The 72,089-nt window shown below is 36.1% G+C and overlaps 3 protein-coding genes, 1 long non-coding RNA gene and 2 pseudogenes across 5 annotated transcripts; 3 read left to right on the plus strand and 3 right to left on the minus strand.

The window, feature by feature from the left end:
* Nucleotides 1-758: 758 nt before the first annotated feature.
* Nucleotides 759-14,645, minus strand: LOC115979323 (annotated as a pseudogene).
* Nucleotides 14,646-14,746: 101 nt separating this feature from the next.
* On the plus strand, nucleotides 14,747-15,990 carry LOC115981178 (transmembrane protein 87A-like). The gene is made up of 2 exons (XM_031103347.1): nucleotides 14,747-15,709; nucleotides 15,943-15,990. The coding sequence occupies exons 1-2, from the start codon at nucleotides 14,747-14,749 to the stop codon at nucleotides 15,973-15,975; spliced, it is 996 nt and encodes a 331-aa protein (XP_030959207.1). The 3' UTR covers nucleotides 15,976-15,990.
* A 12,758-nt stretch (nucleotides 15,991-28,748) lies between these two features.
* On the minus strand, nucleotides 28,749-30,282 carry LOC115981179 (annotated as a pseudogene).
* Nucleotides 30,283-31,155: 873 nt separating this feature from the next.
* LOC115981180 lies at nucleotides 31,156-33,865 on the plus strand. The gene is made up of 4 exons (XM_031103349.1): nucleotides 31,156-31,197; nucleotides 32,322-32,384; nucleotides 32,507-33,340; nucleotides 33,698-33,865. Exons 1-4 carry the CDS (start codon nucleotides 31,156-31,158, stop codon nucleotides 33,863-33,865), a joined length of 1,107 nt encoding a protein of 368 aa, XP_030959209.1.
* A 15,376-nt stretch (nucleotides 33,866-49,241) lies between these two features.
* On the plus strand, nucleotides 49,242-53,418 carry LOC115979328. Of its 2 annotated transcripts, none has more exons than XR_004089027.1 (3): nucleotides 49,242-49,255; nucleotides 49,399-49,842; nucleotides 53,077-53,418. It is a non-coding gene; the product is annotated as an uncharacterized LOC115979328 (long non-coding RNA). The 2 variants fall into 2 exon arrangements; XR_004089028.1 differs by lacking the exon at nucleotides 53,077-53,418 and having other exon boundaries at nucleotides 49,399-49,515; nucleotides 49,745-50,093.
* Nucleotides 53,419-54,589: 1,171 nt separating this feature from the next.
* LOC115982575 (probable nucleoredoxin 1) lies at nucleotides 54,590-58,362 on the minus strand. Its single transcript, XM_031105202.1, has 4 exons — nucleotides 57,955-58,362; nucleotides 56,309-56,788; nucleotides 55,737-56,216; nucleotides 54,590-55,518 (listed from the first exon to the last, which is right to left on the minus strand). The coding sequence occupies exons 1-4, from the start codon at nucleotides 58,066-58,068 to the stop codon at nucleotides 54,856-54,858; spliced, it is 1,737 nt and encodes a 578-aa protein (XP_030961062.1). The 5' UTR covers nucleotides 58,069-58,362; the 3' UTR covers nucleotides 54,590-54,855.
* Between the last annotated feature and the right edge of the window lie 13,727 nt (nucleotides 58,363-72,089).

The raw sequence follows: 72,089 nt of genomic DNA on the forward strand, positions 1-72,089 counted from the left end.
GTTTACTATTTTAGTAAAGCACTGATTCATAGCTTTCATATATATGAATGCATGCTAATTATAGGATTAAATCTTAAATAATTGTTGATGCATTTGTGTCACTTGGATTGAAGGTTCAGAAAAGTACATTTTCGAGGTATGACTTCTTTGGGTGTATATTTTAAATTTTTGAGAAGATAATCATATTGACAGATTAATAAGGATATAATAGTAAGTGCATTTTTCCATAGAGGATGTATTATGCATATTGGAAGCTTCAAGGAGGCTGAAAATAATTATAAATGAATCATTACAATTCCATTAGTCAATTTGTGTTTACAAATCAATACATTTTTCAGGTGTTTGAGAAAATTATGATCTATGTTCAATTGAGATGAAGATTATGAATAAATTGAGCATCCCATTTTAGAAATTGGGCCAACACGTTTTTGCTTCGGGTATTAATCTCTCATTCTTTAAAGGTTTTTGTTTGTATAGTTTAAGAAATAGTTCAATTTTTAAGGAGAACAAAAAATTCTTTAAGAAATTTTAGAAAATAAATAATACATTATATCACATTACAAAATAATTATATATTCATTTATTTCCAAGCAACATGTGGATTTGCGAATAGTCTAATAACTTAAACCATTAGCACTATATAGCTTCAGTATGCATAATAACTTTTAGGCTGGCACCATATTCAACATGAGAGGCCATTATAACCACAACAGCACACTTAAAAGCTAAAGACTTAAGACTTGCATCGCAATTCACAAACAAATGACACAAGAAAAGGAAAGGACAAGAAAGATCAAATGATTTCAAATTTAAGATACGGTATTATTAAACTTTGACGCAGATTTCTCCATCGCAGTTCCATCCTTCGTGGGGATTTTCTTCCTCCTTGGAATCATCATTGGCTCCTTTGTCTTCTTTCAAGGCACACTTTGGATGAAGATCAAAGTCACACTTATCACAGTAATATGACCAGACATGTCCCTCCTCATCACACCCATCACAATTATAAACCCTACGACGAGCAAGCACAAGCTCATGCTCCTCATGGAGTTTGTGTTTCAACTTCTCAGGCCACCCCTTTGCCAACTCCTCAATTTGTGCCTCAATCTCCTTCAACCGCTCATCAGTAAAAGGATAAGCATCAGCCCCATGAATCATTATAATATCTCGAGCTTCTTTTGTGACAGTCTTGCCACTTGGTCCAATGGCTACAAGCAGGGGAATGCCACAGACCTTGAAAGTGCGACTCAAGGATGCCTTCCTAGGATCACCAAAGGGAAGCGCTAGCCATGGCATTCCTGAAAAGAATTCATCAAAAGAGGCTTGGTCCCAGTCATAAGAGATGAAAATCACTTCAAAGGCGTCATCCTTTGCTTTGATCTTGTGGTATGCATCCATAAGTTTTGGTAGAAAGGCGCGACATTGAGGGCACCAATGTGCTGAGAAGTAAAGTAGGATGTTCTTTCCCACTAAATCTGTTACTGGAATCTGGAAAGGAAAACAAGTGATCAAATTCATTTTAACAGGATGCAAACTTCTCTACATAGCACATAGAATATCGCATATAAAGAACTAAATACAAATATTTCCACTGTTAGTGGGAGGTACGAATTCATTCGTCATCACAACAGTTGGACCAAATTATCTGACATAATCCATAAGCTACTATAAAGTTTGCAGCATTGAATAAATCTTAGGTTACCTTGACTCCATCTTTTCCAATGACAAAATCTTGATCTCCTGAAACCAAAATTGACTCCAGGGTTTGAGCTTCCTGTTTTGCCTTCTCCACCTCAGCAAGCTCTGTGAACCTTTCTGGCGTGAACGGGTATGCCAGAACCCCATGTTCGTCAATTGCTTCAGCAACATTGGATTGAAGAGTCTTCCCATCTGGCCCTATAATAACCAAAGTGGGGAGGGTTGCAAGCTCAAAGTACCGAGCCAGCTTTTGACAGCTCTTGTCCTTGACAGGTAGTGCAAACCAATGCAAACTTTTGAAGCCTTGATTGAATGATTCCTCATCCTCTTCAAGTGGTATCAACACAATCTCAAAGTTCTCTCCCTTTGCTTTCAATTTTTCATAAACCTCATCAAGTTTTGGAGTAAAATCATCACAAGCCTGGTACGAGAACAATGAGAAATACAGACCTACTGTCTTTCCTTCAAGTTCAGAGACAGGCACCTTGTACATCAAGAATAAATACAGATTAGGGGAGAGGAATACTATATTTCATGTTAACGAACAAAATAACGAGCAACATCATGAAAATTTACCTTCTTTCCATCAGATGAAATGACAAAGTCACGTGAGCGGGATACCAAGATAGATCTCAAGGACTGATTCTTCCTGGCTGCTTCCTCTTGATCTTTCAAATCTTTGATCTTTTGTTGTGTGAAAGGATACACTTCAATTCCATACTCCTGAATGATCTCAACTCCATTGTCACTCACAACTTTCCCATCTTCATCAAGGATTACACAGTGAGGTATGCCTCTAACCTGAAACAATTCATCCAAGCGATCACGTGTCTCTGAATCTGAAAATGGGATTGCAAGCCATGGCATCTTGGAGAAGTACCCTTTGAAGGACTCTCATCTTCATAACCCGAGACAAAAATGACCTCAAAATCACCTTTTGAAGAGAGTTCATTGTACACCTCAATTAACATTGGGGTGAATCGGCGACAGGGGCCACACCATGATGCTGAAAAATACAATGCCAACTTCTTCCCCTTCAGGGTCTCAATTTTAACCTGCAAATTCACAATTCAAGAAATGATTTTCTCTTAACTCGTTCCCTAATATTCATACTAGTACAATACTTGACTACGGTCCATGGAACACTTCATACAATCAAAAAGGCAAGTTTAAATGATATTTTAATTAATTTTAACAAATTAATCATTCTAACACCATACATCCAGCCACTTACGCTCCAATGAGTTCATCATTAGTTTTGATAAATAAGCTAACAACTCTTCTTCTTAAACTCCCCCACCCCCCTCCCCTGTTTACCTATTGGCAATTAAAAAGCTTCATCATTTGTTAAATTTGCTTGCCATAGAAACTTATCGAACTTTCAATAGGTTTTTTCAGACATCATTGTTTTATAAAGTTATTTATCAATGGGACCAGAGACATACAGTAAATACTAAACTGAAAAATGTGATGTGGATGTACCGACATATACCAAATAAATAAAAACGCCGCAATTTTTTTTCTGAAAACTGCCACTTGTTAGCTGAATAGCTTTACCAATGGAAAAATTTTCACCTAAATACAATCTTAATTTTATTGAGCAGCCTTAGTTTATCCAAAATATTCAAATTACATGCAATTTAAAAAAAAAAAAAAAACCTTAGTAAGTACTATAAAATACAGGGGTCTACTATGCAGCCCAAGATCTTCACAAAAGAATTTCATGGATCAGCCATGGTTAAGTTCTTGCTCACAAACTTAAAAAAATAAAAAATAAATAAATAAATAAATAAATAAATAAATTAAGCTCTGCAGGTTATATAAAAGAACTAAGTAAATAAAAAAAAAATCCATATTTCTCCAATACTATTCCAATATATTTTTTTTGAAATAAAAGTGAAAAAAAAAAATAGAGTAAGAAATCAGTGCTCGTTAAATTATAAATGATAAGTACCAAGGAATTGCATCAAAATCTTGAACTAATTATAAGCTAAATTTACTTATTACATAGGAAAATAAGACCAGCAAATAGGGTCAACATAAACTCTTCTCTCTCCTTCCCTCTCTCACAGATCATATTTTCCCAAGAAAATCACAAGAAAAGTCCCATCAACCAATTCTCTTTGTTGGATGAATAAACCCAAATGTCCACATCACATGCCCATCAAACAATTTGCTTAGCCAAACAGAGAGGTGTAAAAATACTTTAAAAAAAAAAAAAAAAAAAGGACACCCATCAATAATCACTCAATGAAAAAAAAGTTGACAGAATAAAATAGTACCTGATCGCCATTGTTGCGGACAAGAAAGTCTCTCTCAGAAGAAGAGAGTAGCGAGCTAAGGTCATGAGCTTCGTCATTGATCACAATCTCGGTAACATTTTCTTCACCACCACCTGCCATTTTCTATCTCAAAAAAAAAAAAAAAAAAAAAAAAAAAAAAAAAAAAACCTTAGTAAGTATTATAAAATATAGGGGTCTACTATGCACATCCCAAGATCTTCACAAAAGAATTTCATGGATCAGCCATGGTTTAGCTCTTGCTCACAAACTTTTTTTAAAAACAAAATTTTAAGCTCTACAGGGTATATAAAAGAACTAAGTAAATAAAAAAATATCCAAATTTCTCCAATACTATTCCAATATATTTTTTTTGAAATAAAAGTGAACAAAAAAATAGAGAGTATGAAATCAGTGCGCCTTAAATTATAAATGATAAGTACCAAGGAATTGCATCAAAATCATGAACTAATTATAAGCTAAATTTACTTATTACATAGGAAAATAAAACCAGCAAATAGGGTCAACATAAACTCTTCTCTCTCCTTCCCTCTCTCACCGATCATATTTTCCCGAGAAAATCACAAGAAAAGTCCCATCAACCAATTCTATTTGTTGGATGAATAAACCCAAATGTCCACATCACAAGCGAATCAAACAGTTTTGTATGTTTTTAGACCCCTTAAAACACAAGTTGATTAACCTAGTTATTTAACTAAGTGATTACTTAGGTAAATTATTCAAATCTAGGTTAACACAAGTAAATCAAATCATGTAAACAATGCAGAAAATAAAGAACACAACGATATGATAACCCAGGAAAACCAAACCTGTAAAAAACCTGGGGATGATTTAGCCTACCTATCCTCAAGGTAAAATAGATTCACTATGAAAGAATTGAATTTTTACAATAGCGACTTAGACCACTAATATCCTATTGCTATCTCGAGTAGAAAACTTACTACCACGACCACGTGACAGCTTCGAGTCCACGGACTACTTCTTTCTTGGATTCATAGCAACCACAAGTACTCCCACTTGTGAATTTCTTTAAGCTCATTATGCAGCAACTGAAGCGATCACCAAGCTCTCAACATCAATCTTAATCTTGATAACCCTAAGTGTGTATGAAGGCAAACACCTCTAGATCTCACAAGAGATTCACACACACAGCATAAAACAACCACCTGAAAACGTGGCTAGGGTTTTTCCTTTTATACTTAAGGCAAAACATAAAACTCTACACGTCATATGGGCTTGGGCTGAGTTGGAAATTCTGCAGAAAAAACAATCTGCACGAGCTTCGATTGATCGAGTCTAATTTTCGATCGATCAAATCTTGCAGTAAGTGAATAGTAATTTTCTGCAACGACTCGATTCCAAGTTCATAATAAACATACTTTGAGCAGCCTAAATCTAGACTCTAGGTTTTGATCATGGTTTACCGATATTACATATTGAAGTTCTAAAACATTTAGATCCTATATCTTTAGAATCTAACAAACTCTCCCTTTGGCAATCTGTGACAAAACACATAATAAAACAAAATGCTCAAAGTTACAAAAACAGCCCATTACAATAAAATTGCCCAACCAAAAACAATTCAACCTAACTACTATCTATCAGTTGCAAGTATAGATAGCAACACGATTGAATCAACTTGTATATTCTTGAAACACTCAACAAACACATAAATGTATGTGTGGAAAATACAAGTAAAACAAAATAAATTCTTGATTTCACACAACATTGTAAGGTTGAATTTATTCAATCATGTGTTGGTTTTATTCCATACCAAATTTGCTTGTAATTTAGCAGTTAGATACCTTGTATTTAGGTAGGAATTATGTAAGGGTAGTGTGTGAGAGAGTGTGAAGAAATCTAAGAAGTATGCAATTCAAGGGAGTCTCGCAACTAGATTTTGCGACTGGCAAGTCGCCAGAATGGCACACGTGTGGAGTATGTAGGAGGAGCTGAAGGGTCACGACAACTGGAGCATTACAAGACAAAACTTCCAGTTTGGCTAGGCAGTTAGCTCGTGACTCGTTCTAGTTGTGAGGTCAAGTCGCCAGAATGCCCTGTTTGTTAGAAACCTGACTTTTCGCATTCCTCATACACCCTACTATAAATACCCTTATACCCACAAATGTAGAGAGCTTTCAGAGAGAATTTTGAGAAAGAAACCTTAGAGAAAAACAAGATTGACTTGTCCACAATCTTCATCCTTTGATTCTCCAAATTCCTCTACTCTCACCCTCTCCATTGACATATCCTTGAGAGGTACATTTAGCCAAATCCTTATCTCACCATACCTATATCTATGAGGAGGTATTTTGGTGCTTGGGAAGCAGTTCAGAAGGGACCAATTCATTTTGGTTGATGCAATGGGTGATTGCGGGATCTGATAAGCTAGAGAAGACAAGGTTCAGCGGTGTAACCCTGTTGGAGCAAGAAGTTTTGGGGGCTTAGGTGCACCGGGTAGACTAGGTTTGGAGGGTCTTCTGCTATTCATGTATCCCGACTTCATTCTCTAGTAGATTATTGATCGCTTGGAGGGTGATAGAGAGGTTTAACGCCAAGTACTTCAGTTTCCTCTTCGATAACACATTGCCGTGTTATCTTTGTGTTTGCATCTTTCTTCCCTCTCTCTTTACCTTTTAATTACTGTTGTGTTGATTATTAATTATGGTTTAGAGTGTGTTACCAATTTAGTTATAGCTCATAGTTCATTTTTCGCACATATATTGTTTGATTATAAGCTTGTGTTGGTAATTTTATATTTGGGGGTCTAAACGTTCATTGGTGTTTTACACACTATTTGAATTTTCAAACATAAAATAAAAGATATATATCTTGAATAACCTCATAATATAAATCAATAGTCAATGTAACACAATGTTAAACAAGAAACAGAAATAAAGACATAATGTCTCCCCCCAACATATACATCACATAAAAATAAATATATCAAGATAAATACATCATGAGCCAAAAAATAAATACAAGATGAAACACATAGATACAATCTAAAGCTTCAAAGCTCCAAAATCTCAAAATCTCCCCCTATCTCCATCCATATGTACTCCCCCTTTTTGTGACGAATTGCCAAAGGACAATCGAGACTCATCATCAAAAGGAGGTGGTGGAGGAGACCGTCTAATGCTCGCCAAATCCGCACGTAAGGCCTGAAGCTCCGTGAGTACATCCACCAAAAGCTGACCATGAGCCGCCTGAATGGTCATGACAGTGTCTAACATACTCCGAATGCTAGAATCACCCGAAGTCGAAGGTGGAGGATCAACAGCGGCCATCGTATTAACATACTCCTCAGCTGTGAGATCACTTGAAGAAGGAGGAGGAGGAGGTGCAACACCCGAAGAAGACTCTACACGTGGGCGTTTAGAGCTAGCTCTCATCCGAGTAGCTCTCTACCAAAGGAAGGTGGCACCTATGGGAGATAATGTGTACAGGCTTAGATGCAAGAAACTCATCTAAACCTAGATGTAACAAAATCTGATGTATGAAAACAAGGAAGAAAAGACCATGAGCTCTCGAGCTACTCCTATAAACCTCAACTAAAGAGCTAATAAACATAGAGGGCAAAGAAATAGAAGCATCGGTGACAAGGGCATACAAAAATGTACATCTCTCAATAGGAATGGTGTGCAAGTGAGAGATGGGCCAGATGGAATGACAAGAAATCCAGAAAAACAAGTAATGAGTCTTGGTCAACTCATGAAAGGTAATCCGAGGATCAGTACCCCACTGAATGGAAGTATCGGTAAGATATGACATAATGTCATCAAGACGAGGGGTCTTATCAGAAGGGTACACAGGATGCTGTACCTTAGGCACCCTAAGAGCAGAGGCCACTATCGAAGGAGTAATGACGTACTCCTCACCCCGTATCCAACTCTTCATAAATTGAGTGTTGGAATCATTGGAGTGGACAGAAAGGTTCGAGTAGAACTCTCTAATCAAGGTAGCCAGAGGAGGATGAGAAATATCTAACAAAGGAAGCCAACCCCTACGCTCAAAGTTTCTCCTAATTTCCGGATCAAGCTCATCTAACACTACCTTCCTCTTAGCCCAAACAGATCTAAAGATGTTCAGCTTCTCATAGGTTTCTTGGTTTTTCTTAGTTCGAAACCTATCACTGTTAAATGCTGGAGTAGAAAAGGAGGAGGATGTCCTATGGGCTCTAGTCTTCCTAACCATGATGTTAAGGTTGGAAAGGATAGATAGAAAAGAGACCAAAGAAAAAAAAACAAAGAAAACCCAAAGGCAAACTGCATCAAACAAGGTTAGAGAGAAAAACAACAATTGAAAATATCACTCTATATGATGCATGAACAGAATAAACACATGATGCATGCTCTAATGTAGTGAGAATAGTCCAATTATACATTAAAAACCAAGAATTGACTTGAACATAGAGTTTATAACAATAACCCCAAATTTTGAAAACCCACTTTCACAAATTTAACCAAATTGAATAATTAATCATTACATGAGATAAAAATCATCATATAATGACATAATCAATCAATTTCATAAGTTAATTTTACCAAATTAAGTTCAATTGGACAAAATCCCCAAATTTGTATATTTTCAAGCCCTAGAATTTCAAATTTGTCCCAAAACACAATTTTAATCAAATTAAAGCATGAGAATCAAGTTAATAGCATCTAGAGACAAAAACCCATGAATTAATTTGGACAAAAACCAACTCAAAAATCAAAAACCCCAAATTCCTATAGGTGTGAAAATTTCCCTAAAAATGCATGAAAAGGGTGAATAAACTAAAAAAGAAAGGTATAAAGGTCTTACCAGCACTACAAGACAAAAACCTTGAGAAAAATTTGGGAGGAAAATGACAAAAAGTGGACTTGAATCTGGATCGGTCGAAGAGAGAGAGAGAGAATAGCTTTTTGAAAAGTTTGAAATAGTGAAGAACACGTGAAAAAGCTTATTTTTAAAAACTCTCTGAACAATTTTCAATCAGTCGAAAATTAGATTTGATCGATTGAAAATCACATTTGATCGATCCAGCATCAATCGAGAAGCGATCGAGCCAGGCAGATTTAAACCAAGTTTTATATTGCAATTTCGATCGGTTAAGCAACAGGTTCGATCAATCGAAAATCTAGAAAAAATAATTTTTTGAAAAACAGAGCATTTTAAAGCAGAAACTTCTCAAAGCACAATGTTTTATGAATATAATGCATGATTATGAGATGAAAAGTTTTTCAAAAACCCTTGAATTTAACCCAGACCTTCCAAAAACAAGATTTTCAATCAATTTGTCCTCAAATCTCAAACTTTAAACACATTTTGTATTAAAATCAAGGAACTTTTAATCTTGGATGGCCATAACAAAATCACACACAATATCATGTACTAAGTTTAGCAAAGAATAACCTGTGTAGTGTGTGCAACTAGAATAATTTGTGATACATGTGAGGTGATAAGTAAATAGTGATCAAACACAATTTCTACAAAATTCATCACATAAGTTTGAAAGTGACTATCACCTAAAGAGTTACATCATATAACTCTCACATCTCCTAGAAAATAAGCTTGCAATCATGTAAGTTTTTTGATTTGCCCATAATGTACACACTAATTTTATTTGATTTGAAACTTATTAAGATAGCCAAGATAATGTAGGAGATTCTGGCATTTTACCCTTAATTTTTTTAAAAAATTGGAAATATGCCCCTGTTTTAAAACTATATAGGGGCGTGCCCCTGTTTCGATACTCGATTACCCTAAAATCGAGTTCAATTAAATACCCGATTCATAGAAAATCGAGTTATGCCCGATCAAACTTAAAAAAAAAAAAAAAAAAATTCATGGAACTCGAGTTTCAAGAAACCGAGTTCAATGCAAAAATCCCCATATTCAGGGAGTCCTATAGTGGCGTTTTTAAGTTCTATAGTGACGTTTTAAAGCCCTATAGCAGCGTTTTCCTGCAAAAAATTTTATAAGTGTCATTGCCTCTGTTCAGGAGCCCTATAGTGACGTTTTTAGGCCCTATAGTGACGTTTTAAAGCCCTATAGCGGCGTTTTTCTGCAAAAATTTTTTAACTCCCCATACAAGGTTCAAGGAGCCCTTTAGTGACGTTTTAAAGCCCTATAGCGACGTTTTGGAACTCGACTTTCATAAAATCGAGTTCCATGCATTTTTTTTTTTTAAAGTTTGATCGGGCATAACTCGATTTTCTACGAATCGTGTATTTCATTGAAACTCGATTTTAAGGTAGTCGAGTATCGAAACAGGGGCATATCCCTATATAGTTTCGAAATAAGGGCATATTGCTAAATTTTTTAAAAATTAAGGACAAAAGGCTAGAATCTCCAGATAATGTACACGCCAATTTTATTTTATTTGAATTTTAATATAAGATGAGGTTACACCTTATGTTCTTTTTTTCTTTTTTATGCATGTGCTACACTTTCTCGAGCATAAAATCATATGATATGCACTAAGGTGTTCATGATTGGCTAGTAAACAATGGTGAGATGGTTATTTATGCATTTCTCTTAGGATTTTTTAGTCCTTACAATCAAAAACATGTGACTTTAAGATCAAGATCAAGATCATGTGATCAAAAACTATAAACGACTCCCACACAACATGCATTACAAAGCTCAAACTACTAAAGTGCAATAAAATAAGCTCATCCAAGCTAAACAAGGTACATAAACATGTTATGTAAAGATAATATGGCTAACCTTGATTTCAAATCCAAGAAAAATAATGCAAAACACATTTTTCTTTCCTTTTCCTTTTTTTATTTTTTATTTTTTATTTTTTATTTTTTATTTTTGAAAATAATAACAAAAACAACCTAGCATGAAATGCATCAATGTTATGCAATGCAAATTCTAGAAACAAGAAAAACAAAAACAACAAAGAAGAATGGTCACAAAGACTAGAGAGATGAAGCACAAGGACCATGTCAGAAAGACTTAGATGCAACATTTGCATTGGAGTTATTATTCATATAGGAATGATGAGCAACTCCAGGATTGGAATAAAGGTTTAAAGCCTTTACCAACTCACCAATAAGTACCATGGGATCTTGTGCTTGAGGCACAAGTACTTTTAGCTTATTTGCTCGCTTAGCAGCTTGCAACTTGAAACAGTTTGGACGAATGTGCCCAGACTTTCCACAAAAATGATAAACCCATGCAGGTCTATCATGCAACTTATTCTTAGGAAGGGTGGAATTCTTAGACTTAGACTTAGACTCTTTAAGATCAACCCTAATCTTTCTAGGAGGTGTAACTTCTACTGGTTTGACAATTTCATTCACAGGGGGCTCAGAAGAAGAAACAAAGTTTATGGAATAAGTCTTAGGAACGTAGATGTTATCTTCAAAACCTAGACAAGTTTTGCCTAAGGGAGACTTCTGAATACTCAACACGTGTTCAAGTTTAGAACTAACACACCTATTTATTTGTTCTCTCACAACAGATAGTTCAAGTTCCAAATTCTTAACTTTATCAAGCAACAACATGTTTTCAGTCTTCACCTTATCAAGCAATTCATTAGCATCAAAAAATTTCAAGAGCAAAATTTTCTTATCAAGTTCAAGAGAAGCAATTTTCTATAAACGTAAATCAACATTCATAGCATCTTTTGCAGCAACCTTGCAAAGCTTATTATAGGCTTTTTGCAAATCAGCATTCTCAGAAAGTTCCCCAACAGAAGGGTTCTGATCAACCACAACACTTTCATCAACTATAGCAATAGCTGTGAAAGCAATGAAGTTTCCATCCTCATCACTACCAGACTCATGATTAGAAACTTCATCATCACTAAGGGTTACAGCCATTGCTTTACCCTTTGGTCTCAAGAATGTGGGACATTCTGATTTCACATGTCCATACCCTTGACAACTAAAACATTGTTGACCCATAGAATTATTAGAGATTTGACCTACTTTCTCTTTAAGTTTTTCAGTATTGTTTAATTTAGTGGGATCATTCCTCCTAAAATTTCTAGGTTCAGCATTGTTTTTCCCTTTTGCCCTTTTGTTGTTTTTCCTAAGAAAGTTTATAAAGTTCTTGGTAAGATATGCAACCTTCGTAGCAGAGAGTTCATCATCAAATCCATTCCCATCAACATCATTAACTGATTTAAGAGCTATTGATTTGGATTTGTTTGTCTTGGGTAGGTCTAACTCATAGGCCTAGAGAGATCCAACAAGTTCATCAATAGGGATAGAGTCCACATCCTTGCTTTCAGTTATGGCAGTCACTTTGGGTCTGAAGTCCTTAGTCAAAGATCTTAGTATCTTCCTAACAACCTTAGGTTGATCATAGATTTCATCCAAATTATAAGCAGAGTTAACAACATCATTCAGTTTAGCATAGAATTTATTAAAATATTCATCATCAAACATTCTAATACTTTCAAACCTAGTAGTTAACTGCTGTAGTTTGTTAATCTTAACTGCCTTTGTGCCTTCATGCACAGTCTAGAGAATATTCCAAGCAGTATGAACAACCTCAACATTAGAGATTCTCTTGAATTTCTCCATAAAAACAACATTATAAATAGCATTCATAGCTTTGCTATTTAAAGCGGCTGCTTTTTTCTCAAAAGTTTGCCACTCACTAACTGAAGTAATGGGCTTCTCTCATTCGTACTCAACATTCCAAACTCTTTCATCAATAAATTTCAGGAATGCTTTCATCCTTACTTTCCAGTAGGCATATTTGTTCCCATCAAAATGAGGTGGGATCACAAGAAAGTGACTGTGTTCCATAACGACATGGGTCAAGGATCAACTATTAGATCAAAAGATCTTAATACTAGAGCTAACTCACTCTGATACCACTTGTACGTTTTTAGACCCCTTAAAACACAAGTTAATTAACCTAGTTATTTAGCTAAGTGATTACTTAGGTAAATTATTCAAATCTATGTTAATACAAGTAAATCATATCATGTAAACAATGCAGAAAATAAAGAACACAATGATATGATAACCCAGGAAAACCAAACTGGTAAAAAACCTAGAAAAGATTTAACCTACCTATCCTCAAGGTAAAACAAATCCACTATGAAAGAATTGAAGTTTTACAATAGTGACTTAGACCACTAACATCCTATTGCTACCTCGAGTAGAAAACTTACTACCACGACCACGTGACAACTACAAGTCCACATACTACTTCTTTCTTAGATTCACAGCAACCACAAGTACTCCTACTTGTGTATTTCTTTAAGCTCATTATGTAGCAACTAAAGCGATCACCAAGCTTTCTACATCAATCTTGATCTTGATAACCCTAAGTGTGTATGAAGGCATACACCTCTAGATCTCATAAGAGATTCACACACACAGTATAAAACAACCACCTAAAAACGTGATTAGGGTTTTTCCTTTTATACTTAAGGCAAAACATAAAACCTTACACGTCATATGAGCTTGGGTTGAGTTGGAAATTCTACAAAAAAAAAAAACAACCTGCACGAGTTTCGATAGATCAAGTCTAATTTTCGATCGATCGAGCCTTGCAGAAAGTGAATAGTAATTTTCTGCAATTACTCGATTCTAACTTCACAATAAACATACTTTGAGCAGCCTAAATCTAGACTCTAGGTTTTGATCATGGTTTGCCAACATTACATATTGAAGTTCTAAAACATTTAGATCCTAAATCCTTAGAACCTAACAAGTTTGCTTAGCCAAATAGAGAGGTGTAAAAATAATTTTTTTTTTTAAAAGGACACCCATCAATAATCACTCAATGAAAAAAGGTTGACATAATAAAATAGTACCTGATTGCCATTGTTGTAGACAAGAAAGTCTCTCTCAAAAGAAGAGAGTAGTGAGCTAAAGTCATGAGCTTCGTCGTTGATCACAATCTCGGTAATGTTTTCTTCGACACCACCTGCCATTTTCTATCTCCCAAAAAAAAAAAAAAAACTTAGTAAGTATTATAAAATACAGGGGTCTACTATGCAGCCCAAGATCTTCACAAAAGAATTTCTTGGATCAACCATGGTTAAGTTCTTGCTCACAAACTTAAAAAAAAAAAAAAAAAAAAAATTAAGCTCTGTAGGGTATATAAAAGAAATAAGTAAATAAAAAAATATCCAAATTTCTCCAATACTATTCCAATAATTTTTTTTTGAAATAAAAGTTAAAAAAATAGAGAGTATGAAATTAGTGCTCGTTAAATTATAAATGATAAGTACCAAGGAATTGCATCAAAATCATGAACTGATTATAAGCTAAATTTACTTATTACATAGGAAAATAAAACCAGCAAATAGGGTCAACACAAAATCTTCTCTCTCCTTCCCTCTCGCACATATCATATTTTCTCGAGAAAATCACAAGAAAAGTCCCATCAACCAATTCTCTTTCTTGGATGAATAAACCCAAATGTCCATGTCACATGCCCATCAAACAGTTTGCTTAGCCAAACAGAGAGGTGTAAAAAAAAATATATATATATATATATATTTTTTTTTTAAAGGACACCCATCAATAATTACTCAATGAAAAAAAAGTTGACAGAATAAAATAGTACTTGATCGCCATTGTTGCGGACAAGAAAGTCTCTCTCAGAAGAAGAAAGTAGCGAGCTAAAGTCGTGAGTTTCGTCATTGATCACAATCTCGGTAATGTTTTCTTCACCACCACTTGCCATTTTCTATCTCAAAAAAAAAAAAAAAAAAAAAAAAAAAAAAAAAAAAAAAAAAAAAAAAAAAAAGTAAGTATTATAAAATACAGGGGTCTACTATGCAGCCCAAGATCTTCACAAAAGAATTTCATGAGTCAATCACCTTTCAAAGAACAGCAGAATCTGCGGAAAAGCAGAATGAGATGCAACAAAGGACTGGCTTGGTTGAAGCTATAATTATTAGGGTCAAAGATAGGACAAAGATTGGGGGTTCTTATTTGAATTCTGAAGCGATTTGCTGCACACCTGATCTTGCCAAGGATGGATCCTGCAAGGTAGGAGAGGTTATCATCCATCAAGAACCAGATAAGCTTGATGGGCCAACACGAATTCAGACCTTCTTTGAAGGAAAAAACAGAGAGACCAAAATGGCGCTTGAAACTATTGAGATCAATAGTACTGGAATGTATTATCTATATTTCATGTTTTGTGACCCAGAACTAGTGGGCACGTTAATTAGCGGACGAACAGTTTGGAAGAATCCGGATGGTTATCTACCTGGAAAGATGACACCGCTGATGACATTTTTTGGTTTAATGTCTTTAGCTTATATTGTTCTAGGTCTCCTCTGGTTCATCCGCTTTGTACGATATTGGAAAAATGTGATACAGTTGCATTACCACATCACAGCTGTAATTGGCCTAGGGATGTGTGAAATGGCTCTCTGGTATTTTGAATATGCAAATTTCAATTCCACTGGAAGCAGACCAATGGGAATTACAGTATGGGCAGTTAGCTTCAGTGCTATTAAGAAGACTTTCTCCCGTCTTCTTCTTCTTGTGGTTTCAATGGGATATGGTGTTGTTCGTCCAACACTTGGCAATATAACCTCAAAAATACTTCTTCTTGGTGTGTCATACTTTGTGGCTTCTGAAGCTCTTGAGCTTGTTGAACATTTGGGGAATATCAATGACTTTTCTGGAAAAACAAGACTCTTTCTTGTGCTACCTGTTGTTCTACTGGATGCCTGCTTTATTCTTTGGATATTTTCATCATTATCTAAAACTTTGGAGAAGCTTCAGGTCAACTTACTTCTTTTTATCTCTTGCACATCCCTTCCATGCCATTACTGAGTAGACATTGACTTGTTGAATGCCTGTCTCTAGTAGTTTGTGGCTGTTAAGGAAAGGGACTAATTCATTTTACCGTGTATACACACACAAACATCAAACATGGTATGTGAAATGCAATGCATGGATATGCATGTTATTAAATAAACTCAGGAAAGACTTACATTAATTTTTTGATCATTTAGCTTGAGCTAGGTCAATGGAATATGATAAATTAGAGGTCATGATGCATCTGCAACAGAAAAATAGCCAACAGTTATATGTTCAAAGAATGCTTTGCATTTATTAGTTTATGACAATTACATGTTTACATTGTACTATCAATGTAAGATTTATATTATAGATAATTATACTATACACATTTACAAAAACTATACAATATTGTATACATTTGTTTAGAAACAATGTAAATATTACAATGATAGTACAATACTATGAATTTTCCATTAGATTATTTCAAATTTATTAAGATCTAAATGGGCCTTTTAAAACAATTTTAGATGAAAATATTATACTTATTTCAAGTGAGCCTTTTATGATCATAATTAAACTTATTTCAAGTGGGTCTTAAATAAATTTAGAGTCAGAGTGTTCAAATTTTTATTTAGGAGGGTCAAATAAAAAAAAAAATTATATATATATATATATATATAAATTTGCTAGCTCAGGGGATTCATTTGAACCCCTTGAACTATACATGGCACCGCCCATGGGGAAAGACTTTCAGAACTTTCTTAGTCAGCAAACCAAAGAAGTGCGTAAGAACAACATGGGAACAGTGATGTCATTGTATGGTTGGACAAGGATCACAAATTTTATTTCACTAATCCATGTGTACGAAGCGTGTTCGATAATAAGATAAAATTCGTGTTTTCTTTTCAGTTTTCAATGAGAATTTCAAAATTATACAACTTCAAAATTAACCAAAGTAAACCAATTTTATTAATTCCGTTTAGGAACTCGTTTTGGTTTATTTAATGAAACAAAATATTTTATATCAACCTATTTTGGTATATCGTTTCAAAATATTTTAGATTCATATATATATAATTGAAAAAATTATTTAAAAAGTTAGTCACTTTTTTATTTTTTAATAAATTTTTTTGGAACAACCACCTTGGGCTATTCCAAAAATTTTGTGTATTAGGGTTGTCTACAAGTTGGACGGATCGAGTTTGAGATCAACCCGCCACTTGACCCGCTTAGATCAGGTGGAAGAAGTGACGACCCGCAACTGTCCAACAACCATCGTGGGTTGAGTTGGATTGGGCTTTGGCCGATGACCGGTCGATTTGATTGAACCAATGGAGTGGTGGTGGTGGTAGATCTTTGCTGGATCTGAGCAAAGGAGAGAAAGATTCGGCCGAATTTTGAGTGGATCTAAGCTAAAACTTGCTGGATCTAAGCCAAATGTCGCTGGATTCACACCAAACATCGCTGAATCTGAGCAAATCTACGCCATACATTGCTAGATTTGAGCAAATCTAATCAAACATCATCGGATTTGAGCAGATCTAAGTGAAGAAAGGTCAAATGTGGTTGGATTTGAGTGGCAAAGGGTATAAAAGTTGCTAGATCTGAGTAGAATCCGATAGATTCGAGGGTTCGTTTTCCAATCGGGTCGGGTAGCTCGGGTTTTGGTGGAGGACACTGGCCACTCAACTTGTCGGAGTTGGTTTATGAGATACTAGACCCATAGCCGACTGGCAAAGGGATCGAATCAGGCCACCGGCGGTTGGTTCCATCAATTTCGTTGGGTGGCCGGTTTGCTTGGACAACCCTAATATATACACACACATACACACAACATAAAATTATCAATTCAAAGGAGTGTTACTATTATGTATAAAATAATGATTTAATATATGGATTTCAAACCCAAATAATAGTAATAATAAATTAATAATAATAATACTTTTTTTAAAGAATAAATAAGCATTAACATGTACCATTGTACCTAGATAATGGGGAAAAAAAATAAAAACTTATTAAGAAGAAATAAAGTTTTTTTTTTTTTTTTTTTTTTTTTTTTGAGAGGAAAGAAGAAATAAAGTTAATAAGTCTGATACTCACTTGTACTTTTTTTTTTTTTTTTTACTTTACTTTTTGTCATTTCCGAAAGCTAATCACGTGAGCTCACAATAGGGAAAGCAAAATGAAAAATTGAAACTTGAAATAAATAAAAAAGAGGACAGAAAAGCTAATAGAACTAAACTCTAGTGGACAAAAGAAAAGAGTAAAACAACAGTCACCCAGGGGCGGCAACACTTGCTCTTCAGAAGCAATCTCCTAATTTAATAAAAGAAAAATATTTTTCTATATAAAATATATTTTTATTAGCTTAATTTACATTTAAAATTTTTGTGTTTACATTTCAGTTAAATGGTAATTTCAAAATTATATAACTTCAAAATTAACCGAAGTCAACCAATGTTATTAATTCCGTTTAGGAACCTGTTTTGGTTTATTTAGTAGAACGGAATATTTTATACTAGCCTATTTTGGTATATCATTTCAAAATGTTTTAGATTCCTATATATATATATATATATAATTGAAAAAATTGTTAAAAAAGTTAGTCACTTTTTTATTTTATAATAAAATATTTTAAAAAATAGTTTATTAATGCATGTCCTAAGGACATACATTAGTGTGTGTGTGTGTGTGTGTGTATTAGAGCTGTCTACGGGTCGGGCAGATTAGGTTTGAGATCAACCTACCACTCAACCAGCTCAGACTGGGTGGAAGAAATGACGACCTGCAACTGACCGACAACCACCGCGAGTTGAGTTGGATCAAGCTTTGGTAGATGACCGATCGATTTGGTTGAACTGATGGAGTAAAGGTGGTGGCAGATCTTCGCTGGATCTTAGCAGAGGAGAGAAAAATTCGATTGCATTTTGAGTGGATCTAAGCTAAACCTTGTCGGATCTAAACCAAATGTTGCTAGATCCACACCAAACATTGCCAGATCTGAGCAAATCTATGCCAAACATTGCCAAATTTGAGTAAATCTAATCAAACATCGCCGGATCTGAGTGGATCTAAGCGGAGAAAGGCTAAACATGGTTGGATTTGAGAGGTGAAGGGTCTAAAAGTCGCTAGATCTGGGTAGAATCTGGTAGATTCAAGGGTTCATTTTTCGATCGGGTTGGGTAGCTCAGGTTTTGGTGGAGGACACCCGCCACTCAACCTGTTGGAGTTGGTTTATGAGAGACTGGACCCGTAGCCGACTGATGAAGGGATTAGATCAAGCCACCGTTGGTTGGTTCTGTCGAGTGGTTGATTTGCTTGGATAGCCCTAATATATATATATATATATATATGAGATGAGTTCAAGTTACATCTTTTTTAAACCATTGGATTTAATTAGATCCAACAGTAAAAAAAAGATATATATGAGATGAGTTCAAGTTACATCTTTTTTAAACCATTGGATTTAATTAGATCCAACAGTAAAAAAAAGACCCTCATTAATGCTAATATTCTAATTGATCTCATTTATTATCCCTTATTTAATACATTCTATACCTATCTCTTAAAAAAAAAAAGTCTACGTTTCTCTCTTTCTCTCTTCCCTCTCCTCTAAATGGCATATCATACTTGTTTGTTTTGTAAGTGTATGTGTCAAATGTTATATGTTTTTAGATCCCTTAAAACACAAGTTGTTTAACCTAATTATTTAGCCAAATGATAACTTAGATAAATTATTTAGATCTTAGTAAACACATTCAAATCATATCATGTAAATAATGCGGAAATATAAAGAACACACAATATGATAACCCAGGAAAGCCAAACCGGTAAAAAACCTGAGGAGGATTTAACCTAGCTATCCTCAAGGTAAAACAGATCCACTATGAAAGAATTGAAGTTTGTACAATAAGGCTTAGACCACTAACATCTTGTTGCTACCTTGAGTAGAAAACTTACTACCACGACCACGTGACAGCTCCAAGTCCACGGACTACTTCTTTCCTTAATCTGCAGCAACCATAAGTTCTCCTACTTGTGACTTTGAGACTCCACTCAAAGGTTTTGGATCTTCTTGAAAGTTCTTTATGTAGCAACTGAAACCACCATCAAGTTCTTAATGAAAATCTTGATCTTGATAGCTCTATGTGTATGTATGAAGGTAAACTCCTCTTAGATCTCACAAAAGATTCAACACACAACTCAACAAAGACCTTAGAGAGCTTTTGGGTACGAAAACCTAGATCTATAAAAGAGGCACAAGATGCACTCTAATCTCTCTGAAAAGTCTTGAAAACCCTACCTAAGTTTAGCTTATGATGTCTTTTAAATACTGGAAAAAAACTAATCGTGATTTGGGCTTCAAACGGATAAGTTATGGCCTTTTTACCTTTGCTGATTTGCAACTTTCGATCGATTGAGCCTTGCAGAAATTGAATAGTAATTTCCTGCAATTACTCGATTCCAAACTTAAATTAAACCAAACTTTGAGCAAGTCTAAACCTAGACTAAATGTTTTGATTATGGTTTGTCAACATATACGAATTGAAGTTCTAATACATTAGTTCCTAAAGTCTTAGAACCTAACAAATGTCACTACATCCCCAAAGTATTGATATGCCATTCTTGATTACGCATCCACCCAAAAAAAAAAAATTAACCATATGGCTAACATCATCACATTGAATTGCATAAAAGAAATTGGAGTTTTGAGCTTGTTGTTTTTTGGCAATAATTAAAGACAGCTGTAAGGACCAAAAAGTTTGTAACCTAGGTCCATTTAGAATAATGGGTTGTGCCTTTCAAATCTGGCCCAAATCAATAAAATTTGTGAGAGGAGGGAAAGAACAACAATAGTGGGTTCTACCCGAGGACAGCTACAAGGAAGAATAAGGTTTGTATTCAGAAGCAAATGAGTATCAGGCTCTACACAAGTGCTTCCGAAGTGACTGAGTTTGTATAAAAAGTAGTACTGTTCACTTTCTTCTCTCAATGTTCTTCCTTCTGTTTTTTATTTATTTTTTTTTCGATCCCCTTTCCAATGCTCTCCCCTTATCTTATATACCTCTACCTCCATCACATCTCTACCATCCATTTCTACCTAACTTCCCTCCTTTTTTGACACTTGTTACCTTTTACATCTGAAGAAGATGGTGGAAGGAGTCTACTTAGCTATAGCTTACACTGTTCAGATCACTTCCTCATCAATGCAGCTAATAAAGCTGTTTTCTAGCATTTAATGCGGATGTAACAGGCTACACCAGGCCAAAAGCTTCCTTACTGCCCACTGACTTCCACTATCTTCAGATCCTAGCTCCTACTTAAAATACCATAGAGTACCATGATTCATTTCTTCTCCTCCTCAGGCGGCTTCCTTCCTTGGGCCCGTGGCTTGCAGCATTTCCACGTCAATGCTGCGACCTTTCAACTTCATCCTTAGTCCTCGGGCCAATGCTTCAACCCTTCAACTTCATCCTTGGTCCTCGGGAACCTTCAATAGCCTCCTAAAACCTTTGCTATTTGTTTAGAGACAAAAGTGAAGTTTTAGTCTCTCAAGTAAAATACACACATGCCACATGCGTTCCCACATATCAACGTCCTTTCATCTATCCTTCGCACACTCCCGGCACTTCAAAATCCACGATCTCACATTTATAGCATTAGGCAGCTGCTTATCTCCCCATGTTCTACGGTTTGATCAAGATCGTATGGTTCTCATTTTCCCTCATGGATGGGCGGGAATTTTGCCGCTCGCTTTTTCACTCCTATAAAAGGAGAACTTAGAGCTGGTTGAGGCTTATTTTGAACATTTTGGTGATCTAAGTTGAAGAACAAAACTCCTGAGGAGTACTCTTTGCATTCATTAGTAGGTGTGTTGATTTCCCTTGTTTCTTCTTTTTCACAAGTTTCATACTTCACCCCTCAAAAGACTATGGGTAGATATGCTAGGTTAGTGGACACTGTCGAGGCTAGGGCAACCTTTAGGGCACAATATAGGATCCCCTGTTGAAATCCAACACTATGAGGAGGGTGAGTGGTTGGTCTTGAGTAGACCTTCTGAGTCCATGGTCATTCCTATGATCACTTTTATAGAAGGCGGGATGGAACTTCCTATGGGAAGGGTAACCCGAGATTATCTCATAAACTATAAGTTAACCCTAACCCAATGTTCACCCAACATCTTTAGGATCCTCAGGTGCATAGATGCAACAAACCGTAGAATCGGGACTAACTTTACCTGGCACGATGTAAATCGGGTGTACAACTGTTAGGAAGGGGAGAAAACCAAATATTACATGAAGTGTAGGGTTCCCTCAGTTAGGCTAATCTCCTGCCTACCTGACTCAAGCAAAAGTATGGACGAGGATTTTCTTCTTGTCTCGAGAGGCTGGCACGATGGAATACACTGCCCTACCCAGGAAGGGGAACCATGTAGGGTTCTTGAGGACCAGATTGACATTTAGGATTTTTAGTTAACTTTATTCACGAAAGAGTTCTTCATTTATTCACTTCACTAACAGCTCTTCTTATTTCTTTTTGCAGACGAATACCACACCGCACTAGCTAAGCACTTGGTGAACTTCAAAGACCTAAACAGGATCCTTAGATCAAAAATATTTTTGCATAAAGATGGACAGCTTAGGGCAGCCCACGCCATCCTTGGGTACAGGCCATCCACCAAACGATTCCAAAATCCAAAGAACATTATTAGAGCCAAGCACCCTCGTTTGGCTCTAATTGACATGGTAGTACCAGGTTTCTTGCTGACAGAACCTCCTCCAGAGGGGACCTAGGACGCTCAGCTCCTAGCCTCTTTAGTTGCTAGACTTATCTATTCGCAAGAACCACCCAACCTATTAGACAACGAGTCTGAGGAGTCCACGTCTGAGTCTGTTCAAGAGGTGACAGACAAAGACTTTGACGTTTTTTACCACACAGACGCTCTCGACACATCGTAAACCCACACCTCAGCAGAGATGGGTTTCGAGGAGAAAAATTCAGACTTGCTTGCTCTGCTTACAACCCACGCTGGGGGCTTTTCCCCAGCCGTGGTAATGGTGCCCCAACCACCCACCCCGATAGCCATGCTGATGCCGGGGAGAAGAAGCGAAAAAGGGCCCAGGGAGGCAAGGGTGCTGTGGGCACCGAGGAGGTAGAGATCATGTAGTCCTCCCATCAACCCCTAGCCAAGGAAGTTCGAACTGGGAAAGGGCAATCAAAAAAGTCCTAGCTCACCGATACTTCTAAGGAGGCTAGGGGGGACCAATCGAGGAAGGCGTCCATCTGGAGGCCTATTTTTACTTTAAGTTTAGGCAATCTAGTTATGGATGACGCCAATCTGAAGGATCCTACCAAGGGCAGCTCAGGCCTAGCGGCCGAGTGTTTGGAAAAAGCCCTATGTTTGCTAGAGGACATGGAGGAGCTAAGATCTTTCAAGAAGTGCGAAGGCTTCCTCGTCCTAAAACAAGATCCGGCCAAGGTACATGATCACTTTCATTTGATTGCATGGCAAAATTCTATCTGTAAGGTATAACACTTATGCATTTGTTCTTTATGCAATTTGTCCAAGCTACCTTTATGGCCAAGGAATGGGTGGACCATTCCCTGGAGATGGCTAGGGATGCCAAGGCCAAGCAGGAGGTCGCCGAGAGGGCCCACTCAGACTCTAATAAGAAGCTAAAGGAAACCATTGCTTAGTTGGTCAAAGTGGAGAAGGCTCGCAGAAATTTTGAGTCTACCCTTAAAGGCTATGAAAAGCAGGCGGTTGACGCCTTAGAGGCCCAGAAGAAGGCCTAAAATAAAATGGCCCTGACAGTGGTGGAGCTTAAGCAAACAAACAAGCAGCTGGAGACTAAGGAGAAGGAGAAAGCTAAGGCCAAGCAAGCAGCATATGATAACGGCATGACCAAGGCAATAGAGAGCCTAACTGCCCAGCTCAAGGATGTTGCCCGTGCCTTTTACTTAGAGCTGTGGGGCCAAGCTTTGAATGTTATGGGGGTGGACACCGAATCAGAGCTTTGGGCTCCTGATAAAGTGTACTACCCCCCCGCCCTACACCTGGCTCCCACTCCCCCTCAGCCTCTTGTAGATCCAAGTTCAACTCCCTATTCTTCCTCGGCTCAGCCTAGTGACGCCTCCTCTTCCACCTCGGCCAAGGGCAAAGATAAGAAAAAGGAACTTCTAGCTTCAGTGGATGTGTCGGATGTAGAGGCCGAAGAGGAAGCAGCTGAGGTGGAGTAGTAAAAGAGGAAGAAAAAAGACAAAGAGATGGATAAGAAAGGGACCAAGGAAAAGGAGCCAACAACCTAGCTTAGTTTTTAGATTAGGAAATACTTAGGTAAATTTCGTAATGGGCTGTATAGCCAGTGCCCCCTTTTTCCTTATTTTTGTACCACAACTCTCTTAATTTTAATGGAAAAGTTTGGAGTTAAACTTTTTGTTTATTTAAACACTTGTACATTTCTCTACTGTTTACTTTGTGCAAGTTCTTTTATATGTCACGTTAGCTTCATTTATAATAATCACGCTGTGGCAGTTTGCAACTTCATCACCACATAAAGGGTGGGCTAACTTATGAAATTTAAACAAACTATTAATCAACACTTAATTGAAATTGGACTTGGACTTAAGCAAACTCGCTGGCATTACTTCACAAACCCAAGGAAATGCCCACAGCCCTTACTGTTCAGTCATTTCAAGCAAACTTGCTCATATTAATTTATCCTAGGCCTGTGACCTGAGGAGCTAGACAAGGCCTAGGTTCTGTTTAACACTTAGAATATTTTCTGCAATGTTAATTTACCCTAGGCTTGTGACCCAAGGAGCTAGAAAAGACTTAGGTTCTGTTTAACACTTATAATATTTTTTGCAATGTTAGGAGCCAGACAAGACCTAGATTCAGTTTAACACTTAGAATATTTTCTGCAATGTTAATTTACCCGAGACTTGTGACCTGAGGAGCTAGACAAGACCTAGATTTTGTTTAACACTTAGAGAAATTTTTTCAAACCAATTGTCTCTACAAACACATCCATAACAAGATATAACCAAACAAGATATGAATGGCAACAAAATTTATTAATAATAATAATTTCATAGATTGTTTACATTCCAAGGGCAAGGGATTACATTTTCATCTAGATCTTCCAAGTAGTAGGCCCCAATACCAGCAATGGAAGTGATTCTATATGGCCCTTCCCAGTTGAGACCCAGCTTGCCCCAAGTAGGGTTCTTGGCCGTCCCCACTACTTTCCTTAAGACCAAGTCTTCCGGAGCTAAGGGTCTGGATTTGACTCTCTTATCATACCGTTGCTTAAGTTTTTGTTGGTAGTGAGCCATTTTTACTGTTGCCACCTCTCGTCTTTCCTCGGCCAGATCCAGGCTGTCTAGGAGTAAATGGTGGTTCTCTTCAACATTGAATTGGTCCGTTCTCAGAGTTGGGAATCCAGATTCAAGGGAGATTACTGCTTCTAACCTATAGGTCCTTAAGAAAGGGGTCTCCCCTGTTGATCTTCGGGGTGTAGTACGATAGGTCCATAGCACGTGGGGTAGTTTATCCACCCATTTTCCTTTTGCATCATCCAGCATTTTCTTCAGCCCAGCCATTATAACTTTATTGGTGGCCTCGGCCTGCCCATTCCTTTGAGGGTAAGCAGGTGTAGAATACCCATTCCTAATCCCTAACTCCCCCTAATATCTCCGGAAGGCTTTACTATCAAATTGAAGACTGTTATTTGAGATTAGTGTGTGAGGAACTCCAAACCTGGTGACAATGTTCCTCCAAATGAATCCCTTGGCATCCACGTCTCCAATATTAGCGAAGGACTCGGCTTCCGCCCACTTGGTAAAGTAGTCCATGCTGACAAGGAGCCATCTTTGGTTCCTTATAGCTCGGGGAAAGGGTCCCACTATATCCAAGTCCCACTGAGCAAATGGCCAGGGGCTAGACAAAGGATTCAGAATTCCCCCTAGCTGGTGGATATTTGGGGCATACCTCTGACTTTGGTCATACTTTTTTACTTAATCCTGAGAGGTTTTTCGTATGCTAGGTTACCAGTACCCTTAGGTTAGGGCCCTATGTGCTAGAGACCTTCCTCTTGTATGGCTTCCATAAATGCCCTCATGCAATTCTTCCAATAAGGGCTCCACGACCTCTAGGTGTATGCACAATAAATATGGCCCTGAGTAAGAGTGCTTGTACAACTTCTGCTCCTCAGACATCCAATAGCGAGGGGCAGCTCTACGTACCTTCTCTTCAAGCAAGGATCCCTGCTTCAAAAAGGTTTCTATAAGGTCTATCCAGCTCGGCTCCACATGGAGGCTGCACACCCCTATTAAAGATGCCCCTATAAGACTTGAGGTGTCCATATCCTCATTAACAACAACTCGAGGAAGACTTGATTCTAGTGAAGTGGCTAACATTGCTAAAGAACCTGTCCTTTTATGAAAGTCTGAGGCCTGTACTTGACATCATAGGCTCCCAACTTGGTTCCCCATTTAGCAATCCTGCCAATATAATCATATTTCCTTAGTAGGGCTTGCAAAGGAAGCTGGGTAAGCACCACAACGGTATGAGCTTGGAAGTAATGAGGAAGTTTTCTAGTGGCATGCACAATGGACAGCATTGCCTTTTCCAAGGGAAGATAGCACATCTCAACCTCCTGCAGGGATTTGCTAACATAGTAGACGGGCCTCTGAATTCCGTCCTGGTTCCTGACTAGGACGAAGCTAACAACGTGTTTGGTGACTGCTAGGTATGCATACAACACTTCCTCCTTATTAGGTAGTATCAGTGGATTGGACAAGTACTGTTTGAGGTCCTCAAAAGCCGTTACACACTCCTTTGTCCATTAAAATTTGTTAGGACATATGTGATTCACTTGTTAGAAAAATATGTCACTTTTTTATGTAATTGGCTAATCCTTTGACAAAACGAACTTTACTTGTATTTGGACAGATCTAGGATGTGTTTAATGCTTCAAGAAACCTCGTTTCAAGTTCAAGTGTTAAAACCATGCAAGTCTATCCAAGATTCAAGTGAAGAAAGTGTTATTCATTAAAGCTCAATAGCTAGCCATCTATCGAGCCTTGAAGAGCTGTTCTAGCCCGTGGCTCAACAGTAGCTCGACAGATAGGCATCAGTCGAGGTTTATGAAAAACAGAGTTTCAGTTCTGTTTTTACTCCAATCCGTGATTGTATGTTTAAGATTTCTTTTCTCACAACCTTAAACATATAAAATGATTATTTTAAGGGTCGTCAAAGGTGGAGCAAGTTGCATAAGTGTTGAGCAAAGTTTGTTCAAGCAAATTGTGACCGGAGATAGAATTTGCCCTAGTTCATCTATCTTGTGAAGAAGCTGCTGTGTTTATGCACCGTAGGGTTTTGTAACCAAGGAGCTTCTTGATCTTCATCGTGTGATGAACTGAAGAACTTTGTAGCCAACAACCTTCTCTAGTTGGTGATTGAAGCCGTGTACTGGGATCTGCACAATTGGTTAGTCACTTACTGAGAACCGTGCATTACAAGGAGAGATTGTCACTACAGAACAAGTCCAATTGGGTATTGGGGTAAGGGTTCAATTGTAGGTTGGTATAAGGTACTGGGATTTCTTTACTTGTAACCGCTTGTTGTGATAATAGTGGATTCTCGGGAGTGTTGACCTTAAAATCACCTGGTAGGGTTTTTGCCGTGTTAGTTTTCCCCATTCGTAAACAAATCACCGTGTTAATTTATTTTCCGCTGCATACTTAGTTTATTGGTGATTTTTTTGTGCTACCATGCGTTTGCATGTTAATTTGATTAATTAATAAACTTGGTTAATTAATCAATTAATTTATCACAAGGGGTCAATTCGTTTTTGGCCTATAAAAAATCCTTCTATTTGTGAAGCAGCTAGAAGAAAGGATGACACCTGTCTGTGGACCGAGAGATGAACTTGTTTAAGGTTGTTGTCATCCAAGTCAACCTTTGCACGTCCTTGGGATTCCGAGGAGGGTGCAAACTGTTTATAGCCCTAATTTTTTCTAGATTGACTTTGATTCCACAGTGAGTAATCATGTACCCCAGGAATTTGCCCGAGCTGACCCCAAAAGAACACTTGGATGCGTTAAGGCATAGTTTATGTTCTATCAACACTGAGAAAGTTTCTGCCAAATCGGCCAGATGCTCCTCTACCTTCTTGCTCTTAATTACCATATCATTAATGTATGCTTCCATGTTCCATGTTCCTCCCAATCTGCATTTCAAACATCCGTGTTACCATTCTCTGATAAGTGGATCCTGTATTTTTGAGTTCGAAAGGTATCACACGATAATGATAGTTCCTGTTGGGGGCACAAAAGGCCGTCTTCTCCTGGTCGGATGGTGACAGTGGTATCTGATGGTAGCCCTGAAAGGCGTCCAGGAAACTCAGGATGTCCCATCGTGGCATCCACCAGTTGGTCAATTCTAGAAATGGGGAAAGGGTCTTTGGGCAGGCTTTGTTCAAATCTGTAAAATCCACGCACACTCACCATTTCTCGTTTTTCTTCTTAAACACTACCGTGTCGGCCAGCCACTCGGGGTAGAAGATTTCATTAATAGCTCCAGCCTACTTCAACTTGTTCACCTCTCTCCTAACTGCCTCGGCGTGGTCTTTGGATGATCACCAAGGAGGTTGCTTAGGTGGCACAGCCTCAGGATTTATGTTCAATTGGTGACATGCCAACCCGAGGTCAATTCCTGGAACGTCATACGCATTTCACACAAAAACATCAGGGTTTGCCTTTAGGAACTTCACCAATTCTGCCTTTTCCATAGGCGGCAACTGTGAGCCTACTTGGAAATATTGCTCTTAGTCCAGCCCTATTATCACCTTTTCTAACTCCTCAGATGATTCTCTTGATGTCTCAGTCTGCTGCCCCTTGTAGGCCCCTTTAATTGCTATGGGATTGAATCCTTAGTCACCGCGGCAAGTCCTGCAACCCGCTACGTTATTGCTGATACCAGACACTGCCTAGCCATGGCCTGATCACCTACCTACTCTCCCACTCTCCCCTGAGTAGGGTACCTGACCTTTAGATGTAATGTTGAGGGCACTGTGCCCACAACGTGAAGCAAGGGTCTACCTAGGATAGTTGTGTATGGGGAGAATGCTTCCACCACAATGAAATTAACCTGGACCTCCACATCACCGACCTGTATGGGAAGTCTTATCATTCCTCGAGGGACCACCATTTTACCATCGAAACCCATCAGCGGAGAATCATACGTATCCAGGTCCTCAAGCCTCAAGTTTAGCCCCCGGTACAAATCTGGGTACCTTATTTTTGCTCCACTTCCCTGGTCAACCAGTACTCTCCCCGCATCATAGCCCCCAATCCTAACAGTAACCACTAGGGTGTCATCATGAGGTTGGAGGGTTCCCTGCTTGTCATTCTCAGAAAAACTCAAGCTAGGGGAGACTATCACCCTTGCCCTTTTGGGAGTCTGATTTCTGGCTTCCAGGTTAGAGCCCCCCCACCAAGAACATGACTCCGGAACTTGCCCCGACATCACCCCCTGGCCTAGCCAAGATCACATTAATAGTGCCCAATGCTAGCCGAGGAGCATCGTTTCTGTGCATTTCATTTCCCGAGTGTTCGACCTGTTCCATAGGCTGATGCAGGAAATAACTGAGTTTCCCTGCCATCACCAACTGATTGAGGTGATTGCGCAAGGTCCTGCAGTCCTTCGTGGTGTGTCCTCTATCCTGATGGTAATGGTAGTAGAGGTTTAGGTTTCTCTTGGAGACATCCCCACCCATCCTATTGGGCCACTTGAAAAGTGGCTCGCCTTTTATCTTTTCTAGTATCTGGTACACTAGCTCCTTAAACAATGAATTGACTAGTTGAACCCCTACAGATGCCATATGACTAGGGAAATCTCTTCGAGGCCGAACATTATGGTACTCTCCTCCCTGAGGATCCCTCTTTTTTGTGAACACTTTAGCTTTTCATTTTCCCTGCACTTGATCCTTTTCTAACCTCTTGTACTTGTCTATATGATCCATAAGTTGGCGCATGTTCAAGGCAGACTTCATTATTAATGACTTCCTCAACTCATACTCAGTTGGGAGGCCAACCGTGAAGGTCCTCACTGCCACATCCTCAAAATCTCCATCTACTTCATTGTACATTTCCTAATACCGGTCCGAGTAGGTCTTAAGGGTCTCCCCCTCCCTTATGGCCATAAACAGCAAATAATCCACTAGCCTAGGGAATCTATTGCAGGTTATGACTCTAGCGCCAAATTCCCGTGTCAACTCTTCAAAGGACCCAATTGACCCTTCCTCCAATGCATCAAACCAACGCATGGCGACAGGCCTAAGGCTGGAGGGGAACACCTTGCACATAAGGGCCTCATTGCTGGCAGGGATGGCCATCTTCTGCTTAAAATGGCTGACATGCTCCATAGGATCAGTCCTTCCATTATATATGGTGAACGTTGGCTGGGAAAATCGGTGAGGGAGCCTAGCCTTATTAATCCTCCTAATGAAAAGGGACTTAGAAATCTGCTGTAGGGCCTTACTCATAGCATCATTTCCCTTGGTGTGATGAGAATGCCCCTTTCCACGTTTGTTGTTGCCTTCTCCAACTTGTCCTGACGTGAGGCAGTTGAGTAGGACTCGCTAGGTGGAGTTCTAGACTTACGCCAGTATGAGCGATCACAGCTCCCCCTTGAGCCCTCACTTGATGGGGAAGACGGGTTCCTCCTATCACAGCTCTTATGCCTCAACTTCCTACGCAAACGATCAACTTCCTGTTGCAACTTCAATGTCTCCTAATCATGTGAAACATGACTCCTAGACTTGGAACGATTCCGCTCAGTACGTTCAGTGTGATGAGATTCCACCACAACACTTGGGGTATGTTACCTGTCTCTCCTACGTTCCAAATTAACAAAATGGTTTTCCCTCTGGGAGTTAATTAACTCCTCCTATCTTGGCCTACATTAGCCATAAGTACTTAAGACAGATTCTTCATAACTTGTTCCCACAGATGGCGCCAATTGTAAGGTCCAAAAAGTTTGTAGCTCAGGCCCATTTAGAATAATGGGTTGTGCCTTTCAAATCTGGCCCAAATCAATAAAATCTGTGTGAGGAGAGAAAGAACAATAACAGTGGGCTCTGCCTGAGGACAACTACAAGGAAGAATAAGGTTTGCATTTAGAAGCAAATGAGTATCAGGCTCTACACAAGTGCTCTCGAGGAGATTGAGTTTGTATAAAAAGTAGTACTGTTCACTTTCTTCTCTCAATGTTCTTCCTTCGGTTATTTTTTTTTAAATTTTTTTTCCAATGCTCTCCCCTTTCCTTATATACCTCTACCTCCATCACATCTCCACCATCCATTTCTACCTAACCTCCCACATTTTTTGACACTTGTTACCTTTTACATCTGAAGAAGATGGTAGAAGGAGTTTGCTTAGCTGTGGCTTACACTGTTCAGGTCATTTCCTCATCAATGCGGCTGATAAAGTTGTTGTCTAGCATTTAATGCAGATGCAACAGGTTACACCAGGCCAAAAGCTTCCTTACTGCCCACAGACTTCTACTCTCTTCAGATCCTAACTCCCAATTAGAATACCACAGAGTACCATGATTCATTTCTTCTCCTCCTCGGTGGCTTCCTTCCTTGGGCTTGTGGCTTGCAGCATTTCCACGTCAATGTTGCGAACTTTCAACTTCATCCTCGGTCCTTGGGCCAATGCTGTGACCCTTCAAATTCATCCTCGGTCCTCGGGCACCCACAATAGCTGAGGCATCTCTAGCATCTAGATTTTTTCCCTTAACATCTCTCAAGTGATTCCAACAATCTCTACTTGTAAATGTCTGATCACCTACATTGAACATCATGGCAACTTTTCCTGTTGGAAGACCTTCTTCACCAAATTTTTCAACAAGACACTCAGTAGCAGTAGACATTTTTGTGTGGCATTAGAGGTATGACACACTTTTTGGACTAATTATACCATGATTGTGGTTGTTGTCAAATCCCTTCACAACCCATTTCTGCAACTTTTTATTCTTTATGAACCTAAGCATTACTTCGCATCCAGTTCTAAGACTTGAGCAACTTCTATGGTCCTTTTTTCATCATCTCTGCTCTCTCCACTATCAAATGTATTTTTTGTTTTGCGTTGCCTTTCACTACAACATACATAAATACGCTTGTTACATTATCACTTTTGGGTGTTTTTTTACTTGTACGTATACAAATTCCAAAACCTTCTTTTTTCGCAAATTCTTTGAAAAAAGTTTCAACTCCATCAAGGGAGTCAAATTGTATTCTAATATATGGTTGGGATTTTAACTCACAATCACCAAAATCTTCAAGTGGTAACTCTTGCTATGATAGTCCTGCACAGCCCAAATTTAAGAGAATGTATATCAGGTATAATGCACAAAAAGTTGGTATTTTGGGAGGTTGTAGATGGGTGCCACTTGAAAGGGAGATTTGGGGGGGCAAATACTTTCTGCCACAACTAGAGATGCAAATGATAACATTTTCCCAGTTGCATTTGCTTTGTTGAGCAAGAGAACAAAGATTCATGGGTATGGTTTCTGCGATAGTTTTCAGATGACATTGGGAATCCAAAGGAACTTAATCTGGTTTTCATCTCTGATAGACAAAAGGTATGACCTACAATTGTACTAACATTGTTAACCCACATATTTAAAGTTCAATAATACATGCCTCAGTTCATTTCAACATGTTTAACTAACATATTACTTGATCTGTTTTGTATATGAATTAGGGCCTTATACCTGCAATTGAGATGTTGTTCCCAACTTGTAAGTATAGGTATTGTGTGAAGCATATCTATAATAATTTTAAAGTGGATCATAAGGGCTTGGAGTTGAAGGATGCACTATGGAGATGTGTTGGAGCCACAACAATCAGGGAGTTTGAGAGAAGAATGCAGGAACTGAAGGATTTGGATGTCAAGGCATGGGAGTATCTTGCTGACATCAATCCTGCACAATGGTCTAAGTCTCACTTTAGTAGTAGAGTTCTGTGTGATTGTTTAGATAATAACTTGAGTGAGTCTTTTAATGTCATGATCTTAGAAACTAGGGATAAGCCAATTTTAGCAATGTTGGAGTGGATCAGAGTTAGGCTCATGACCAAACAATACAAAAAGATGAAAGGTATAGCAAAATACACTAGAAAGGTGTGTCCTAATATTCAAGACAAATTAGAGAAGTTAAAACATGAATCTATACCTTTCAGTGCTACTCCGGTTGGCAGCTTCATGTATGAGGTTGATAATGGTCATGAGAGACATGTGGTTGACTTGGTTAGGAAAGCATGCAGCTGTAGGATTTGGGAGTTGACAAGACTTCCTTGCAAACATGGGATCTCTACTATTGTTAAGAACCCGGAGAAAGTGGAGGACTATGGGCATCCTTGTTACTTGAAAGAGACATTTGTTGAAACTTATAAAGAGATAATACAGCCAATGCCTAGCCAGTCTGAGTGGGTTGAAACTAACCAACCTACTCCTGTTGCTCCTCATGTGTATAAACCACCTAGTAGACCACCAAAGCAAAGAAAAAGAGATTTTGAAGAGCCAAGGAACCCTTATAAAGTTTCTAGGATGACCAAGACAAGACAGTAAATCTACAAAATCAAACAATAGATCCGCATCTCAAACTGCATCTCAGCCACCAAGTACTAGATTTCAGCCTGCATACAAAGCTTTTGATCAAATTGCATCTCAACTTGCACCAAACAATAGATCTGAGGCAGCAACTCAACCTCCAACTACATCTAGGGCCAACTGGTTCTCTTCATCCTCACAACTGAGCTTCCATACCCCTAGAGAGACATGGGATTCTTTACCATCTCAGGCACCTCTGCTTTCTTCTATTTTGTTTTTTTTTTTTTTTCCTTTTACTTGATATTGTTGGACCATCTTGCTAACTGCTGGATTTTGGTTATGCAGCCTAGTGCATCTGTGAGCATTAGTGGTGTACCAAGTCAAGGAAGTGGTGGTGGTGCTACTAGGGGGTTTAAAGGCAGAAAGTTTGGTGTATCAAGGCCAACAAAGTTTCAACTAGTTGGTGGAAAGGGCAAGAAGGCAACTGGCAAGAGCACCAAAAGCAATAAATAAAGATGGAAGATGTTAAAGTTTCAACCACTTTTTTTGTTATAGTTCTCACGCTTAATGTAACTAGTATTTGCTTAAGCATGGTCAAGTGTCAAAAACAATATTGGCAATTTTGGTTGGGAGATGTGTATGTCTGATGTGTGGTGGACTAGTAGTTGGGTTTTGGTTGGAAGATGTGTAAAGTCACAGGATGTGCCAAAAACAATATTGGCAATTTTGTATGCATATGACATAAAGTCACAATGACTGTCTTCACTTTTATTAATGTTAATGTGCATTGACACAGGATAAAGTATTTTGTTGTGTTGTGCTTGTCTTTGCTTTTAGTGGATTTACACAGGATTATGTGTTTTGCTTGTCTTATACTTTTGGTGGATTTACACAGGTGTATATATTCACACAACAAATCATGTGTACATGTAAAACATATTCCATTTATGGACATGTGTAGCATAGAACCAAAATGAATATATATTAATTTACTTTGTGGCAATATATATGGATCCATTTATGGGCAGGAAAACAACATGTTCCACTTATGGGCAGGTGTGCATTCACACAGCAAACATGTTCCATGTTCCATATATTAATCTTGCATTGACACAAGTGTTTGTATTGAACCAAAATGAATATATAATAACATGTTCCATTCATGTTATTAACATTTCCACATAACACTTTGTGCCAATATATATCAATCCCAAAAGGAAGTAAAAAAAAAATTATACTAAAGAATATTTGCATAAAAACAACACTTTCCATTTCAGGATATAGATACAATAATCAGGGACTTTGTATTTCAATTACCCAATCACATTTCAACATCCCCCCAAGCATCATGGCAGATTAAGGTTCCTCTTCCTTACATTGTTGTTCAGTAAAGCAAAACACAACAACAACATTACAAAAATGAAAAATAACCATGACAAAACTGGTACCACCTTGTACCATCTCTCACTCTCTCTAACCCTCTTAAGTTTCTCTCTAGCTTCTACATAAAGCTCATGAGTTTCTCTTTCCCTCTGGTTAGATCTTTCTTCCATTTCCCTAGTTGTCATTTCCCTCTGATTTGCAAGTTGCAGTTCATTCTCAAGTGTACTTATCCTTTCACAGTCACTCTTACAAGTTTCGTTATCCACCCACTGAAAGAATCCACATTTGGGACCAACCTGATCATTACAATTATAATAACTAGCCGCGAACCCGCGCGTTGTGCGTGATAATTATTTTTATGGTGGTTTTATTAAATTTTTTTTTTACAATTTAAACTAATCTAATAATGAGTAATGTATTTCGTAAATATATTTTTATTTATTATAGGAACAATCATAAATGTAATATAGGAACAATCCAAAACACCAAAAAAACGTAAACTAAAAAAAATTAATAAAACTTAAAAATGATTAATTGAACCAATATTAGGATTTTTTTTTAATTTTTTTATAATCTAGTAAGGTTATTTTCTTTGTAGAAATTATAATTTCGGTCACCCAAAACATATTATCAAATAAACAATTATTAGCAAAATCTAAGAATTAAATTTCTATACATGAATTGTTATAAAATAATAATAATAAAAATAAAATTGCAAAAGTTAAAATTTGTTACCTATCCGATTATTTTCGTTTGGCTAACCTTTACTTTTCTTTAAATAAATGACATTATAGAGTACTTTTAATACAACTATTAAGAGTACTTCGTCCACCACAAAGGATTAGAAAATAAATAAAAATTAGTAAAATCTCATAATTTAACATCTAAATTGATCACTATAAAAAATCATGTTATGTAACAAAATAAATACCAAATTATCCAAATCATGCTATGTAATATAATAATATTATATTTTTATATGCTATATTTAATTCTTTAGAACGCAATAGGATAACATTTAACAATCAAAGAGAAAAAAAAAATCACAATTTAAAAAACAAAACTAAATCGCATTAATCCAAAATAGATTTTTAAAGAATATAAAAAATTATTAACCTAAAGTAGAGATGCAAGAAAAATAATAAAATCCACCAAAAAATTTAGAGAGAGGGGGAGAGAGAGAGAGAGAGAGAGAGAGAGAGAGAGAGAGAGGAACCTTTTTTTTTTTTTTTTTTTTTTTTGGTGAGGGAAAACTATGCATAGAATAGAAGAGATAATGACAAATTTATAGTAAGAGGGTGTGAATAAGAAGAGACAAAAATAAAGGAAGATGAAGGGAAAGAGGAGGAATGATATTAATGTAGAGGGTAGTGGGGAGATGAAAAAGTAAGGGAGGGAGAAAGATTGAAGAAGTAGTGGGGAGATGAAATGGTAAGAGAGAGAGAAAGGTTGGAGAAGTGTAAATATTAAAAAAAATAAATGTTAAAAACAATTATAAGAAAATAAAAAAAAAAAAAAAAAAAAAAACCCTAAAGCTTGAAAGGCTTCAACGTTTTTTTATTTTATTTTATATTTTTTTCTTCTTCTTTTAAGCTGAAAAGACTTAGGGTTGGGCTTGATAGTAGAACTAAATAAATAAGAGGTGTGCTGGATTAATTATATAGATTTATTATAGGGTGATAGTGGAAGTAAATAAATAAGTAGTGGGCTAGATTTATTATAGGATGATAATGGAAGTAAATAAATAAGTAGTGAGTTGCATTTATAGGACTAAAAATTGTAAAAACCATTTTAAAATTGTAGGACAAATTATATTTTAAAAAAGAAAAGAAAAAAGAGAATGACGTAGCAGCTGATGTGGCACAACGTGAGAGCAGCAGCATTAAACGCTACGCTTCAGCTTTTAGTAATATATAGATTAATTTCACAGTTCACAATTAATCACAACTAATAATTCAATTCAATTCAAATACAACAATATAATTGTTTCTTACATTAAATTGACTACAACCGAGGAATCTTCTTCCATAGTTACCACCTTTTCGACTTGTTCGTAGGGCATAATTTTCATGGATACATAAATGACCATCTTCAACATGGTAGAAACCACTAGTTGTAGAATCATTGCTAGTTGATGAAGACATAGCAAAAATTTGTTACAAGCTTATAGACCAACAAATCTGTTACAAGTGGCATAGTTCAAATTTTCAGCATGTGTGACCGCATAAACCATTGTTAACACTTATCAAATTAAGTAAGATAAACTCACATTAAAATCCTGCATTAATGCATTGCAAACAATCACCTTTGTAAGAAACACCAAAATTCCAAGAAAGAAGCAATCAGAGATTGACAATTTGACCACTTAGTGTTGCTATCTGGCTTTAATTTGTGGTTTTGTATGTGTAATATTTTGTGGACTAATAGCTTTCACCAATGTAGATTACCAAGCTTTAAGAAGTCTATCTACATTTTCATGACTCCTGAATTTGTCAGTCTGTTATTCTACTCTTTATCAGTAATGCTGCAATATAAGTTGTTTCAAATGTTAGTTAATTGTGACAAACTTTCTTTTGTAACAGTTGATGGATATCAATGAAATTCTTGTTTATGTTCTTCCCAATCCCTCAATTAATCATGTTCAAAAGGATCTTCCAATCACTATTTATGAAAGTGGTATGTGACCTGCATCATTACCTCTTAGAAGGAAGGATAATCCCAACTAAAATAGCAAAGGTATTAACTTTAACTAAAACAAGTTCCCTTACAGTACAAGTACAAGATAAAGATTCCTAGGGTCATGCAACCCCACATTGATGAAGGAAGGGTCTAGTAGCCCCACACTGATGAATACAAAAAAAAAAAAAAAAAACCATAGATTTGCATTTAAATCGTCCTTGCAACAACTCAATTTCGAAAACAATTTTTTAAAACCCTAGGTTTCAAAAAATCAGATGATTAGAGCATATGAATGTAAAAAACCAAAACTTGAAGCTCACCCAAGCAATAGATGAACCCAGAATCAGGAGAAAACAAACAAATCAAATACAAAAAATCAAAAATATAATTATTGCACGATGAACTCATCCAAGCAACAGATGAACCCAGAATCAAAGCTCCTTCTTCCTCGGGTTACTTGCACGATCAAAGCCCAGATGGTTCTCGATCTAGAGTCTCAAGCACATTGCATTGCAGCATCTGGATCTTCGTTTGGTGAGCAAGTTAGGTTAGACGGGGGTGAGTTTTGGGAGTGAGGAATGTTTTGATCTGTTTGGGCTTTTGTTTTCGACATGTTATGTGTTAGAGTAACGGGTAAAGGAGAGGTGGGTTACGGCACAGTAACGGTGGGAATCATAGGTGGTAAAGTGTTAAAATTGAAATCACGAGTAGGCAAGTTAAATTAGAGGCAAACCACAGGTGGGTAAAGTATAATTATCCCTTCTTTTTTTTCTTAAAAAACATTATGGTTGTCTAATTTCTGTAGATTTTTTTTATATATAATTTTAGTGTTGTATTTTTTTGATGGGTACGTACGTGTTTTTTTTGGTAGTAATGGGTATTTGTTGTTGATTACTTGTTAGTCTGTTATCATGTTGTTGCCTTAATGCAAAATGATAAGGTTAGTTTAAATTAAATGTCATATATATTATGTTATAAAATGGTTTTTTTTATTGTACATTTATGTATTTATATTTGGTTTAGAGCTTGCTTAATTGTTTGTTTATCTCACTAAGTTTACACCATTAGTTAAAGTGTGAATAATCTATGAGCAAAAAATCCACAATTTATGCATATTTTAAAAGAAAAAATATTCAAAGATTTGGAAATTGTAATTCAATCATTTATGATTTATCTCAAATTCTAAAATTCTAAAATGTTAAACCGCCTAAAGGATAAAAAATGTGATTCTAAGCAAATAGATATAATTTCCTTAAAACTTATCCTAAATTTCGACAATATGGACAATTTTGAGTGAAGGTTTAACTATGTATATAATTTTTTTTTCCTTTTACTTAAGAATTATATTATATTTAGCTTGGCCCCCCTAGGAAAATTCCTAACACCACCACTGATCTGGAGTAAAACTTCATTACTATGATGGAGTCTCTTTCACTAAGGTGGGTGAAAAGTAAGGTTGGTAAGAATATTTTTTGTTTATTGTTTCCTAAATTTTAATTCAAATATGTCTTGAATATTTAATTTTGGGTCTTTATTTTGCTGATAATACAATTTAGTAGTAGAGATTCACGTTAAGATCTTAAATCCAAGAGAACGTCCCTAAATGTTGTTTAGGAGGATATTGCCATGTGTTAGAAAAATGCTTCAGAACTACCCCTTTTTTTGAAGTTGTTGGGTTAAAATGAATTGAACCCTTGAAATTAATTAATTAATTACCCAAGTTAATTGATTAGATCAAATTTCATACAATAGCGTGGCAGCACAAACAAATCACCAAATTATATAAATACAACGGAAAATAAAATTAACATAGGTGATTTGTATACAAATGGGGAAAACCACCGAGGTAAAACTCCATCGGGTGATTTTAAGGTCAGCACTCCCAAAAATCCACTATTATCAATCACAAGCGGTTTCAAGTATAAGGAATTTTACCAAACCTTTTGGCTTATCCTGAAATACCAACCTACAGTTGAACCCTTACCCCAATACCCAATTGGACTTATATTGTAGCGGTAATCTTTTCGTTCAATGCACAAATCCCAGTACGTGATTAACCAATGATGCACGGATCCCAGTACGTGACTAACTCCAACAACTTGAAGAGGTTGTTGGCTGTAAAGTTCTTCAATTCATCAACAATGAAGATCAAGAAGCTCCTTGGTCACAAAACCCTTTGTGTGAAGACGCAGTAGCTTCTTCAAAGAGAATAATGAACTAGGGCACTTTCTGCATGCATGACGGCCTTTAAAATAAGCCTTATATGTCTAGGGTTGTGAGAAAAGAAACCCTACACAAATATTTTAGCATGGGCCAAAAATAATATCTGGAAATTCTAATTTCGTAAGTCTCAACAGAAATAGCTTCTGTCGAGCTTCTATTGAGCTTCAATATTAAATCTTGATAGAAGTCTTTTTGTCGAGATTGCTGTCGAGCTTTAATGAACAGCTCTTCTTCACATGTTTCTTGGTTAGATCTTCATGGCTTTAGCACTTGTTTCTTGAAGTACTAAAACCATCCTAGATCTACCTAATTACAAGTAAAATGCATTTTTTCAAAAGATTAACCAATTACATAAAAAAATGTCCCTAACAATCTCCCCCTTTGGTAATCCGTGACAAAACCACAACAAAACAAATAATCATGAGAGAAGTCTTAAATCACTAAACTCATAACCACTTGTTGTATTACAAAATAAATCTATCCTTACTACAAACTCTTGAAAAACTTTGCAATAAAAGAGTTCATAGCAAAATAGACTTTCACAACCTGTCTTTCTGAAACACTTAAACAAAACTCATCAAGGCATCATGTGTGAACAGAAATTAAGATTGCATACATAAAGAAACATGTGTATAAAGATAGAAAACAAACAACACATGTAGAGATAAGTGAAGAAAAACATACATCATCATCATATATGAAAGATAAAGTACAATGTATGTAAATAAAATAGTCACAAGACCGGTATACAAGAGACTAATGTAAAAAAAAAAAAAAAAAAAAAAATATAAACCTCAATATATCCCTCAAAACTATATACACTCCCCCTATAAAAAAATTTCTTATACTAACTCTCCCCCTTAAGTACAAAACTACTCTCAAATTCAAAACTACTCCCCTTTTTTGTCACGAATGACAAAGGGTAAGTTACTAAGAGGTCGTCATCTTGTCATCAATGGGAGAGCCAACATCATCCTCATCATCTACAGAAGAAGAGGCCGCAGGATACTCTGGAGAGGGTGAAGGAGCAAACCAGCCATGTGAACTTATCTGTGGGCATTGCGACTGACTCGGGTGTTCATCTGACACATCTCATTTGTGAGATAGTCAAGACGACCACCAAAGTCAGCCTCCATCTGCTGAAGCTGCGCCATGATGGCCCCGAGGGTCACATCAGCAGCTGTGAAGGTAGAAGGAGTCGAGGAAAAGGGTGGAACAGCAAAAGCTATAGGATCAGTCATCTCCACTCGTGGCCACTTCGGTTGAAACTGGACCTCACTCTGCCGGATTGAACCAACACTGATGGCACCCATAATGGTGAAAAGAGGAGAGAGAGGAATAGGAACGAAGAAGTGTTGAAGGATCTGCATGAGAGCTGAAGGAAAAATAAGCTTATCAAGAGTTGCGGTATCCAAATACACATCTAGAATAAATGTGATGAAGTGAGAGGGAAAATCAATGGTGAGACCCTCCATCAAAGAAAAAATAAAACGAGCATGAAGCTTGGTGATAGAGTTATAGTGTGAAAGTGGTGTGAGAGTGAATCTCGGGCCTTTTGCAAAACCCAAGCATGGAGTGTTTAGCTTACCACCCCATATGAAAGGAGTCTCACAAAAGTGAGAGATAAGCTCATCTCTGGACACAGTCCGAAGACGATCATAGTTAGGTGGTCAAGATGCATTACCCTAGGGACATGTAGTACCTCGAATATAAGATTCAGAGTAACTACAATACGTGTGCCTTTGAATGTAGTAACAAACTAAGGCACAGAGGTATCGATGCCATGTGTGTTGGAGTAAAACTCTTGTATAAACATGACGGGACATCTCGAGGGTTTCTCAAGTAGAGAAGCCCAACCCGAGTCCGAACGACTTCGGGGAGAGGAGTGTCGATAAAATCCGACAGAATGACCTGGCGTTTCAGATGAACGCCACGGGCCTAGAAGTTCTTAGAGAAGTCCTTCTTGGCCTTCTCATCACGAAACCAGATGTGAGATGGAATAGAAGATGATGACTTGGAACCTTGAAGGGGGTTTCGAGCCAGAGTAGATTTGCGCCATTTGGGTGCCATAACGCAGTTTATCTGAGAGAGAGAGAGGGAGAGAGAGAGAGAGAGAGAGAGAGAGAGAGAGAGAGAGAGAGAGAGAGAGAGAGCAAAAGGAAACACAACACATGCTTAGAATAGGAAATAAAATAAAGAACGTATGCATGAAGAATGCATGAACATGTGACATGCATAAATTAAAAGCATCATAGGTAAAACCCAATCCAAACCTAACAGCACTCAACAACAATAAACAATCACACACTTCTAAAATGCATGGAACATAGTTATAATGCAATGAGGATGCAATGCATGGTATATAAGATCAGATTCACAAAACCCAACCTATATATTTAACAAAAATCTCACAAACCCACAAATTTTCAAAAACTCTCCAAAAACTTAGGACAAAAATGCATGAAATGCATGAAAAGAAGTGAGTGAGAACACATACCAAGAGATTAAGGCTTGAACAAGGCCGAATCTTGAGTGGGTAGAGTGATTTAGGTGAAAGAAGTTTAGGTTGAGAAAGAAAGAGATCTATCGAGAAAGAAAGGAGAGAATGAAATCTGAAATCGCGTCTCATCCTTAAATAGAAAACCCAGCTTGATGGATCAAGATTTCTATCAAGAATCTGTCAGGCACTAAATCTCGACAGAAGAGAATCTATCAAGGATCTATTGAGAATCTGTCAACGGCTAAAGGATGGTCTTGATGGATCGAGGATTTGTCTAGAATCTATCAAGCAGACAAAGAGCACAAGAAATTTGACTCGATGGATCGAAGAAGCTGTCGAGAAGCTATCAAGAAGAAACCCAGAAATCTCGATGGATCGAGAATCTATCGAGAAATTGTCAAGACCTGAAGAAGAAAGCTCGATAGAAAGGAATCTATTGAGAAGCTGTCAAGCTTGAAGAAAGAAGATTTTTCAAGAAGGGAAAAACACATAGAGATCAATGCAACATACAAGCTACTCAAACAAACATCCAAGTCACATATTAATCTCTTAAATCATCTCTCAACATATAAGCATAGCATCCATAGATCCAAACACACACACACTAAACAAGTCTAACCAATTTTATATTTCAAAAACAAGTTAAGACAATTTAGTGAGAATATATTAACACATGTATTCCTTGTAATGACCAAATCACATTAACCTACACATGTATCAAAAGTAGCAAAGAGTTTGTGTGTTGTGTGTGAAACATAGCAAGAGTGCATAAGTGTCTCATATTATGAAGATTTGAGATATGAGAAAATCAAATACACTTACACACAATCATAACTGCTTGATGGGGACTATCACCTTCGAGGTACATCCTATAACTCCCACATCTCCTAGAAACACGCTTGCAATCATATTAAAAGCATTTTGGTCTTTTTGCTTTTATTCTTTGCATATTTTTCTTTTTAAGCATAGCATGCATGGGCATATAAGAGAGAGAAAATAAAATACCCAATTATGTATGTTTAACATCCCAATTTTGCTGTGCCAAAGGACACAAATGTTATAAATGATTGGTGGGTTTTAGTGATGAGATGGTTATTTATGTCTTTCTCTTAGGATTTTCTAGTCCTTCCCATCAAAAAGAGTAATATAAGTATGAGATATAAGAGACAATCTCAATCGTACTCATCACAAACATGAGTCACAAATGCTCACTTGCTTAGTTATGCATTGAGATGTTTATCTAAACTACAAGAGATACAAAGTTTAGAAAACTTTGCTTCAATGTCCATCTAGTGTACACAAGTACCAATATACACAAACACATACTATTTTTGTATTTTTCTGATTTTTTTCAATTTTTTTTTATTTTTATGAAAAACAAAATAAATAAAAAAACTAAAAACAAACAAACAAAAACATGAAGAAACACACAAAGCATAGAACTAGACTGACTCAAAAACAAGAAAGCAAAACAAATAAGTAACGCAAAAACATAAAGGGAGAGAGAGAGAAAAAAAAAGTGATTGAATCACTTTGAGCCTTTTTCTTTCCACACTTTGGAATTTGAGGAAGATCCTTTCCTAGAGTTGAACCTCTGATCCGGAGGTGAGGGGAAAGAATTGAAACAGTTCAAGTTCAAAAGGAACATGAGGGCCTTGAGAAGATCTCCAAGAGGACCCAAAAATGGTGGAATTTGACCTTGACCACCAGATGATAACACATAATTGCTTTGTTTAGTGGCTAACCACTTATAGCAATTTGGACGAGTGTGTCCTAAAGCTCCACAATGATGACAAAAATGAGGCTTCTTTCGTTGGGACTTCTTATTTTTAGCCTTATTGCTCTTAGTGTTTCTAGTTTCTTTCTTCTCTATCTTAGGGGGTGCTCCTAGAGTATATTTGCCTTTGTCTAGATTGTTCTCACTATCTATCTCAGTTTTAGTTTCATTTTTCTCAAGATTTTCATTATTAGCAGGTGAGACAAAAACATTCCTACTAGAAGAGGAAATATGAGAAGGGTTAGAGAGTTCATACCCCAAGCCAATTCTTTCAGAAATTGATCTCTAGAGGTTTAGCATTTCATCTAGCTTTGCACTGGAAGTCCTCTTCAACTGAGCTTGAACTTGGAATAATTATGCTTCAAGCTTCTTGGTTCATTCAACCAAGAAGTTGTTCTCGAACTCAGTGCTCCAATGGTTTGATTGGCTTCATCAACCTTGGTGGCCAACCTATATAGTTTCTTATGCTTTTCAAAACCCTTGTACAATTTTGCATAGGCTGTATGGATATTATCTTGTTCATCCATTTTCTCAAACTTAGATTCCACCAAGTCCTCTTCTTCATCCATGGCTTTTATGATCCCCTCAGTAGGATTCACTGTGGCAGTGAAAGCACTCAAGATTCCCTCGTCATCATTATCATCTGACTCAGTCTCAGGCTTAATATTAGTCAAGGTAGCAATAAGAGCCTTGCTTTTCCCAATCGACTTGAGATATGTTGGACATTCTTGTTTCATGTGTCCAAAACCGTGACATCCGAAGCATTTTGGTCCGAAGGGAATAGTATGCTGACCGCCATCCTTAGTATCCTTCTTCCCTCTGTCTTGACTTTTGAATTGTGAAGAACTGGATTGCTTACGATCCTTATCAAAACCTTTCACATTGGCATTCTTCATGAACTTCTTGAATTGCCTAGTGATGTAGGACTTCATCTTGGAATCTTTATCATTTGAAGACTCATCAGTCTCATTACTTTTGGCCTTCAGTGCCATACTCTTACTTTTGGTTCCTTTCCCAATTCATAGGTTTGCAAGTTGCCAATTAGCTCCATCAAAAGAATGGTATCAATGTCCTTTAATTCTTCAATAGCTGTTATCTTGCCATGAAATCTCTCAGGGAGAGATCTGAGCACCTTTCTCACAATCTTGGGCTTAGGAATATGATCACCACGATTGAATGTTGAGTTTACTATGTCCTTCAGCTTAACATAGAACTCAGCAAACATCTCATCCTCCTCCGTCTTTATCTCCTCAAAGCTAGTCATGAGCCTTTGGAGCTTTGAATCCTTGATAGCCTTAGTCCCTTCATAGCTTGTTTAGAGGACGGTCCATGCTTCTTTTGCAGTTTCAGTTGAAGATATTTTCTTGAACTCCTCATTGGTCACCGCACTAAATAAGGCATTCAATGCTTTGCTGTTAAAGTTTTCTGCTTTGATCTTGGCCTCATCCAATCAGTCGACGCTTCCTTTGGCTTCACCCAGCCAATTTCCACAGCTTGCCAAACCTTCTTCTATAAAGACTGTAAGAAAGCTCTCATGCGTACTTTCCAGTATACATAGTTTGTGCCATTAAATAAAGGAGGTATAATAAGAGAGTATCCTCTATCCATGACAAACAGGGGTTAATGGATCACACAACAAAGATTAAGACCTAATTAGAGTGTGCTTGCTCTAATACCACTTGTTGGGTTAAAATGAATTGACCCCTTGCAATTAATTAATTAATTAATTACCCAAGTTAATTAATTAATTAATTAATTACCCAAGTTAATTAATTAGATCAAATTTCATGCAATAGCATGGCAGCACAAACAAATCACCAAATTATCTAAATGCAGTGGAAAATAAAATTGACACAGGCGATTTGTTTACGAATGGGGAAAACCACTTAGGCAAAACCCCACCGAGTGATTTTAAGGTCACCACTCCCAAAAATCCACTATTGTCAATCATAAGTGGTTACAAGTATAAGGAATCTTACCAAACCCTTTGGCCTATCCGAAATACCAACATACAGTTGAACCCTTACCTCAATACCCAATTGGACTTGTATTGTAGCGGCAATCTTTCTGTTCAATGCACAAATCCCAGTACGTGACTAACTAATGATGCACGGATCCCAATACATGACTAACTTTAGCAACTTGAAGAGGTTGTTGGCTGCAAAGTTCTTCAATTCATCAACAATGAAGATCAGAAAGCTCTTTGGTCACAAAACCCTTGGTGTAAAGACACAGTAGCTTCTTCAGAGAGAATAATGAATTAGGGCACTTTCTGCATGCACAACGGCCTTTAAAATAAGCCTTATATATGTCTAGGGTTGTAAGAAAAAAAAACCCTACACAAATATTTCAGTATGGGCTGAAAATCAGATTTGGAAATTTTGATTTCGTAAGTCTCAACAAAAACAGCTTCTGTCGAGCTTCTGTAAAGTTTCAACATTAAATCTCGATAGAAGTTTTTCTGTCGAGATTACTATCGAGCTTTAATGAACAACTCTTCTTTACTCGTTTCTTGGTCAGATCTTCATGACTTTAACACTTGACTTGAACTCTTGTTTCTTGAGGTACTACACCATTTTAGATCTATCCAATTACAAATAAAATGCATTTTGTCAAAAGATTAACCAATTAAAATGCACACATTTAGGAATCTTTTTCTTAGGCTGCATAGCTAAAATTATACTACCCATTTTTTTTGAAGTAATTGATTTGATTGGATGTCTAAAATGACTTGATTGAAAAATATAAATGCACACATTTAGGATTCTTTTTCTTAGGCTGCATAGCTACAATTATACAGTTGAATATTTCATTGTAGCAGTTGAATATTTCATGTCAAAGGGAATGATGAAGTTTGATTATCATGATAATCTCCTTAAAATAATGAGAAATTTCATTAATTAATTTGAAACTTAAAAAAAGTGTTTAATTGTATCCAAAAAAGAAAAAAGAAAAAAGAGAGGAAAACATAACACACTATCACAAAAGATTGAAGAATATAGACCACTTCAAAAAAGAATTATACCAATCAAACACACCCAAATTTCTATAAGAAAAAAAAAAAAAAAACCAAAAAAAAAACAAAACAAAAAAAACCAAAAATAGTAGAATGATATCTATATATATATATATATATATATAATAGCAGAAGTTGAGAGAAAGTTGATTCCTACAATTAAGGAGGTGCTGACAAATAAGATAAGTGTCTATCTAAAATTTAGACACGTTTAAGCTTAAAAAGCGATACATTGTATTGTTTGGCAATGCTAGACGCCATTTAAAAGCCTCTCATTATAAATATCAAAAAATTAACCGGTTAAAATTAGATGTGCACCAAGATAGAAATTGAGAGGCGATGAAAGAGAGAGACAGGCGAAGAGGAAATGGGGAAAGAAGTAGAGAGTCGATAAAATAGAGGATGAGGCCTATGACACGGAGAAAGAAACAGAGAAAGGCGAAGAACTCTGCATCGATTCTGCAACGTTTACGGTTTAATCCAACCAAAATCCCGATCATTACAACATTTGAAAGCCCGATTTATAGAGAGAATGCTTCGTTCCCTCGCCAGACTTAGAGCATCGCTGCAAGCAGAAAGAAAAAACTATGGGCATCAACACCGTTACGCTATATATCTGCCACCATCAGATAGTCGGAACCGGTTCCGATACATTTTTCTCCATTTTTCTAGATTTGGGTATGAAATATTACTTTTTATTGAGTTTTTTTTGTTGGATAGGTTTAGATTTGATTTGGTTTTGATTCCTTTTTTTTTTTTTTTTTTTTTTTTTCCATCACTAAGCCTTTCCTAATCTCTAATATCTGCGTTCATAGTTTTTTTTTTTTTTTTTTTTTTTTTTTTTTTTTTTTGGGGTTTTGATTTGGAAAACACCTTTTGATCTGTTTCACAGGGTTAAAACCTTTTGATAGCCTTCAGTATAAAAGAAAATAAATCGCTTAAATCAGTAAATTGCAATCAAAAGGAAAGGGGAAAGAGAACAGAGTTCGTCCGTACCGTAACCCGATAGCTTAAAAGAGAATTTTCTGGAACCATCGGTTTCCCCACCACTGAAAACAAAACCCAATAGATGCTTATTTAGTTGTTATTAATTTTGGGATTTGGGGGTTCCTAATTAGGGTTTGCTGCAATTGTAGAATTCAATTCCTAATATGTTTTCCTCTCTGTTTTTTTTTTTTTTTTTTTTTTTTTTTTTTTTTTTTTTTTGGGAAACACCATAGAAGATCAAATTCTACCTAGGCTTTGTCTCTCAGCTTTTTTTAATTTATTTTTAGGATTTCCCCCTGACCGATTGGTGTTCAATTGCCTATAATAAATTGGAGACACAATGTTATTGCTACGTTGGTGTGAATTGATGCTTGAACCTTTTCAGTTTTCCCTTTTTTTTTTTTTTTTTTTTTAAATGACATATTCATAACCGAGTTGGCTGAGCGATTGAAAGAATAGTGGAAGCTATAGCAACAACCCAGCCCACCTGCGGTTTCCTTCAATTTCATCATCATTTAAATACTTTTGTTTGATCAAGCACGTGGAGGAGAACATCAATTTCTACATGATTAGAACAATGTGTATGTGGCTTGATTTTTTATAACATTGATGTGAGATTAGATTATTCTCATGAGAATATTTACATAGAATTGAAAGTTGAAACTTCCTCTAACAGTTCTGTGGTTTTTTTTTTTTTTTTTGGGTTGGATTCATGTTGTTAAACTGTTCTTTCATTCCCATTTAGAATGTTTGACTCACTCACTTTTGCATTTTTCTGTATTTTTTTGGGTGGATTCATGTTGTTAAATTGTCCTTTTATTCTCATTTAGAACATTTGGCACCATTTCTACCATCACATCCTGTGGTAAGAGAAACCTGTCACATCACACATGATTTCAAAATATGCTAGAATAAATCTTAAATCTGTTTTGAAAATTTTAACTTTCTGAGTGAAGAATAATACTACTATATGCAAACCCTTAATCAATTGTCAAATATGTTGAGTATATTGAACATGAAAAAATAATTATTCACCCCGATATTTTGGTGCATCTGACTTTAAGATTTTCATTTATAATCCTAGAAAATGTGTTCCTAACTTTTGGATTGCAATTCTATAAGATACATTCATCAATCTGTTGCTATAATGTTTTTTCTCGCCTTTGCAGGTACCAACAATTGGTATTCCAGCACCAAAAATGGCTCAACCTCTTGGTACCATCTCTGCTACTTCTTGGGGTTCTGCACTTATTTTGCCAATTTCATATACATACATAGCCATGATGGGTTCTAAGAGACTCAATGAAGCCTCAAAGATACCAACCAAAACATTTTGAGGTTCTTAACTCATCCTTTTCATCTTTTGGTTTTATGTTTGCATATATGTGTTGATCTTGAAAAATAATTTCATTTGGCTTTCTGCATCATGAAATAGAAGTTCATTGTTTTCTTAGTATAATATAATGATGTGAACATTACAGAGCCACTACCCCATTCTTTTTCGAGGAGTCAATGGAACAGTCGCCTATGAATTCATCATTGACTTGAGGGCTTTCAAGGTATCTCAAATCATACTCTTCCTATGGATTCCCAATTTTGTAAGTTTACTTTGGCTTACAGTGAGTCATTTTAATTGTAGAACACAGCTGGTATACAACATGTGTTTGACAAAATGTCTTACTCACTTTTGCATTTTTTCTTTTTTTGATAATTCGATAGTTATACTCTTACATTAGTTTTAGTCTACTTCATGTTTAAGAGTGATTTGGGAGGGCAAAGAGTATTTGATCTCAATCAGTTCTGATTGTGTTTGTTTTGTTTGTGAAGTTAATCTAGGTATATTAGATCATGCTCCACTTATATATTTGGGTGAGTTGAAGCATCCTTTCCAAGTTTGACTAAATGGTTGGTTGTCTCTGCAAAAGGTGGGTTGATTCCATTGAGTGCTTTTATTTTTCTATTGCATTTCAGTGACATTCAATTACAAACTTTTAAATTGATTTGCACTTACAGTTGATTGCATTTGACTTTTTAAATTGATTTGCATTGCATTTAGGTGGTTTGAATTAGAATTCAACTAACATTTTATGTATAAAGCTGTATTTATATGAAAACCATTTTACTAAATTTAGGTTGTAGTCTAATTTAGAATTCAGATAGTTCAAATGTACATTTAAAAAAAAAAAAAAAATTGTTGTTCTTAAATATTGTTATACAATATGTTTATATATTAGGGTGCGTTTGTTTCGACTTCAAATGAATTCCGGAAATCAATTTCCGGAAAATGGAGCGTTTGGCTGTGACGGAAAATATTATTTTCCGGAAATGAATTTCCTGTTGACCGAAATTTGAAGCCTTGACCACGGAAATGAAAATCTGCCTTCATTTTCACTTCAATTGATTTCCGTGGCTTGCAAAACGCAGAGAGAGGGAGAGAAAAAACAGAAAACACAACACGAGAGCGAGAGAGAAAGAACAGAAAAAAACAATCGAAGAACACAACAGCCCACGAGCGAAATCAAGTGCGGAATAGATCAAGCCAACGAACGAGATCGAAGCCAACGAGTGAGATCAAGTGCGAGAGCTCCGATCGATCCAGCCACCCAGAGCTCCGATCGCGATCTCCGCTTCGATCTTCGCGCGATCGCGATGCGTCGATCGTGATCGACGCATCGCGCTGCCAATCGCAATGCGTCGATCGCGATCGGCAGCGCGATGCGTCGATCGGAGAGATCGCGATCGCGCGAACGCGTTGATCGCGATCGCGATCGACGCATCACGCCGTCGGCGCGATCGCGATCGCGATCGACGCATCGCGCCGCCGATCGCGATGCACCGACCGCTCCGATCACGATCGCGCCGATCGCGATCTCTCCGATCGCGATCTCGCCTTCGTTTGTCCGGATTTGATGATTTTTTTCTGGGTTTTGTTTATGTTTTGATGAATAAATGATATTATATAATCGTTTGGTAACCAAGAAAATTTGAGAAAATGTGAAAATGTGTTTTCTATGCTATTTTCAAGAACACAACCAAACATCAGAAAATATTTTCCGAAACATTTTTTGAAATGCAACCAAACACATGAAAATATTTTCCTTTCCGGAAAATAGCATTTCCGGAAAATAGAATATTTTCCGGAAATACTTTTACACGAACCAAACACAGCCTTAGTTGCTGCATCATTATGTCATAGAAGTCTTTCCAATTGAATTTTTGGCAGCCACATCTATTTCCCTAATGTTGAATATCACATGATAACGTGTATAAGCTGCAATATCTATAATGTGTGAATGGTGATTGAAGTCTGCAAGGTTTTTTATAGTTATTACAAAGTTAACAAAAAAAACTTAGAAAAATTGTTGACATTTGCTTAGAAGTTGTGCAAACACGTTTTTTTTGCAAAACTATAATATGGAAATTGGTTCAATTTGGTTTCTATTTAGAGGCTATGCAGATTTATTTAATATTTTTTAGTACTAGGTTGTTGCCTGCTATAATAATTTGATGTTAAGCAAGACTTTGTTGATGGTGGTTATGTAAGAAGGATTTGGTTCTAGGAAGACTGAAACCAAAAATATGTAAAAGTGTGGTAGGTGTGACATCTTATAGTATAATCAATGGTGTGGATTGTGGAGTAATTGCAGATTTATTTGGTGTACTGTTAAGTTACTGTGACTGCCATTATTATTTGCTACTCTGCCTTATCTCTTTTCTGCAACATTATTAATTAAAGATCGGCATACTCTTTTTTTACTTCAAATAGGTTTTTTCCCTGAAACTTCTCACCACTACATTTCCTTTACGAATTATCATATTAAATCTCCAATATACATATGCTTTTGTTTTAAACTGTTTAAAATCTGAAAGTTTGGTAATTTTAACAAACCTTCTTATCCTGTCATTTCGTTAAAATTCAAATTTGCTGCAATTTTCTGTCAAGATTCTATCCATTATGCATTTGTTTTTTGAATCACCTCTATTTAGACAGATTGATAACATTCACCAGGTATTCTCAAGAAACATTGCTAGATAAAGCTGACAGGTTAGGACAGCCTAACTACCATTCTTATCCATTTGACTTCTACTCTTTTCAATTCCATATTAATCTGATAAGATTTTTTAATGTTACAAATCATAAACTCAGATTGAATGTAGGTCTACCAATAATGTAGTTATGTTTCCCAATTCGCCTTTAGACTAATGTAAACGTCTCTGCTATTTTTGTTATTTTTGTTGCCGAAAGATTAAGCTTTGCAAAATCTGGAGCTAGGAGTTTAGCCATTGCAGATGATAACGGTTTTGAGTATGATAATGTTATTGTATATAAGGGCCAATTCTATGTGATTGATACATTGGGAAACGTTTCGTGGATCGATAATTCGTCATTGAAGTTGGTTCCATTTTTGCCTCTGCTATGTGGGTTGGGTAGCTAGAAGCAGTTGGTGGAGTCATGTGGAGCTCTCTATGTTGTTGATAGATACTTTAATAAAGAAAGGAGGAGGGTAGAACATACCAACCGGTATGTTAGAGACTGTGATGGTCCCAAAGTGGTTGATTTCAAAGTGTATAAGCTGGATGAAGAATGGGGTCGATGGGAGTTGGAAAAAAGCTTGGGTGATCGAGCTTTAGTTTTGGGTAATGATTGTTGTTTATCGATTTTGGCTGAAGAGTTTACTGGGTATAAAAGGAATTGCATTTTCTTCAATGATCAAAATGAAACTCATGTTTTCAACTTGGAAAATAGAAGCTTTGGAGATTTACAGAATATCTATCCATCCTGGCTTCTCTCAAATTTGCTTTCGGCCTATGTAAGATAGTACAATTCCAATAACTTTCTTTTTGGGGACCTGAATTTGAAGCAAAGAAATAGAAAGAGAATGTGTAATGCAACTGTTAGAGAGAAAAGGGTAAGAGCTATACTGTTTTCTACCAAAGATGGTTGCTAGAGATTAGTAAGTGTTAGAGATATATTGTTTTCCTATATTTTCCTTGCAGATGGATCGAGTTTATCTTAGTTCTCCTAATGTGATTGCAGTCCTTGATGTATTCATAAATCATAATTATGGGTTTATATCCATTGGTTCACGTGCACTAACATATAAATGGTCCTCATTATGATGTTGTTTGGTCTTACTGTGTTCTTTTCCTTATTACAGTGGTCTGGAATCCATGGGATAAGAAATGAAAATCAATGGTAGATTTCGGTGATGAGTTGTACAAACAGATGCTTTGTGTTGATGGAGCAGCAATTGAGAAACCTATCACTTTGAAGCCAGAGGAGGAATGGACAGGGCGATTGCAGCTCTTAGTTTTGCCTTCGAGTTTCTGCAGCGAGTACCTCAATTTTTAGGATAGGTCCTTTGAGGAATGCTGCAAAATTTCAAGAGCACAATGTGGTTCTTTTGTTCTTTTTCTGTCCTTATAGGAACCTTAGTTAAATCTCATGTAATAGCTCTCAACTCTTTTTCAATAAAATAATAGCTCTCAAGTTGTAGAAATTGTGCGATGATACTTAAGATGGACTTAGTACTTCATAATATCTCAGACTATAGAGGATAGAGGATTGTGGGGAAAGCCGCATTTTTAATTGAATGGTTGCCCCAGGAAAGTAGGTACCAAACCAATTATTCCTTCTATAATATCACTATCTTATTCCTTTCTCTTTTATACTTCCAATTGAAAACAAAATGGTAATTTAAAATTCTTGGTTTAATTCTATACCAAATTGTCAAAAATGATTATTTATTTATTTATTTTAAAATCATCATCTTATTCCTTTTTCTCTTTTATAGTATTAAAAAAATAAAACAAAATAAAATAAAACAAAATAAAATAAAACAAAATAAAATAAAACATTGGGAAGCTACCTCTTTATCAGAGCCAAGTTTTGATCCTAGCACCTATGGGTTATTACAATTTTTGGAACTAATGTTATTTATTTTAATGAATGTTTCCTCCCTTTATATTTATATATATATTTTTTTTAGGTCAGAAAGAAACTCTTTAACCTTCTTTTATTTATTTTATTAGATGTAAATTTTGAAAATTTAACTATTGGATTCCATGTTCTTACTATATTCTCCATAAAATTTCAAGAAAATCAAAGATCAATAGTTATGTTATTAATCAAATTTTTACATTTCAGGGGTTTTTTTTTTTTTTTTTCCCTAAAATTATGTATAAAAAATAAGTTTATTGATAAAATAGTAAATAACATCTAATTTGAAAGAAATTAGACATGTATATTAAGAACATAAATAATATGCAATTTAAGAGTTAGATTTTCAAAATTCCAATCTAATAAAAAGATATATGAAGACTTTGAAAGATTTCTCTTCAAACTCCTTTGGTTTGTCATGCATATTTATATTCAAAGTTCAAACAATATAAATCTATGCAAGTAAACCATTCAAAATTGTGCCAAAAAATAATTCTAATAAAAAAGACTTAATTCCTTTGTTATCAACCAAAAAGTGCTTGACTAATATGAAAGTACATCATACTCCTTTGTATGTTTGTATTGTATTGTAGATTTGTTCCTGTTAAACACTAGTATTAGTAGAGACTAGAGATAGAGATAGAAAATAGTTTAAGAAATAGTTCAATTTTTAAGAAGAACAAAAAAATAATCTTCAAGAAATTTTAGAAAATAAATGATACATTATATCACATTACAAAATAATTACATATTCATTTATTTCCAAGCAACACGTGGATTTGCTAATAGTCTAATAACTTAAACCATTAGCACTTGCATCAGTATGCATAATAACTTTTAGGCTGGCCCTATATTCAACATGAGAGGCCATTATAACCACAATAGCACACTTAAAAACTTAAGACTTAAGACTTACACCACAATTCACAAGCAAATAACTCAGGAAAAGGAAAGGACACTAAAGATCAAATTATCTCAAATTTAAGATACGGTATTATTAAACTTTGAAGCAGGTTTCTCCATCGCAGTTCCATCCTTCGTGGGGATTTTCTTCCTCCTTGGAATCATCATTGGCTCCTTTTTCTTCTTTCAAGGCACACTTTGGATGAAGATCAAAGTCACACTCATCACAGTAATATGACCAGACATTTCCTTCCTCACCACACCCATCACATGTATAAATCCTACGACGAGCAAGCACAAGCTCGTGCTCCTCATGGAGTTTGAGTTTCAACTTCTCAGGCCACCCCTTTGCCAACTCCTCAATTTGTGCCTCAATCTCCTTCAACCGCTCATCAGTAAAAGGATAAGCATCAGCCCCATGAATCATTATAATATCTCGAGCTTCTTTCGTGACAGTCTTGCCACTTGGTCCAATGGCTACAAGCAGGGGAATGCCATGGACCTTGAAAGTACGACTCAAGGATGCCTTCCTAGGATCACCAAAGGGAAGCGCTAGCCAAGGCATTCCTGAAAAGAATTCATCAAAAGAGGCTTGATCCCTGTCACTAGAGATGAAAATCACTTCAAAGGCATCATCCTTTGCCTTGATCTTGTGGTATGCATCCATAAGTTTTGGTAGAAAGGCGCGACATGGAGGGCACCAATGTGCTGAGAAGTAAAGTAGGATGTTTTTTCCCACTAAATCTGTTACTGGAATCTGGAAAGGTAAACAAGTGATCAAATTCATTTTAACAGGATGCAAACTTCTCTACATAGCACATAGAATATTGCATATAAACCAAGAACTAAATACAAATATGTCCACTGTTAGTGGGAGGTACGAATTCATTCGTCATCACAACAGTTGGACCAAATTATCTGACATAATCCATAAGCTATTATAAAGTTTGCAGCATTGAATAAATCTTAGGTTACCTTGACTCCATCTTTTCCAATGACAAAATCTTGATCTCCTGAAACCAAAATTGACTCCAGGGTTTGAGCTTCCTGTTTTGCCTTCTCCACCTCAGCAAGCTCTGTGAACCTTTCTGGCGTGAACGGGTATGCCAGAACCCCATGTTCGTCAATTGCTTCAGCAACATTGGATTGAAGAGTCTTCCCATCTGGCCCTATAATAACCAAAGTGGGGAGGGCTGCCAGCTCAAAGTACCGAGCTAGCTTTTGACAGCTCTTGTCCTTGACAGGTAGTGCAAACCAATGCAAGCTTTTGAAGCCTTGATTGAATGATTCCTCATCCTCTTCAAGTGGTATCAACACAATCTCAAAGTTCTCTCCCTTTGCTTTCAATTTTTCATAAACCTCATCAAGTTTTGGAGTAAAAACATCACAAGCCTTGTACGAGAATAATGAGAAATACAGACCTACTGTCTTTCCTTCAAGTTCAGAGACAGGCACCTTGTACATCAAGAATAAATACAGATTAGGGGAGAGGAATACTCTATTTCATGTTAATGAACAAAATAACGAGCAACATCATGAAAATTTACCTTCTTTCCATCAGATGAAATGACAAAGTCACGTGAGCTGGATACCAAGATAGATCTCAAGGACTGATTCTTCCTGGCTGCTTCCTCTTGATCTTTCAAATCTTTGATCTTTTGTTGTGTGAAAGGGTACGCTTCAATTCCATACTCCCGAATGATCTCAACTCCATTGTCACTCACAACTTTCCCCTCTTCATCAAGGATTACACAGTGGGGTATGCCTCTAACCTTAAACAATTCATCCAAGCGATCACGTGTCTCTGAATCTGAAAATGGGATTGCAAGCCATGGCATCTTGGAGAAGTACCCTTTGAAGGACTCCTCATCTTCATCACCCGAGACAAAAATGACCTCAAAATCACCTTTTGAAGAGAGTTCATTGTACACCTCAATTAAAATTGGGGTAAATCGGCGACAGGGGCCACACCATGATGCTGAAAAATACAATGCCAACTTCTTCCCGTTCAAGCTCTCAATTTTAACCTGCAAAATTCACAATTCAAGAAATGATTCCCTCTTAACTCGTTCCATAACATTCGTACTAGTACAATACTAGACTACGGTCCATGGAACACTACATACAGTCAAAAAGGCAAGTTTCATAATATTTAAATTAATTTTAACAAATTAATCATTCTAACACCGTTCATCCATTGAGTTCATCATTGGTTTTGATAAATAAGCTAACAACTCTTCTTCTTAAACTCCCCCACCCCCCCTCCCCAATTAACCTATTGGCAATTAAAAAGCTTCGTCATTTGTTAAATTTGCTTTCCATAGAAACTTATCAAACTTTTAATAGGTTTTTTCAGACATCATTGTTTTATGAAGTTATGTATCAATGGGACCAGAGACCTACAGGAACTACTAAACTGAGAAATATGATGTGGATGTACTGACATATACCAAAGAAATAAAAACACCACAATTTTTTCTGAAAAAATTCCACTTGTTAGCTGAATTGCTTTACTAATGGAAAAAAATTCACCTAAACACAATCTTAATTTTATTTAGCAGCCTTAGTTTATCCAAAATATATAAGTTACTTGCAAGTAAAAAGAACAAAAAAAATAAACTTAGTAAGTATTATAAAATACAGGGGTCTACTATACAGCCCAAGATCTTCACAAAAGAATTTCATGAATCAGCCATGGTTATGTTCTTGCTCATAAACTCTATTTTTAATTAAAAACACTGCAGGGCATATAAAAGAACTAAGTAAATTTAAGAAATCCAAATTTCACCAATACTATTCCAATAAATTTTTTTTTTTTTTTTTTTTTGGAAGTGAAAAAAAGAGAGTATGAAATCAATGCTCGCTAAATTATAAATGAACAAGTACCAAGGAATCGCATCAAAATCATGAACTGATTATAAGCTAAATTACTTATTACATAGGAAATAAAACCAGCAATCAAAGCCAACATAAACTCTTCTCTCTTCCTCTCTCACAGACCATATTTTCCCGAGAAAATCACAAGAAAAGTCCCATCAACCAGTTTTCATTGTTGGATAAATAAACCCAAGATGCCCACATCACATGCCACCATCAACCAATTTGCTTAGAAAATCAGAGAGGTGTTAAAAAAAAAAGACACCCATCAATAATCATTTAATGAAAAAAAAGAGTTGACAGAATCAAAAAGTACCTGATCGCCGTTGTTGCGGACAAGAAAGTCTCTCTCAGAAGAAGAGAGTATCGAGCGAAAGTCGTGAGCTTCGTCGTTGATCAAAATCTCGGTAACGTTTTCTTCACCTGCCATTTTCTCTCTCACTGATCAGTTCTTGTGGAAAGTGCGTGAAACTGAAGTGAAAGATGCAGAGAGCTATATAAACTATGGTATTTGTCTATGCTTTGCTTATTCGAATTCCTTGCGTGAGGGACTATAGGTAAGAATATTCGTTTTTATAGAACGCTCAGGTAAGTTCCAGAAGCAAAAATGTATTTTTGTTTATGAAAAAAATAAAAAGGAGATAAAGATTAGGCAAAGACTTATGGAACTTTCTTAGTCACCAAGGCAAAGAAGCTTAATTTCATTTAATTTGTAGTTTTGCGTAAGAAGAACGTCGGAACAATGATGCAATTGACAGTTGGACAAGGATGATACAGATTTTATAGCACTGTTATTACACATCGGTGTATTGTGTGGGCGCTAACTAAGATGAAAATCGGGTTTTCACTTCAGTTGAATGGTAATTTCAAAACGGACCAAAATGATCCGAACGGGACGGAATGGAGTGAAGTGAATTGAATGGAATAGAATGAACTAAAATGGACTAAATAGATGGAAATAGAATAAAATAGACCGAATAAATCAAAGTAAACCAAACAGATCGAATTGGGCGGAATTGACCAAATTGGACTAAATGAACCTGGACTGAAATTAACCAACTATTGAGTTCTAGTTAGATCAATTGATAAAATCTTTGATGGTTCTATAAGAGATCTGAGATTCAATCTCCGCCTACACTAAAAACTAACTAGTGTTTTTGTCTGATTATAAAAAACTATTATCAACATTAAAAAAAAAAAAAAAGTAACCAACTAGACCAAATAGACCAGACTAGATCGGAAAAAAAAAAAAATGCTGATGTGACACAATATGAGCGTGACAAACAGGAACACCTTGTTAGTCAGGATGTTCACATGAACACCCTGCCAAAAAAAATAAATAAATAAAATAAAATAATAATAATAATAAATAAAAAACATAGGTTATTTGTTATAAATATGGTTTTAGAACTTGTTTTGGTTTGTTCATCGAAATAGAATTTTTTGGTACCGGTCTATTTCAATGTACCGTCTGACTCTGTTTCACGCTTACCCCCACCCCCCAACACACACACACACATATATAAGTTCAAGTTACACATTTTTTAAGCTTTAGATTTTGAAAAGATATAACAATCAAAAATAAAATATCATCATTCTTTACATCATTAAATGCCTACCTAATTAATAATATCCTTATTATCTCTCTTTATTAGATATTTCTATGTGGATTCTCAAATATATATATATATATATATTTTTTTTTCTATGTGTCTCCTTTTTCTCCCTCCACTTTCTGATGCTTACCTAATTGATTTGCAACGTGATCTATAGAGGGCAACATTTATCTTATAAAGTTAAGTTCTTATCACATTCTTCTCAAAAAACAAAAATAAAAATAAAATAAATTATGCGTACTCTGTAACATCCATCTTTTGTGCCTACCCAGAGCAGCTTATCCTTAGGATTCCTCCAACTTAAAGGGATTTGTTTAATAACCTCTGCTTCTTCAATCCAAAAAATTTTCCTTAACTATTGCACTCTTCGATCATGCATAGTCTCCTCATTTATCAATTCATTAACCTTGGCATCTGCATTTAGCATCACAGTAGGTGATTGAATTTTTAAATCTTAATTACCAAAAACGTTGCATTACTTGTGGTGATAAAAGTCAAAAATAATGGTAGAAGTTGAACTTGACATAATCACATAATTTAATTTTGACGTTGCCTCACTTTAGTCACTTGTAAGTAGCATCAGACAACTATAACAAGACCAACTTTAGATAATAAAAAAATTAAATAAAAATCAATTTAGATGGGCAGAAGAAATAATGAACCCGAACTCTGTATGAAAAATAAAATAAATAAATAAATAAATAAAAGCAACACATACAAAGTAAAGAATGAATGAAAGGAGAGGGGGGGGGGGGGGGTGTCTAGGTATCTTCCTAAAAAAGATGAGAAAAGCGATAGAGGTTTTATAGAGGGGAGAAAAAAAAAAGCATGGAAAGTGGAGCTGTGGAGAGAGAAAAGGGAGACACGTAGAAATATTTACTAAAGAGAGATAATAATGATGGTATTAATTAGGTAAACATTTAATGATGTAAAGAATGATGATATTTTCTTCTAAGTAATCTTACAACTACAGGTAATTCTATAGTACCCAAAAAAAAGGGGTGTGATATTCACTAGTAGGTAACCTGCTATACTAGGTTATTTTTTTTTTCATATTTGAAGGTTCCATCTTCATATTGTGCAGTTCCAACATTACATGCGACGGTTCTTTTCTCACATTTGGTGGTTCACTTAATTTTTTCTCATATTTGACGGTTTCATCCTCACATTGTGCAATTCCAACATAACATGTGACAATTCTTTTGTCACATTCGGTGGTTCCCTTATTTTTTTTTCTCACATTTAATGGTTTCATCCTCACATTATGCAATTCCAACATCACATGTGACATTTCTTTTCTCAAATTCGGTGGTTCCCTTCTTTTTTTCCTCACATTTAACAGTTCCATCTTCACATTGTGCAGTTCCAATATCACATGTGATAGTTCTTTTCTCACAATTGGTGGTTCCCTTACTTTTTCTCACATTCGATGGTTTCATCCTTATGTTGTGCAGTTCTAACATCACATGTGACAGTTCTTTTGTTTCATTCGATGGTTCCCTTATTTTTTTCTCACATTTGACGGTTCCATCCTTATGTTATGTAGTTTCAATATCACATGTGATAGTTTTTTTGTCTCATTCGATAGATCCTTTTTTTTTCTCACATGTAACTGTTTCATCATCACATTGTGCAGTTCCAACATCACACGTGACAGTTCTTTTGTCAAATTTAGTGAATTCCTTATGTTTTTCTCACATTTAACGATTCTATCTTCACATTGTGTAGTTCCGACATCACATGTGACAGTTCTTTTCTCATATTTGGTAGTTTCAACATCACATGTGACAGTTCATTTGTCATATTTAGTGGTCCCCATACATTTTTCTCACATTTGACGGTTCCATTTTCACATTATGTAGTTCCAATATCACATGTAACAGTTTTTTTCTCACATTTGGTGGTTCTCTTATTTTTTTTCTCACATTGAATGGTTTCATCCTCACATTGTGCAGTTCTAATATCAGATGTGACAGTTCTTTTGTCACATTTGGTGGTTCCCCTTTTTTTCTTACATTTGACGGTTCTATCGTCACATTGTGTAATTTCAACATCACATGTGACAGTTCTTTTATTACATTTAGTGGTTCCTTTACTCTCTCTTTTTTCCACATTTGACGGTTTCATTTTCACATTGTGCAATTCTAACATCATATGTGACAATACTTTTGTCACATTTAGTGGTCCCCTTACATTTTTCTCACATTTGACGGTTTCCTCCTTACATTGTGCAGTTCTAATATCACATGTGACATTTCTTTTTTCACATTTAGTAGATCCCTTATTTTTTTTCCCACATTTGACGATTCTATTTTCACATTGTGCAGTTTCAATATCACATGTAACAGTTCTCTTGTCACATTTAGTAGTCCTTTTACATTTTTCTCACTTTTGACAATTCCATTTTCATATTGTGCAGTTCCAACATCACATGTGACAGTTTCTTTGTCACATTCCGTGATTCCTTTTTTTTTTCCTTACGTTTGACGATTCTATCGTCACATTGTACAGTTTCAACATCACATGTGGCAATTCTTTTGTCTCATTTAGTGATTCTTTTACTTTTTTTTTCACATTTGACGGTTCTATCTTCACATTGTGCAATTTCAACATCACATGTAATAGTTCTTTTGTCACATTTAGTGGTAACCTTACATTTTTCTCACATTTGACAATTTTATCTTCAGATTATGCAGTTCTAACATCACATATGATAGTTCTTTTTCTCACATTTAGTGGTTCTCTTACTTTTTTTTCATATTTGACAGTTCCATCTTCACATTGTGCAATTTCAACATTACATTATGATAGTTGATAGTTTTTAGACCCCTTAAAAACATAATTGGATTAACCTAAGTAATTAGACAAGTTGTTACTTAGTCCAAATTCCAAATTTAGGTTATCCCAATCAAACTATCGTATCATGTAAAGCAACGAAAATATAAATAACACAATGATATGATCACCTAGGAAACCAAATCGGTAAAAATTCAGGGAGAATTTAACCTAACTATCCTCAAGGTAAACCTGAATCCACTATGAAAGAATCGAAGTTGCTCAATAGGACTTAGACCACTAACATCTAATTGCTACCCACCAGTAGAATCTTACTGACACGACCACGTGCAAGCTCTGAAATCACGGACTCCTTCTTTTTTGGATTCTCCAACAAGTACAAGCACACCCGCTTATGTTTCTTTAAGTTCTTATGACAGCAACTGAACGATCATCAAGCTCTTGAAGAAATCTCCTTCTTCATAATCCTAAACTTATGTAAAGGAAAATTCCTTATAGATCTCACAAGAGATTTACACAAACAACAATATGAGTAACACTAAAATGTGGCTAGGATTTGCCTTTTATACCTAGGGCAAATTAGAAAACCCTAAACGTTTTAAAACAAAACTAGAGCTAAGTTGGAATTCTGCAGAAAATGCCTTTGACTCGATTTTCGATTGATTGAGCTTAAGTTTCGATCGATCAAACCAGGCCGAGAAGCTTAAATGATTCCTGCATCAGCTTATTCCAATTTTACATAAATGAACCAACTTTGAGTAAGTTTAAACATGACTAAACATCTCGTTTTGATCATGGTTTGCCAAAAATTCACAGTAGAGTTCTAAATACATAAAATCCTAAGTCTTTAGAACCTAACTTTCTCACATTTGATGGTTCCATCTTCACATTGTGTAGTTCCAATATTACAAGTGACTATTTTTTTCTCACATTTGACAGTTTTCTTACTTTTTTCTCATATTTGATGGCTTCATCCTCACATTGTGCAGTTCCAACATCATATGTAACAGTTCTTTTGTCACATTCAGTTGTTCCTTATTTTTTTCTCAAATTTGACGGTTCTATTGTCACACTATACAATTCCAACATCACATATGACAGTTCTTTTGTCACATTTAGTGGTTCCCTTACTTTTTTTTATCACATTTAACAGTTTTATCTTCACATTGTAGAGTTCCAACATCACATATGATAGTTCTTTTCTCACATTTGGTGGTTTCTTTACTTTTTTTTCTCACATTTGACGATTCTATCATCACATTATGCAGTTCCAACATCACATTTGACAATTCTTTTGCTACATTCGGTGGTTCCCTTATTTTTTTTCTCACATTTGACGATTCCATTATCACATTATGCAATTTCAATATCATATTTGACAGTTATTTTGTCACATATAGTAGTTCTTTTATTTTTTTTCTCAAATTTGATGGTTCCATTGTCACATTAAACAGTACCAACATCACATTTGCTCTATTTTTGTCACACGTGATAGTTCTTTTTTCACATTGGGCAGTTTTCTTACTTTTTTCTCACATTTGGCAATTTCATCCTCACATTGTGTAGTTTCAACATCATATGTGACAGTTCATTTGTCACATTGGGTGGTTCCCTTAATTTTTTTTTTATCACGTTTGACAGTTTCATCCTCACATTGTGCAATTCCAACATTACATGTGACAGTTCTTTTCTCACATTTGGTGGTTCCCTTTTTCTTTTTTTCTTTTTTTTTCCACCTTTGATGCTTCCATTTTCACATTGTGCACTTCCAACATCACATTTAACAGTTCTTTTGTCACATTCGGTTGTTCCCTTATTTTTTTTCTCACATTTGACGGTTTCATCGTCACATTGTGCAGTTCCAACACCACATTTGACAGTTTGTTTGTTACATTTAGTGGTTTCTTTATTTATTTCTCAAATTTGATAGTTCCATTATCACATTGTGGAATTCCAATATTAAATTTGACAGTTTTTCTGTCATATATAATAGTTCCTTTATTTTTTTCTCAAATTTGATGGTTCTATTGTCACATTAAGTAGTACCAACATTACGTCTAACTCTATTTTGTCACATTCAGTGGTACCCTATTTTTTATTCTCAAATTTGACAATTCTATTATTATATTGGGCAATACCAACATCACTTCTGACTATATTTTTGTCAAATTTGGTAGTACCCTTTTTTTTTCTTACAATTGACAGTTCAATCGTCATAGTAGGCAATACCAATATCACACCTAACCATAACTTTACATTTGGGCCCATCACTAAAGTCACTTTTTTATTTACTAATAACCGCTTTTTACAGTAGTAATTTTTTTAAAGCTATTAAAAAATTTAGATCTAAAATCTAAAACCAAAAAAAAAAAAAAAAAAAAAAAAAGGGCATCCCAAGAAATTAGCCCAGCCACAATAATTACTTTTGTTCACAAAAAAAAATCAGCTGGATTTATCTTGGTTTCTTCCAAACTTAATTGGTATACCAATTAACTTCCTACATATCTCCCTTGGTAGCTTCCATCGCATTTAGGGGCATACCTCCTTGTAAAACAACATTGTTGAGGTCACTTTCCTGATGTTTATATTTTTATTATTTATATATACTATAAAATTGAAGATGTATAACCTTATGTGCTCTCTAATTGTTCTAATGCAACATCTATAACTTAATGATAGTTGTGTGTTTATTGTGGTGTCTAAGGTTGGAAATTGGGTGACTATACAATTAGCAAGTTATGCAAATAAATCCAATCCAAAGATTGTTGATAATTTTAAAATTTTTTAGTAAACACTTGAATTGAAACTACAAATCCAATATGAAATAGTCATCAATCAAGGCTACTACACCAAGTTTTATGTTTTTTAGTCATTTTCATTAGATCCACATTTGTGGAAGTGTCCCAAATGACTGTGTCCGACACGGATATAACCACCCCAACTAAAGTGTCTATTCAATTTTGTTTCATAAAATTATTATTATATTAAACCTATGTCGGACATGGGTATACCACCCAAAAACTACCACTAGATGAGCATAAAACATTAAACCACCCCAAAAAACTAGATCTAGAAGAGAGAAAAAAGACTACCACCACCATCACAACATTCGGTGGTTCCTTCTTTTTTTTTTTTTCCTCACATTTGATGGTTCCATTGTCGCATTGGGCAGTACTAACATCTTATTTGACCGTACTTTTCTCATATTTGATGGTACTTTAATTTTTACTCACATTTAACAGTTTTATCGTCACATTAGACAGTACCAACATCACATGAGACTATACTTTTGTCACATTCAATAGTTCCCCTTTTTTTTCTCACATTTGATGGTTCCATTATCACATTAAGTAGTACCAACATTACATACAATAGTATTTTTACCAAAATTCATTTAAAAAGAAATCCACTACAATGTGTCTTGTTCACATCTATATTTGAATACCATCATGGCAACAATTGAAAAAGAGACAATCATAAGCATATGCATTTCTAGATTATTCATTCTTAAGTTCTCAATAGGGCAACTTCTTACTTGTAGGAATTTCTCATTATCCCTTCTGCAACTCCATTGGGAACATAAATATCTACATTTAAATGATATAACTATTAGAGCTTGAAAAAAAAAGGAGATGTTCATAAGAGAAAATCTCTTTGCATAGAGCCTTAGATATTTATTTATATAACTATTAATATTCAATAACTTTGGCTCATCTAGTTCAACCTAACAATATCAGCAAATTCAAAATCATATATAATGAGTTTATTAAATAAAAATAAAAAAATAAAAAATAAAAAATCTAGTAGACAACAACATGCTAAAAAAAGGATATAATCATATAATGAACCTTTGAGAGGTTTCTTATTATCTGAAAGTTGAGTAATAATGTAAATGATTGTGGGTGCATATGAATGTTTCAGCTCTGTTTTAGAGCTTGGTCTTGTTACATGGACTTCAATTGTATGTGTATATGCATTCCAAATGTTGTCTTTTTACATGGATGTCATTCTAATTATCAACTATAATTAGATAATTGATAATTTTTCAATAACAAGGATAAAACAACTTTGGGTTTAGGTTGGATGCTTATATCCCAAAAAAAGCATTGAATGCAAGAGAGAGCTAGAAGGATAAATGCTTACATGACAAATTGTCATGAGGTTGACTCCTACTTATGGTGAGCTAGAATTAAGCAATAACATCAATGAATGGTCTGACAAATTAATATAGAGAATTAGATTTAAGAACCTATAACTGTTAATAAAAAAAAAAAAAAATGGCAAGTGCACAAATCCTAATAGAATAGCTTAATTGGAGAGCAAAACACCTCAAAAACTTAAAACTTATGCTTTGCATTATTAAGTTCTAAAATAAAAAAATTTTCCACAAACAATATAATCTTTTATATAATATTGACATCACACAGTACAACACACATATGCAAATTAGCAGAGCTGTAACACAACATACATTATAACTTACATTGTACTGGATAGAAATTGCAACAAAGCACTTCAAAATGAATGCTTTGATTATTTTTTCTTATCATCTGCTTGTTTGGCTTTTGGATCTGTATTATGATTATGAAATTCACTTTTCCTGTTTGTCATAAGGATAACTATTTGAAAGCTCACATAGAGTTCTTGCTGACTCAGGTTATAGAGGGTGTTAGTCACCACACAAGTTGTACAATAAGAAGATGAAGTGATTAGGTAACTCCTTGTTGGTTCTTCACTTTCAACTTTGGCATATTGACAATTAAAGAATTTTGGTCTCAAGTTGCAATTTTTTAAATTACTCTAACTAGTAAAGTTAAGATAAATAGATGTCCCTATGCTGAATAAACTTTATAAAAAAAATAATAATACTCCCTTCATCCCACTTTTTTTGTCCTCTATTCCATTTTGAGATGTCCCAAAATATTGTCCTGTTTCTAAAAATAAAAGTCATTAATTTACTAATGTTCCTATTATACCCCTATTAATTTACTAATTCAATTTTTTGATAAATTTTTTTAAGGGTAGTTTTGGAAACTTATACATTTTTAAAAGGTAGACAAGACAATAAATGATATTCCCTTAAAAAGTTTGACTTTTCAAACAGGATAAAAAAGTGGGATGGAGGGAATAATAATAAACTTAAGGAAAACATGCCCTAAACCAGGTTTCAATTATCTCAGCCTAATCTTTGTAAAGTGGTCTGAATCAAAGAAGTTTAGCTCAAATGAAAATTTTCCACCCTATGTTTCTTATCTAATGTGAATTATGAAGTGGATGATGGATTATATTCCCTAAACATCCTGAAATGAAATGTCTAGAAGCTATATGACAATGACCTAGTCACGTACCTTTCACATTTTAGACATTAATCATAGAACCTTTAGACCATAATTTTTTATCAACAAATCTTTAAAAGTTGAAAGTAAACAAGAGGTCAAAAATCTTAATCGCAATTCTTTGAAAACAAGAAAAAACAAAAAACAAAACAAAACAAAAGGCAAAGTAGCAAACTAGCCCCCATTAAAAAAATTAGAATCATGTTTCATATTTATTATTCTTTATACTATAGATAAACCCCTAAATATCAAATAGTCAGAGATATGAACATGTGTTACAATAAGATGTGGGGGTCACCTCATAAAGCTATTATACAAATAGGATTTCAACAAATATTGAAGTTGGTCAGAGTATCCAAAGATGCTTATTATATTAATCAAAATCCCATTACCCCAAACCAGCCCATAAAGAAAAAGTAGAAAACACTAAGAATAGTCCTAAAGTTCTAGTTCCATGAAATTTGTTGAAAACCACAAACTGATTTAAAAGACACAAACAAATAAAAAGTAGTAAATACAGACAACTGCCCATAAGAAGTGGTAGAGCAAAGCAAAGCACATAGATAGATATAGAGCAAAGCAAAAATATTTTCAATTCAATAAAAAAATAAAATAAAAGAGATAGAAATTTTAATAATGGATTTAATCACAAAACAGGTTGAAAAATTAGAGTCTGGATCAAGCTTCTCTCTAGTTCTTGCTGGTTCTGATTTACACCTTGTGAGTATGAAAGGCCCTACAAAGACATCTACAGCTTTCAATTCTTCAATGTTTGAGGAGCTAAGGAGTCTTTCTTTAATTGAACCTTCGAATTCTTTCAAAAACTCCAACTTTTTCTTGGTTTCAAGAGCTACCCACAATTCTTGATCCATAATTGACTCACTTTCCAATGTGGGTTTTACTGTATTCTCCACATATTCCTCCTCTTTGTTGTCTTCTTGCTCTCTTCTTCTTCTCTGTTTCCTCTGTCCGGGTCAATGATTCCCAGAATCTACTAGCCATAAACAAATCAAACGAAACCCACAGAGTCACAAATAAACCTAGACAATCCTATCAATCTTTTGTGATTAAAATTTACAATTGATGGAAGAGATAGAATCCATGGCATGCACATAGACCACTAAGGTTTTTCCCTAACTTCAACAAATATAGAGGAAAGGAGTTAAGAATCAGAATCCCTAAATGAATGCTATAAGAAATTTAGAGACTCTAGATTGTAAAGACACAAATGTCAAAAAATAGATTCAATGATTTACCTAAGAACATCAACAATGAAGGTTGGAGAGAAGAGACGACGAAAGAGAAGAACCCACAAGAACTTGCTTCAAATCAAATTAGATGCGAGAGAAGAAGAAGAACCGTATATTGTTGTTTCTTTTTTTTTCTTTTTTTTTTTGGGTTTTATATGTTAACCTGACTGACCGGTAACTGATATCCTATTAAAATTATACAAACGGCTAGGTAGGTACTATATCCCCTTTAAAAAAAGGGGGGTATAAGAGAATGACCCATAATTAATATCATTTTTTTCATTTGCCAATAATCACTCATTACATCAGCAGTTTGTAAAATTGTTTGTAAAATAGTTTGTATCTCTAACATTATTCTTTTCTTTTTTACTGTTAAATCTTTTGGAAATCTAAGGCTTAAAAAAGGTGTAACTCTTGTGGAATTACACCAAATGTAACTTAAACCCATCTCATATATATATATATATATGGTTGGATTCAAGTTACACCTGATGTAACTTTAAGTAATGTTACATAACTCAATATTTTTTAATTAGATGTAAATTTTGACAAATCCACCGTTAGATTACATTATATTCATATTGATGATGCCAAAAAAGTCACCAGTGAGCCATAGGTACTTGTGCGCTCGAAATAGCACCTGCACAACACAAAAGAAAAAACCTTGCAGAGAGCACCGATGTGGTGCGGGCCAAGTACCCTCCGAAGGTCAAGTTAGAACTTCTTACAACTCTAGAGTGCTAGAGAGGGGTGAATTATGCGTACCTTGGCTAGTGAGGGTACTGGGGCTTTTATAGTAGTAAAGGTTTGACATCTCTTCTTTGGTGCGGAAGTCTTTTGCTTATAGGAGTCTTCTTGGGCATATTTGGCAGGATCCTTTCCTTATAGGGATCCTTTGAGTAGCATCAAACATGGAGGGCAAGGCATTTTCTTTTATATGCAATCGTGGGCAGCAAGTAAACTTGCATCAGGGTCATCAGCTTATCTTGTTTCCTTCAGCCTTACTGGCGTCAGTTTATTTATGTCGTCAGCCTTTAGGTGTGCCTTGTTGACACCTATAAGAGGAAGCTGACGGTTGTAACTATACCCGTTAGCTTGATGGCCTTATCTAAAACCGTCAACTTTATGCTTTATATAAGTAAGTACTATTTTTATCCTTATCAGCTGCCCCCTACTCTACATCCTCGTTGTTTTAAACTGACCGGTTGTGGAGTTAAGTTTTTCTTGGTTAACTATCTTTTGGTTCAGAGGAGCGGGAAAATCATTTATGAGTGATTCCTTGAGTCGCCAACCATTTAATGCTCGGACACGTGGCGCGCTCTCGTTGTCCTCATTTCTGGACAAAGGCGTCGCCTCGCCTTCTACGCATTTTTCTTCCTATATATAATGCGCATCCTTCTCCTCATTCCTCTATTTCAACCTTGCTGATATTTCAAGAGAGAGAACTCGTCGCCTCCACTTTTGCTAATCCGTCACCTATTGCTAACTCTGTCACTTTTTAGACCGTTCTTTCCTCCAAGACTTATTCACCTGTAAGTTCTTTTTCCTTTTTTCTTTGTATTTTTGCTCTAGCTGAACAATTTCTTAGTGAGGACGTCAAATTAGGTACTTAGAATGGATCCGTCACTTATAGTTAGTCAGATGTCAAGTGACGCGTTGAGTGAACAGTCGTCAGTCCACAATGGAGCCGGCTATGATGAAGGTTTTGGCTCAAGTCAAGTGTCCGATGGCTTTTCTGAGTCATCAGGAAGGGAAACATCAGCCTAGTCTCCTAGCTACGATGTAGAAGATTATGTTGAAGGAGTTGGGGAGAAGGTAGTAAGTGAGGTTGAAGGGGAGCGAGAGAGTGACGGAGATGAGGAGGAGGATGAGAGTGATGAGGAATCCTATGAAGAGGCTTCAGTAAGTCCCGGAGGAAACCGTCCCTTTATCCTTCCTGAGGATTGGGCAGTCAAAAATTTTTTTCCCAAAATGAGTGAAAAGGTTTTTAAAGAATTACATACCCGTTTCCAAATCCCAAACCACATCTCAATCCATCTTCCTAGGAAAAAGGAAAAGTGCTATATAGGGAGGACTACAGACGTCGGCATGTATGACACCGTGCTTGTTGCCGGATTGAGGCTGCCACTGATGGCTTTGCACCATCAGCTTGTTGAATTTATGGGGTTATCCATCAGCCAGATTGCCCCCAATGCTTAGAGGATTTTTATTGAAGCTGAGGTTTTATGGGGTCGTCTAAGCGGTGGGAACCATCAGCTTTCCCTAAATGAGTTCTTCTACTGCTACAAACCCCATTAGATTGTTTTGTCCAAAGGAACTTATCATTTTTTCCTTGAGGGGTCTAATTGGGTATGCTGCCCAGAAGAGTGGGTTACCATGCCTCGCGGTTTTTATAACACCTGGGCATTAGTTAAAGCCTCAAGTTTTGACATTGACAGCTTTTGTTTTACCGTCAGCTTTTAGTATTTTATTACTCAATTTAGTATTCTAATGTCTTTGTTTTGACTCTTTAGCCTGTAGCCATCCACATATAACTGCTGACTAGGAGGCGTTCATCCATCGAGTTCTTGAAATCCCTTTGGAGGAACGAAAGTATAGGGACTTAATTACCCTTGACACTATTCACCTGTATTGCGGGGTCCAGAATCGTCAACTGAAGCTTGCAGACTGGGTGATTTTCTCATCGACGTAAGTAAATTTTTTATTGCCTCCATCAATTTACTCATTTCGTCTGTTTGTAATAATTATTAGTTATTTTGTACAGAGATGGAATCTGCTAAGCAAAGGGTGAGGGCTGCTGTAGCCCATAAAAAAGAGGAAAAGAAGGTGAAGGAGACAAAGGGGGGAACCTTGTTAGCCCCCAAGACTGTCTCTAAGGTTTCGAAAAGGAAACCTGACGGGAAAGACGATTGTCCATCCAAAAAGGCTGTCGTCACTTCTGGGGACGTGTCTCCGAAGGGGAAGTCACCCCTTCAATAAAGCCATGGTGCGGGCAAGGGGGTAATGACTTCCTCTGGTCCCGTCATCGAGGGTCCTTGTTGCCTTCTGACTCATAAGGATTATGCCGTCGAGGAAGTGGGGTCCTTCGTAAAGCCGACGAATATAGGGCCTTGCAATCTATTAAGGACGGAGGACTTGGGGGCATCAGCTCTTTTCGATCTTGCTAGGGTATGCTTACTCCTTTAAGCTAAGTTGATTTCATTTCTTTCTAATTCATTTGACTAATGCCTGTGTCTTTTTTAGGCCTTGGTGCGAGTTAAGGCCCTTCAGGATCATTGTGTTGCCAAAGAGGGGGTTGTCAGCTTGGTTAGGAAACATAATGCCAATTTGATGAATGAGCAGGAGCAATACAAGGAGGCCGTCTATACACTAAATAATGAGCTGAAAGAGGTAAGAGGGAAGCTGGAAGAGGCTGACTGTCAAAAGGAGAAGTTGCAGCATGAGGTGATGGCT

This window comes from Quercus lobata, chromosome 3 (assembly GCF_001633185.2).
Source record: "Quercus lobata isolate SW786 chromosome 3, ValleyOak3.0 Primary Assembly, whole genome shotgun sequence".
In the NCBI taxonomy this organism is placed as follows: domain Eukaryota; kingdom Viridiplantae; phylum Streptophyta; class Magnoliopsida; order Fagales; family Fagaceae; genus Quercus; species Quercus lobata.

Bases quoted from the DNA above. Each gene is read 5' to 3' on its own strand.
- LOC115981178 (XM_031103347.1), top strand. From the start codon at position 14,747: ATGCAGCCCAAGATCTTCACAAAAGAATTTCATGAGTCAATCACCTTT. The intron at 15,710-15,942 runs GTCAACTTACTT...TTGATCATTTAG, and splicing joins AAACTTTGGAGAAGCTTCAG to CTTGAGCTAGGTCAATGGAA.
- LOC115981180 (XM_031103349.1), top strand. From the start codon at position 31,156: ATGGTAGAAGGAGTTTGCTTAGCTGTGGCTTACACTGTTCAG. The intron at 31,198-32,321 runs GTCATTTCCTCA...TTTCTGCGATAG, and splicing joins CTGTGGCTTACACTGTTCAG to TTTTCAGATGACATTGGGAA. The intron at 33,341-33,697 runs GTTTCTAGGATG...TTGGTTATGCAG, and splicing joins AGCCAAGGAACCCTTATAAA to CCTAGTGCATCTGTGAGCAT.
- LOC115982575 (XM_031105202.1), bottom strand. From the start codon at position 58,068: ATGGCAGGTGAAGAAAACGTTACCGAGATTTTGATCAACGACGAAGCT. The intron at 56,789-57,954 runs GTACTTTTTGAT...TGAATTTTGCAG, and splicing joins TCCGCAACAACGGCGATCAG to GTTAAAATTGAGAGCTTGAA. The intron at 55,519-55,736 runs GTAACCTAAGAT...TTACCTTTCCAG, and splicing joins TTGGAAAAGATGGAGTCAAG to ATTCCAGTAACAGATTTAGT.